The 72,089-nt window shown below is 36.6% G+C and overlaps 6 protein-coding genes and 1 pseudogene across 6 annotated transcripts; 5 read left to right on the top strand and 2 right to left on the bottom strand.

Moving 5' to 3' along the window:
* Nucleotides 1-4,161: 4,161 nt before the first annotated feature.
* On the top strand, nucleotides 4,162-5,103 carry Or51a4 (olfactory receptor family 51 subfamily A member 4). The gene has a single exon (XM_005323106.2). It carries the CDS (start codon nucleotides 4,162-4,164, stop codon nucleotides 5,101-5,103), a length of 942 nt encoding a protein of 313 aa, XP_005323163.1.
* A 10,836-nt stretch (nucleotides 5,104-15,939) lies between these two features.
* On the top strand, nucleotides 15,940-16,905 carry Or51g1 (olfactory receptor family 51 subfamily G member 1). Its single transcript, XM_005323107.2, has one exon. The coding sequence runs from the start codon at nucleotides 15,940-15,942 to the stop codon at nucleotides 16,903-16,905; it is 966 nt and encodes a 321-aa protein (XP_005323164.1).
* Nucleotides 16,906-26,712: 9,807 nt separating this feature from the next.
* Nucleotides 26,713-27,654, top strand: LOC101977911 (olfactory receptor 51G2). Its single transcript, XM_005323108.2, has one exon. The coding sequence runs from the start codon at nucleotides 26,713-26,715 to the stop codon at nucleotides 27,652-27,654; it is 942 nt and encodes a 313-aa protein (XP_005323165.1).
* A 5,704-nt stretch (nucleotides 27,655-33,358) lies between these two features.
* LOC101960948 (olfactory receptor 51A7-like) lies at nucleotides 33,359-35,799 on the top strand (annotated as a pseudogene).
* Nucleotides 35,800-40,230: 4,431 nt separating this feature from the next.
* Nucleotides 40,231-41,208, bottom strand: Or51t1 (olfactory receptor family 51 subfamily T member 1). The gene has a single exon (XM_005323109.2). The coding sequence runs from the start codon at nucleotides 41,206-41,208 to the stop codon at nucleotides 40,231-40,233; it is 978 nt and encodes a 325-aa protein (XP_005323166.1).
* A 12,152-nt stretch (nucleotides 41,209-53,360) lies between these two features.
* Nucleotides 53,361-54,311, top strand: LOC101961233 (olfactory receptor 51H1). Its single transcript, XM_005323304.2, has one exon. The coding sequence runs from the start codon at nucleotides 53,361-53,363 to the stop codon at nucleotides 54,309-54,311; it is 951 nt and encodes a 316-aa protein (XP_005323361.2).
* Nucleotides 54,312-61,979: 7,668 nt separating this feature from the next.
* On the bottom strand, nucleotides 61,980-62,936 carry LOC101978478 (olfactory receptor 51H1). Its single transcript, XM_005323110.2, has one exon. It carries the CDS (start codon nucleotides 62,934-62,936, stop codon nucleotides 61,980-61,982), a length of 957 nt encoding a protein of 318 aa, XP_005323167.2.
* Nucleotides 62,937-72,089: the final 9,153 nt, after the last annotated feature.

Raw genomic sequence — 72,089 nt, forward strand, 5'->3', positions numbered from 1 at the left:
AGGGAGGGAAGGGAAGGTGGTGGAGAATGAGATTGATCAAATTATGTTATGTGCATGTATGAATATGGCCTAATGAATTCCACTATAAAGTACAATTATAATTCATCAATAAAAAAAGAATTTTTTAAGCTAAAAAAAGAATTTTCCATTTTGTCTGAGTTATTCACTTTGTTTAGGTTGTTTATTATATTTGTTGAATCCAGCTATTTTCTGTATTGTCTGCAGAGCATTAGCTAAATTCTCTAGTTTTATTATTGATACAAATTTTGTGTTTGCCATCTTATCCTTGATCAGTATCTCCAAGTTCTTGTTTGTTTGTTTTTGTTTTTGTGGTGCTGAGGATTGAACCCAGGGCCTTGTGCATGCAAGGCAAACACTCCAGCAACTGAGATATATCCTCCCAGTCTCCCAAGGATTTTTATACTTTTCTAAATATAAAATGTTTCTTAAACTTTTCAAAGAATCAAATTTTTGCTTTATTGACTTTATGTCATATTTCTATTTTATTGATTTCTGATCTTATTATTTTTTTTTCTCTTTTCCTTCAGGTTTAATTTGTTCTTTATTTACTATTTTCTTGAAAAGGAAATTTACCTTTAGATTTTTACTACTTTCCCTTCCAATTTAATGAAGTTAAATAATTTAACTTCATTAACACATAATGATTTACAGAGGCACTGTTTTAGCCTTGTCCTATCTACTTGTTGTGCATTCCGTCATCATCATTATCTATGAGGTCAACTAATCCATGATATTTACTTTTATAGAAAAATTGCTCAAATTTATATAATTCAGCTATACCACTTTTCCATATTTTTCTAAAGGAGTTAAATTCAGCATACTATAGAGATATCTGCCTATTCATGTTTATCATAGCACAATTCACAATAGTCAAATTATGAAATCAACCAAAGTGTCTATCAATCAATAAATAAAATATGATATATCTATATATCTCTCATATATAGATATATCAAGATGAGATAGATATTTAGAGAGTATTCTTCAGCCATAAATAACAAAATCATGTCATTTGTAGGAATAGATGGAACTAGAGATTATCATGTTAAAACGAGTTGGAGTCTGAAAAACATCACAGGTTTCCTTTCATATGTAGAATCTAGAGGATAAAGAAACTATTAGGCAAGGATATGAGGATGAAGGGAAAGGAAAAAGGGAGGGCAAAGGGGAATAGTGCAAGGCTGGAAATAATAAAAATATGCTATATGCAGGGTATGAATACACTACAACGAAACACATTATTCTGTATAATTAACATGCACTGATAAAATACTTCAATTTATAACAGTAAAATTAATAACAAATTAATTTACAAAATATCTGATTCTTCTTATTATCATTTTAATCTCATTTATAAACTTCAAAATATATTATTAAGTAAATTAACATACAAAAATGATACAGTGCTAGGTTATAATATAAAAATTCTTTAGAATATTTATTGTTAGTTGCTAAAATCTGTTATTTTATTTTATAGAAAGCATCAGTAGGTGAGAAAGTTAATGAAGATAAATAAAAGTAAAAATAACTGAGCAAATGGACATGTAATATCACCAAGGCAATTATTACGAACACATCACACACACATACACACACACACACACACACACACACATTCACTGTGCCTTCTCTTTCATGAACATGATCTGGAACATGCACAGAGGAAAAAATTCCTGATAACACCAAGTTGGGTATAGGTGTTGCTTATTTTTAAGGCAAAAGTAAACAGCAGGCTGTTTGCAGTTAAAAAGAATCATTACATAGCTTAAGGAGTTTATGGTAAAACTTATGTTTCTTCCTCTTAGTCAACTTAATTTTATATATATTCGAAGACTATATATTTATGAGGATGAATAAATTTTTAATTATTTATTTGTTCTTTACAGTTATAGAAAGTGGAATGTATTTGACATATCATACCTACATGGAATATATCTTCCTATTTTTTGTGGTTTTCCATGATGTGGAGTTAAACTGGTCCTGTATTCATATATGAACATAGGAAAGTTATGTCCCATTCATTCTGTTGTCTTTCCTATTCCCATCCCCCCTGCTTTCTCTTCATTCCACTTTGTCTAATCCAGTGAACATCTATTCCCCACCCCACTTATTGTGAATTAACATCTGTATACCAGAGAGAACATTCTACCTTTGTTTTGTGGGAGATTGGCATATTTCACTTAGCATGATAGTCTCCTGTTCCATCTATTTACTAGCCATGATTTAATTCTTTATGGCTTGTTTCTACATATACCTTTGTGTATATATACCATATTTTTAATCCATAGAATGAATAATTTTTTTCTCAAGATCATATCCTTAGGATACCTATACTAGTATGATTTTCTTTGTTGCCAATTCACAAATATAAGACCAAATATTTTATATTATTCCCAAGAAATAACTAGCAATTGGTTTAGAATGCTGAAAGTAATACAGAATTACAGCAATGCATTCAGTACTCAGTATCCTAAATATAGTGCAACCCTCCAGATTGCATGCTATGAATTTAGTTATTAGGAATACAACAGATCTAAATTTTTGAATTACTTCTACCCTACAACCCTTATGTGATCTTGAATGGATTACTTGATCTCCTTGAGAAACACTTTCTTCATTAGTAAAAATGAAGGTAACAATATAACTTACCATTATTTCAAAACTTATATGATTCAAAGTCATCCTTTAGCAGTGAAACTCAGTAAGTGAAATACTTCATATTTTCAATAAATATTGGGCAGTACTATATAAAAATGTGAAAAGAGCTAGACTTTGGACTCATAAATTCTTAAGCCTAAAGTATTATTGATGTGATAGGTGCCTTGAAAAGGGAAGATTTGGGAAGGGAGAAAATGGAGCCTGTGTTGGACAAGCTGGTTCTAAGTGGTGCCCAGAGTACCTGGAGTGATGATCCCAAGCATCAAGAGTAAAGTCTACACTAAAAATATATGTCTGCAGGTGTTTTTCCTTGCAGTGCTTTTTTGAGTGCACAAATTCATCTAATAACACCTATGCTTAGTCTCTGACCTGGGTGGAGGGGTAACATATCAGCCAGAAGTCTAGCAGAAGTATCCTATCTTCTTTATGGATGCACAGTATCTTTCCAGTACTTGGTTATTAACAACCTTTCTCCAGCCAAAGCAGTTATATTTTCAGGCCTAGGTGTTTATTTTATTTCTGCATTATCAATTATTTCTGTGGATTTATTGCATCTGAAAATTACTGTTTTCATTCTCAGAGTAGATCCAGCCTGGCTGCAATCCCCAGAGAACTCAGGGATTCTAAAGCAATTAGAAAAGGAAGAGACAAGCCCTAGTGTATCAGGAGGAGCCGGGGGTGGCAAGACAGGCAGCAGCATACCCTCGAGGCCAGGGAGGCAGGCCTTGCAGCTATCAAGGGAGGAAAAGAAGACTCAAAATGGTTTAAAAGTCTGTACTGGTTCCCAGACTACTGAGTTGCAAGAGTTCAGTAAAATATCTTGGATTTTTATACTGGGATTCTTTGACTTCTCTCACAATTGCTCATCACTTACTAGTAAGTACTCAGATACTCTCATTTATCTCTGCATTTTACTTCTATTTTTTTGGCAATTAGCCACACAGACCTTCATATACAGGAAGAAGAGGAATTCAGAAGTCATGTCATTAAGATAAAACCTATGGCAGTTTTGTTGATAGAAAAACATACTTTGTAGGAGTTATTAGAGTTAGGAAGATATTTAGATTCCTTTGTTCACATGTAGCGTCATTCTAGAAATTATTCCTGCCTGCTGGTCCATCTTCTGTAGGATCTAAAAGCAAGAAATAGTAGAACTCCAGGTTAATTGATTTGGGTTTACTGATATTTTACAGGGAAAATGAAATCAAATACATATCTTCATAAAAAATTCAATTTTAGTTTTTGTACAGGAAAAACATGGCCAAAAATAATTTCCCCAATTTATGACACAGGGAGATTCTAGTCTAATGTGGCATTCATTTGCCTCCATATGACAGCTACAAGAATTCTCTGTTCTGTCAAAAAGAATTAAAGAACCCTTAAATTCCAATGTTGCTTTTTTTTCCTGCAAAATTTCCAGAATTTTATATTTTCCTAACATAAGTGCTTGTACATTTCATTGCAGAGCCTTCTGAATACATCATGGCCATTACCAACACATCATATGCTGAAATCACCACCTTCCTCTTGGTTGGGATGCCAGGGCTAGAACATGCACACATCTGGATCTCTATCCCTATTTGCAGCATGTATCTTATTGCTATTCTGGGAAACTGCACCATCATTTTCATCATCAAGACAGAGCCCTCCTTACATGAGCCTATGTACTATTTTCTTTCTATGTTGTCCCTGTCTGACTTGGGTTTGTCTTTGTCTTCTCTGCCTACCATGTTGAGGATCTTCTTGTTCAATGCTCCTGAAATTTCAGCCAATGCCTGCTTTGCCCAGGAATTCTTCATCCATGGATTCACAGCACTGGAGTCTTCAATCCTCCTGATCATGTCATTTGACCGCTTCTTAGCCATCCACAACCCTCTGCGATATAGCTCCATCCTTACATCAGTCCGAGTTGCCCAAATAGGAATAGTGTTCTCCTTTAAGAGTATCCTCCTGGTTCTACCATTCCCCTTCACTCTGAGAAGCTTGAGATATTGTAAGAAAAGCCAGCTATCCCATTCCTACTGCCTCCACCAGGATGTCATGAAATTGTCCTGTTCTGACAACCGAATCGATGTCATCTATGGCTTTTTTGGGGCACTCTGCCTTATGGTAGACTTCATGCTCATTGTTGTGTCTTACATCTTGATCCTCAAGACTGTGCTGGGAATTGCATCCCGGAAGGAGCAGCTCAAGGCCCTCAATACTTGTGTTTCACACATCTGTGCTGTGGTTATCTTCTATCTGCCAATCATCAACCTGGCCATTGTCCATCGCTTTGCCCAGCATGTCTCTCCCCTCATTAATGTACTCATGGCAAATGTTCTCTTACTTGTACCTCCATTGATGAACCCAATTGTTTATTGTGTGAAAACTAGGCAAATCAGGGTTAGAGTTGTAGCAAAATTGTGTCAGAAGCGGATATAATAGTGATATGTGATAACAATGGGGGGAAGTCTTTGGTGAGTGAGATAAGGTAAGTTTAAGAATTGTTTTATTCACTTTGAATTCTTACAATGGGCATAGAACTAGAGATATAAGAAGAAGTGCATTATCTGAAGTTCCCATCTCAGACAGCTAGAATGAAAAGAGTTGTTTTATGATGTTTGTTAACCAGCATCATCAGATAATCATCAAACTACAACTATACAAGTCTTCTGAAAAATTGATAAATTTACAAAGTTTTTCATTTCTTGTGAGTTTTCATATGAGATCCCTTTTATTGAAAGGTGCTTGACTTCAATTTCATGGAATTCTTTTCTATTCATTTTTTAAAAATTTACATTTAATTTTACCATGGGTTACCTAAAACCTTCTATTTTATCTTTTATTGCTATGCTATTCTATATTGGTCATTATGCTTGTTATTTGCAATTGCTATTATATGTTTATGTTTATATCATTTATGTTTACTTACTGACAAAATGTGCTGTCAATGATTGGAGACAACTATATGTTTTATTTATTTTTATAAACTTAATGTCTATAACATTTCTAATGCAGTGTAGATTTCAATAAATAATTGCTAATGAATTAAAAAGAAAATAAGATCATGTAAAAAATTGTATGTTGAAGAGTTCTGAAAAATTCCAATAAGGTAGGACAAAATTATTGTAAGTTGAGTATCCCAAGTATTAGCATATCACAAATGCTCAAAGATTTTGAAAATAGGGTATGATGTTAAAGAAAATTATACTGTCTTTGTTCTTATGGATAAAAATAGTCCAGTTTCCTTTCCTAACTTGGCATCTCTTTTATACCATTTAAACAATTTTATTTAGCCTTTTCTTATGACTCATTGAATTAAATCTTTTCTACAAAACACATCAATCCTAGTCTCCTACATTTTTATTCTCAGGTAACCTAAAAGGGAATTTCTGAAAGTGTCAAATATTAAAGAATAATAATTGGCCTAGATCTGGATAGTATACCACAGCAAATAACAAAATTTTAACAGATATAAGCACAGTTTTTGAACCTCTACTACATGCAAGATATGTTATACATATTTTAAGGCATAATTCTTTTAGGGGCCTACTAGGGATTAAACTCAGGGGCACTCAACCACTGGGCCACATCCCCAGCCCTATATTTTATTTTTATTTAGAGACAGGGTCTCATTGAGTTGCTTAGCACCTTGCCATTGCAGAGGCTGGTTTTGAACTGGAAATCCTCCTGCCACCTGGATGAGCTTAAGGCATATTTTTTTTATGATTCTTAAAATGACCCAGCTTTTCATCAGGTATTTCTTCCCATTTGTTTCCGTTGAAGACACTGAGACTCTAAGAGATTGATTTATTCAGCTTCACACAGACAGGAGGTCAAAACAACGATTCAAACCTTATTTTTAATACCCCAGAACAGTTCCAACAGAACAGTTCCAACTTATTCAACCTTTTGAGCTTTCAGATTCATAATTGCAAATCTTTCCATAAAGCTTTTCTCAGATAGGAAAATCTATCATCAGATTAAGGCAGCGTTTCTGAGTTTGAAGTGTTTAGCCACATCCTGATACATTTTCTGTAACCTCAGGAGCACAGGCAGGGGGTTGAGGTTGTAGCACAACAAAGCACTAGATGAATGCTTCATTAGTTGAAGGAAATGGAAGCCTACATTTTTCCAGTGTGAGGCAGAACAAAGTGAAGAACTTCATCAGTCTCTACTAATAAGATGAGAAGTGATTAAACAACAAACATCTAAGAAAATGGTTTGTGGGGAGCCCACAAAGGTATTGACTTTGGAAAAGATAATCACTCTCTTAGACAAACAGCCAGAAAATTGTATTTTGTGTATTAAAAGAGGCTGATATGTTTTGTTCTTTGAGGAACACAGACTTGAGTAACCTAAAATAAAGCAAACAAGCATAAATCACAGACATGTCATATGATTGAATAGATGGATTTTAGCATGAAGAATGGAGAAAATTATTACTGTCTTCAACTTTTATTAAAGTTATATTTAACTGAACAAATATTATTAAACTCTAACTCAATTTCACTCTCTGTGGAATGTACTGGACATGCAGTGCTGGACACAGTACCCATGTTTCTTAATTTCTTGGAGTGGGAGAAGACCGAGCCAAGATTTCATGAGCCCATGTACTGCTTCCTTTCCATGCTCTCTGTCTCTGACCTAGGGCTGTCTCTCTCTTCCTTACCAACCTTCTGGGATTATTCTTGTTTGATGTTCATGAAATTTATGCAGCTTCCTGCTTTGCCCAAGAAGTTTTAATCTACCTGTTCACGTGGCATCTGACTGGTATGTGGCCCTGTGTGATACAATTTTAGCCTGTTCCAGAGTTATCAAACAGAGGTCTTGATGACTTCTAAGAAAGTTCTTTTTATTCTTCCACTGTCTGTTTTCTTGCAATAGCTGAAACCCTGTTATCAAAACCTGCTCTCCCAGCCACTTGTTAGAATAAGTTTATTTATTCCCCTGCTCTAGGGACTGTCTGCTGCATTTTCTACTGTGCTGTATTTTGTGTTTATTACTTTCTCCTACGTGATTGTAAAGACAGTACTGGGGATGGCCACCCTCAGAATGCAGTTCAAGGCTCTCAACACCTGCATCTCTCTCTCACATCCGTGTGGTGTCATCTTCCAAGTGCCCAGGCTGAGAGCAGCCATGCTCCACTGTTTCTAGAAGACTGCATGCTCCATGACCCCATCCTCATGGCTGAGAACTTTCTTCCTGGTGCCACCCTCAATGAATTCCATTATGTACTGTGTGAAAATCCGTCAAATCTGAGAAAAGGCTGTGGGGAAACAACAAAAAGAAGTTGATCAAAGCAACCAGAAAGGGAATAAATGCATAGGTAACAGCTAGCTAGACTTTGAATGTTTGGCTTGGAGAAAGCATAATAGAGTCTTGGGTTTTAAACTCAGAATTCATAAGAAAAATGTCTTGTGGAACTCAGAACCCTGAATCCCCTTAGTACCTTGGCAATCTTGGATTCCCAGATTTTGCATCTGAAAATCTGATATGCAAAGGAAAACTGGAAGATTCTGCTTCTTACATTTTAGGATATATGCCAATAAACACTATGAGAAAAGGGCCTATGTCAATACCTCTCTTGAAAACATTCTGCTCCTACATTGTTGTCTGAAGTAATAAAATCCTTAAGAGCTAAAATGGTTCTTTGGTTTTTTTTTGTTTGTTTGTTTGTCGTTGTTGTTTGTTTGTTTTAAAGCTCATAGTAATGCTATGAGTGATCTGTCTAGTCCCAGAACACCCCACACACACTTGCTAACTTTAAAATCTGCATATAAAAAACATTTCCAGATATAAATTCAAGCTAACAATGCTATTGTTTTGGAGTTATATGAATCTCCTACACTATTATCTAGGTTATTATTTTTAAATACCTTCAAAAAACCAAATTTTATTGTTTATTTTAATGGTCTTTGTAAAAAGAAATACATTTATCTTGTCATTTATACATACTCAGTTTTCCCATATATTTTACTCCCACTTGTTAGAATAAGTTTATTATAAGCATGTTTCTAAGGAGCATCCATTTTTATTTTTTATTGGTTCTTTTTAGTTGTACATGATAGTAGAATCCATTTTGATATAATTATACAAGAATGTCTTGTGAAACTCAAAAACCTAAATCCCCTTAGTACCTTGGCGATCTTAGATTTTCAGATTATACATCTCAAAATCTGACCTATAAAGGAAAACTGAAAGATTTTTGCTTCTTACTTTTTTAGTATATATGTCAATAAAATATTTTATTCTAATTAGGATCCCATTCTTGTGAATGTATGCAATGGTTGGATTCACTGTGTTATATTCATATATGTACATAGTAAAATTATATCAGATTCATTCCACTGTTGTCACCAGCTGGGTGGGCTGGCAAAATGAGCTGCGTTCAAAGGAGTTGGCTGTATCAATAACTAAGAAAACGGTGAAAAAACCATGCAGCACACCAACATGATTTCTAAGAATGAGAGTGGGACAGCTCAGTGACCCCAAGAGTCAGCTTCACACTGGGCAACATTGGAAAGAGCAAGAGAGAGAGAAAACCCAAAACCCTCCTATTTATTGGGGAGAAGACATTGGATAGAATATTCTTCCTAAATAAGGCAAGGGGTAGGGTTTCGAAGGGTGGAGTCTTGCTTGGTGATGTCTTGTGGTCAGCAGATTGATTGACATCTTAGCAAGTCATACCCATCTCAGGTGCTGTGTGGGAACACAGGCAGATTGAGAGGAAAGGCACATTTGCATCACACAGCCCAAAGAGTGCTCAATGCCAGAAAAGTCCCCTCATATGCCCAAATGTGCATAGCTCACACAAACAGACCATGGATGGCTTGGGACACACTGTCTTTCCTTTTCCTACCCACTCCCTTCCCTTCATTCACCATTGTCTAATCCATAGAACATCTATTCTTTCCCTCTCTCCTTATTTTGGTTAGTATCTATATATCACTGAAAATATTCGACCTTCAGTTTTCTGAGATTGGCTTACGAACAATTTTTATTATCTAAACAAAATTAGTGAGGCTTTTACTTTTTTCCTCAATCTTGAATCCAGATGGGGTCACATTTTCATGATTAAACCCTCCCAGATCACTTCCAACCTAGATAGATATTATAATTTCTCCTAAATGTCAATCTTCCTGTATTTGTTCTTAAAATCATATATATTAAGGATTATTTCTTTATATTCTAGGATCATTTTCTTGTAATCTCAAAATCCTGTACTTGTTCTGAATATCATATATATTAAGGATTATTTCCTTAATTCTAGAATTATTTCCTTATAATCCTAGAATCCTAGATATCATTCATAAATTATTTTTAAAAATATATTATACAATTATTTGGTGTTAGAATATGAGTTTCAGGAGAGCAGTGACTGCCTATTTTATTCACTACTTCATATCCGCAGCTAGCCCAGTGAAAAATGTAATATACAAAGTCCAAAAAGTTGTGCGCACACACACACACACACACACACACACACACAGACTTTAACATCACAGAGAAATAACTTTCTTGTTGCTTATTTATGACCACATTTAACGCTTTTTCTGTGCCCAATGCATACTTCAATGTCATTATGTTTGTTTTATATCACTAACAAGAAAATATGCTTTCAGTTTTGAAATGTTTTGAATAAGTATGGTGAATAACAATCTTCAAATGATTAGATATTGATAATGATGTTTATTTTGACAAAGGAGAGTAGTGAGTACAGTTAAGATTTGAGGAGGCTGAGAAAGTGTCTTTGAGGTCTCCTTTCAGCATGAGAAGAACTCAACTGCAAGGAAAATAAGATTCCTCAACAAGGAACCATCTTTCAGGTATGATGTACAAGTTACACAAAAGCTAGCGACGTACAGCAACAATAATCTTTCATTTACTCATAGTTTTGTAATCTGTTCACAGCTCAGCAGCGAAACCTCATCTCTGTTCCACACGGCACCACTTAGGCACCTTCAGAGTGGCTGGAGGATGCACTTGTAAAATGGTTACACCTATAGCTGCCAGTTGATGTTGGTTGCCAGAGTTGAATTTAGCTAAACTCCAGCATGTGACCTCTACACAAATCTTGGACTTCTAATAACATGATGACTGGATTCAAAGGAGTACTATAAGAGAAAGTAATGTGTTCCTGGAAGCAGGTTGGAAGCTTCTAAATCTAAAACATTGTACCTGGCAAGGTATAGAGTCACTTCTACTGTACCTCTTAGTTACACATTAAAGGGGAAAGTAAGTTTCAAAGGAAGGAGAAACCAATTCCACCTTTTGAAAAAATGGTAATAATTTGGAATTGCCTTTAGCCCATCAGAGACAGAATTTTATATATTATTATATAAATAATATTAAATATAATAAGCAATACTTATTAATGATTTTATCATATGTGTTGACCACTAAAATAGTTTTAATCAAAAATTAGACTTAATAGTAACATCTCTCCTAAAAGTAAAATTGCTTCTTTACTTTTACATTCAGTTTCATAACTATAAACCATAGATCAGTGTGGATCTCCCCTGCATTTCCATGCATCCTCATTGCTGAGCAGTGAAGACCATCCTGCGCTGTTCATGATGGTGTCACAGAAACTACTATCTAAGCTTATCATCAGATAGGACTTGGAAAGCCATAATTATTTTGCATTTCAGTTCAGTTCCCACATCCATTCCTCTCAGCAACCAAGGAAGGAATGGAATAGGGAGAATTAAGCCCAACATTTCTCAGGCTCTCCACTATCTACAGCATATATACATACTTCATCCTTTAAAAGCAGTGAAACATGAGTGATTTCATTTTTTGCCATGTGACATCACGTCTTCTGTATATATTCTACAACTTATCTCATTCTCATCCCTAAGAGGAATATCACTACTCTAACAAAACTTAATCTAAGTCCCTAAAAAAATAAATAAATCAATGTATCACCTTCCTACTTCTTCTAATGACCTGACTATACCTTATGTATGTCCTATTTTTTAATTTCTTTGCTAAAAACTACTGTGACTCAGCCTCTAAACATGCTTGCTTAAAAGTGTTTAAAGAGTCACATACCCTGGACACCTCAATTTACCCAGTCTTCATCAATTTCTTAATTACTATAATGTGTTTTGATTTTTTACTGATACATACATGACATTCCATGTCTCGTGAGTGCATATACATGGAGTTTTTGTTTGTTTCTGTCTTGATTCTTTCTTTCTTCCTCTTTCTACTCTCTAGACATGAGCAAATCACTCTAGCTCTTCAGTTGACCAGCATCAGGAGGTAGCAGAGATTATATAAAGATGCACTAACTGCATTTGAGGCAGACCAGTGTAGGCAGACATTTAGACATCCAGAAATTTATGTCAATAACTCAACAGGCCTTTGGCAAAAGGATTGTATATAGCCTCTTGTTGGGAACCCTTTTAGAATCCTGTCTCTTACTTATCTCCAAATTCATATAATCATAGGATGGCATATGAATTTGCGGAATTCTTCATATTGAACAACATTTGCATTTCTCAAACAACTAGGACTTGCAATAGTCTTTGTCTCTTCTCCCTCCTATGTGTTTTTCCAATATTATTAATTTCAACTTTAGCTTTAGCAATAACCTCTAGTTATTTATATTTATATTTTGCTTGCTTTTCTCGTTTAATAACACTTTAGCATTTCTTAAAGAGTTAAAATATATGAAGTTAATAATAATACACTTTAAATAATAAATGCGGTTGTGAATATAAATAATATTAAATATAATAAGCAATACTTATTAATGATTTTATCATATGTGTTGACCACTAAAATAGTTTTAATCAAAAATTAGACTTAATAGTAACATCTCTCCTAAAAGTAAAGCAAACCCATCTATCAGTTCTTGGAAAACTAAGATCTTGTTCACTTTACTAATTACTTTAAATACTATTAAGTATTTACCAAGAATGCATTAAGTATCAGCTGTCCTGTTCAGGTGTATGTATCAATCATTTAAATTGATCTTAGAAGAAGTCTTGGTAATTGGTAATTGAAAAAAGTGAACTATTTGAAGGTATTAAATCAGTATTTAGAGTATGAGTTTCTGAATTGTGACTCAAATCACGTATACTGGGAGGACAACACAGGAGTGTCTAATAGTAACTAAGAAACCAATAGTTTAAGACCAAAGACCAAGAACTTCCTTCCTTCTCCCTAACCTCAAACCAAATCAGTTGACTCTAAAACAGATGAGAATTCTTGATAGTATCAAAATCCATGTTGAAAAAAGGAGGGGGTGTATTCCTCACTTAAAACAAAGAAATAATAATCTCAGAGAGATTAAGTAATTTGTCCTTGGTCACACAATCATTTGGTTAAAAGTGTCAGAGGTAGCTACGGTGGTGTCACAAGTTCAAAATCTCAGAAACTCTTGAGGCTGATGGAGGAGGATCACAAGTTTGAGGCCAGCCTCAGCAACTTAGCAAGGCCCTGTCTCAAAACAAAAAATAAAAAGAGCTGGGGTGTACCTCAGAGGTAGAGCACCCCAAGGTTTATTCCATCCCCAGGACTATGAGAGAAAGAAAGCAAAGAGAGAAAGAAAGGAGGAAGGAAGAAAGGTAGGGAGGGAGGAAGGGAGGCAAAGAAGGAGAGAGGGGCAAAGACAGAAAGAAAAAAAGAATCAGAAGTAAGGCTGATCAGCTTTATCTTTTATCTGAATCAAATCTCTCTCTTTCTCCCTCCACCCTGCTCTCCATGTCTAGCTGGGTGTTTAATATATAGTTTCAAAACATGGAATCCACAACTAGAAACATACTAATATCTTGAAGGTAACCCTTGCACACACACAGTATAGATTTCCCTCCGTACCTGTTTTCCCTTGATGCCCATGTTTTAGGGCTTCTCATCAGCTAAGAACCATGAATACTCTTCCGGGAATTCTCAGCTTCAGAAAAAGTCCCCAAGGAGAAACTCCTGGACATTTCAAAAATCCTCACATTTTAAATACGGGATATCTTGTAGCCAAGCTACAGTGCAACCTGAGTTCTGAAGTATGTCTTCTGAGTCCTGTTCTTTTCAGCTATTGGTGCTCAGGTATGATTGCAGGCAGCATCACACAGAGAATAGTCTAGAACACAGAGGGACTGGGCATTTGGAATCAGAAACACACACTGAGCTCTCCGTCCTGGCTACTTGCTAAATCCTCATATCATGCTGGTAAGGCAGTTTTAAGTTGCAGATGGATTGTGATAGAAGACCTGCAATTCTGTCACTATGTGACATTGTCAAACCAAGCTAGACATTTATTCTTTTTTTTTAAATTATTTTTAGTTCTTCGACATCTCTCTAACTTACTAAGAAAAGGGAAGACTTTTGAAAGAATACCTCAATTTCCTGTATTTCTTTCTGTATTTCATCTGTAGATTTTTCTAACTTCTATATTATATACTATCTTCACTTAAATTGTTTGCAATGTTGTGATTTGAGCCCCTCTCCGTCCTCCTCATATTTCGTCTCCTAGCATTTTTTCCCATACACTTGGCACACATCCTATAACTCAAGCTCTCACTCAAACCAAATATCAGTACACATCACATCCTCTAGACTCTCTCACCAAGAATTTCTTTCTTTTCTTTTTTTTTTTTTTTCCTTATTGGTACCATGGATTGAACCAAGAGGTGCTTAACCACGGAGCCACGTCTCCAAACCTTTTATCCCTTTTTCTTTTTTGAGACAGATCTCATGTAATTGCTGAGGCTGGCTTTGAACTTTCAATCCTCCTTTTTCAGCCTCCCAAGATTTTGGGATTACAGATGGGCACCACCACATAACAGCAGGAATTCTTTTGTAAACTTGTGTTCAGCATGTCCAAAACTGAATTCAGTCCCCCAAACATTTTACCTCTCTATTGTTATCCATTTCAGTTCATTAATCATTTTTTATATAATGGAAATCTCTGTACACATGCTTGCCAAGGTAGGAAATTTTAAGTTTTTTAATTTGCTTTTTAATTGTCTAACTCTTGTGACAGTTAAGTTGGTATGCCATCGTAGTAGAAAATATGTTGTAAAGTGATCATGTAAACTCCAGACTATACTGCCAGGGTTGGGATTTTCCCCTTAGCCCTTACTTTCTCTGCAGACTTACCCAATTGCTTTACCTCTCTGTGCCATGATTTCCAAACTCTGCTCATGAGAATAGAACCTATATGGTAATATTGGTGTCAGAGTTGAATGACACAATTCACATTAGACATTTCAAAAAGTAACAAGTCTATAGCATATTTAATAAATATTACTTATTTTAAACTTCTTATGCATGTGATAAATAATATACTAGTTGCATTGCATTTGCATGTATAGAACACAATAGAGCATTTTTCAGTGTAACTGAATAAAACTTCTTCAGGGAGAGCAAACGACAACCCAGTCCATGCATTTGAAGAATCTATACCTGTTGTCACAGTACACAAGCCCCAGAGACACAGCTGACTCCAAGTCCTTCAGATTTAGTTTCCTCATCTTATGCTAAGGATTAGAGGCTTTTTACCAGCTATGTTAGATTTCTCTTCTTAATTTCTTGTGCCTCAGATTTGATGCACACCTCTTCTGCATTCTCGTCTCCACACAGAAGACCAGCTTAATCAGTCTGATATCAGAGATACACATCTATCCTGTCCCCTTTTCTAGAATTAATTTTTTTCCTGAAGGCCCAGGTTCTTCTATGATGTTACTCAGTTCCAGTCTTCAGATTTACATACTACATTTGACCTCCTAACCTACCAAAAGCTGTCATGTAGATTCAGGAAATACATCTCTCTGGTAACAAGTTTCAATTTCAAAGAGTTCAATAAACATTTACTAAACACTCCCTCTGAACTCTCCTAAAGGCTAGGCAAGTTATAAATACATTTGAAGGCACACTGTAGACACCTGATCCTAGTTGAAATTATGTAAAGTGATGTATAGTACAAATTCCCCGTATATATGATATAGATTTCTAAATACTTCAGTTATTGAATTGGGGGATTTTTTTTCAGGAGGTAACATATTTAAAAAGTGTTATCTGAGGTGACATAATTAAACTACTAAGAGGCCAACATTGATGGAGAATCTGATGGCTCTCATGGGTTGTAGAAATCCCTGTAAAAACTCCCCTTCTGAAACTCCTGGAAAAGTCTAATTGATCCAGAGCCCCAATTCTCTCCCGTGCCATCTACAGACCCTTCCTGACTCACTAGACCTGAGAAATCAGCCCTGTCAATCTTCAGGAATCTCATTCTATATTGCAGGTTGGTGAATCTAAAATTGTAAAGTCATGACCATTCCTTACAACAGCAGCCTCCAAAAAGCCACCTTCTTTCTGACAGGCTTTCAAGGTCTGGAAGATCTCCATGGCTGGATCTCTATTCCCTTCTGCTCCATCTACGTGACAGTTATCCTTGGGAACCTCACCATCCTGCACATCATCCGAACTGATGCCACCCTCCATGAGCCCATGTACTATTTTCTGGCCATGCTGGCCCTCACCGACTTGGGCCTTTGCCTGTCCACACTGCCCACCGTCCTGGGCATCTTCTGGTTTGATGCCAGAGAGATTGGCATCCCTGCCTGCTTCACTCAGCTCTTCTTCATCCACACCTTGTCTCTGGTGGAGTCCTCGGTGCTGTTGTCCATGTCCATTGACCGCTACGTGGCCATTTGCAACCCACTGCGCTACTCCAGTGTCCTGACGCCTGCGCGTATCATCAAGATGGGGCTGAGCTCAGTGCTTAGAAGTGCCCTGCTCATCCTCCCCTTGCCATTCCTCCTTAAGCGCTTCCAGTACTGCCGCTCCCACGTGCTGGCCCATGCCTATTGTCTGCACCTGGAGATCATGAAGCTGGCCTGCTCTAGCATCATTGTCAATCACATCTATGGGCTCTTTGTGGTGGCCTGCACCGTTGGTGTGGACTCCTTGCTCATATTCCTGTCGTATGCTCTCATCCTGCGCACTGTGCTGAGCATCGCCTCCCACCAGGAGCGCCTCCGGGCCCTCAACACCTGCATCTCCCACATCTGCGCTGTGCTGCTCTTCTACATCCCCATGATCGGCTTGTCTCTTGTGCATCGCTTTGGTGAACATCTGCCCCGCATTGTGCACCTTCTTATGTCTTACGTTTATCTGTTGGTACCACCCCTCATGAACCCCATTGTCTATAGCATCAAGACCAAGCAAATCCGCCAACGTATTGTTAAGAAGTTTGAGTTTGTAAAATCACTTAGGTGTTTTCAAAAGGACTAAGTTAGCAGGAAGATAAAAAAGTTCACCACGTTGTTTGTTGTTTTATTTGTTTGTTTGTTTTTGTTTATTTATTTCACATATGCTGTGAAAAAATAACATTCTCTTAATTACCAACAAAAAATAATTAATTAGCTCTGAAATAAATAGTCTGTGTAACCTTTGGAAAATTACCTAGCTCTCTGGTCTTTAGTTTCCTTAATTCAGGAATGAGTATAGAAGTAAAGTTGGGAGCAGTGGCACATACCTGTAATCCCAACTACTCAGGAGGCCGATGTAGAAGGATTGAAAGTTTAAGACAGAACTTAGTGAGACACTTTTCAAGATAAAATAAAGGGTTGGGGATATAACTCAGTGATAGAGCACTTGCCTGGCATGTACATGGTTCTGAGTTCAATTACCAGTACCTCAAAAAAAAAAAAAAGGGATCATTATACCTTTTCTCCTTAGAGAGATGAAGTGACAATTAAATGAGAAAATTCATGCATGCATATCGCTAACACAGTGCCTGACAAACATACAATTCTCAATAAATATTAACTGTTCTTATGTAGGAAAATTCAAGTGACACATGCCTATAATCCTAGCGGCTCAGGGGGCTGAGGCAGGAGGATCACAAGTTCAAAGCCAGCCTCAGCAAAAGTGAGGTGCTAAGCAACTTAGTGAAACCCTGTCTCTAAATAAAATGCAAAAAAAGAAGTCTGGGAAATGTGCCTCAGTGGTTGAGTGCCCCTGAGTTCAGTCCCCAGTACTGCCCCCCCCCAAAATTAAAGAAAATTCAAAACAGTAGCACAAGTTTCATCTTTCAAATCCTCTGGTAAGTGGAATTTAATTGATGATCACTCTTAATTTACCTCTTAACATTTTTGTTATGTTATTATAATAATCATAATTTTTATTCATTGGCAACCTATTTGCAAATATCCACACTCACACTCCCAGTGATGGCATTTCACGAAGGGTACTTGCTAAGGACACATGCACAAAAGTAAGAAAAGGAGCAAATGCCCTGGAAGTCTGAGGAAAGGAACCAAATTGAAATAATATGAAAATATTCCTGGATAATCAAAAAGGCAACAGAGGCTGAGGGTTATAGCTTTCCATGTGAGATACTAATCAAGCATCTTCTAATCAAGCGTCTTGACTTCTTCCTTTAGTTATTATGTATATTGCAAGGGTGGAAAGGAGAGAGAAAACCATGTAATGTTTTGTTTCTTTGTGAGGAATTTCCCTCATCTCTGGGCTCAGCCAAGTCATACAACACATTCACACAGGCTGCTGTGGTTCTTTCTTACTGTTTTTGTTTATGTCCCCACAGTGCATAGTTTCTGTGCCACCTTTATTTGTGTTGGTACATATGTCCCAATTAGCTAGCTTGTGTGAATCATTTTTGTACTGCAGTGGGACAGAAGAGGCTGGACACTTGAGGAATTTTCTGGAAGCAGTTTTATTGACTGCAGGGTTCAGAGGTGGCTCTCACCTAAGAATTCTTCCTTTGAACCATAAGTATAGAAATACTTTGAACTTCATATCCAGTGGAGGTTAGGGGACTAGGAGGTTCATATAAAAAGTGCATTTCCTTCTATCCTTTAGATAGACAGGGGTTTCACATCTTTTTTTCTGCAAACCTAGCATTTATAAACAAAGAGGAAACTACAAAACACATTACCTTCTGCAGATTTTTGCTGATAGCTGATATTCTATGCAAAAAAATAAAAAATAAAAAACCTCTCTGATAAGAAGAGGAATTTACATGACAAAAATATGGTGGGGGTTTCTGCTTAATTATGATAAGAGTCTTCTGGGTGGGGGTCTCTGGCCTGCTTCAGTATATTACACATATGTCTAGATACAGGAGGAGAGAATTATAACACTATATATTTATATATATCGGTAGAGGTGTCCTCCTCTAGAACTTTACCTAGAGTCAGAAGAAGGAGAAAGTTTTAGCTCAGCAATTTCTTCCCTTTACAGTTTTGTTGCCCTAACTCTAGTTGCCAAAAGGGAAACCAGTGAGAGAGCATTTTACCCAAAAGGGAAGCAAGTAGAACCAGTGGAGCTTCAAGACAGTGGGCTATATACAAAAATGATTTGTTTTAGATCCTTAAATTTCCCAAAGCATCAGGAAAAAGAGAAGATTGCAATATTAGTAGTAGTAGTAGTAGTAATGTGTTTGCATAACTTTACATAGGCACATATGAATATGAATACATAAAAAAATGACACATATTTACACAATGGCTTGTGCAGTTCAAATACGCAGATTCATGTATTCACCCTAATGGAACTGCATGCTTCCTAGTGTCCTGAGTGCCTTCTGTTTTCATCACCCTGAGATTGTTGAAGAAGCCTGCTTCACTCAGTTCTTCTGTATTCACAATTCCTCATTCTTAGAGTTCTCACCTCTTCTCATGATGGCCTTGGATCTTTGGGAAGTACCTTCTCACACCTTGACATGTATTTCACTGTTCGTTGGTTCTAGAATCACAGAAGCAGGACTGTTCTTGGCAGAAGCCTGAGCCTTGCTTTCTCATTCCTGTTCTAAGGTAATTCCATTATTGTGGATGAGCACTCTACCCTTCGCCCTGTTTACACCAAGATAACAGGAACATAACTGTCCAGGAAACATCAGCTGCATGCAAGGTTGAGTAGCACTTGCTGTATTCTTATCTCATTCTTACCTCCCATCCTCTTAAATACAAGGACCTGCAGGGTGGTGTCTGGAGCTGACTCCGCACACCTTTGTTGCTCACCCCTGCACTGCTCTTGTGGTAGATAAAGATTGTCATTGAAGAATCTGTTTTTGTATTTCTCAAATGACTTTATTTATTATTACCTTCATCACAAAAATGCTAACTTGTTTCAAATGGCTCTGTGTTTTCAATGATTTTAGTGTCCTTTTTTACCTAAATGTTGATTAAAATGTGTACATTTTTAAATGTTTTAATATTCGTCTAGGAAAACATTGAAATTCAATCATTTTGTTAAAATTTAAATTACCTCTGTCTTCATTAAGTCCCATCTTATTATTATAAAAGGGATGGTTTCCTTTTTAATTCTCATATAGACTTTTTAGAGAGTAGTTTTAATGAGATTAATTACTATTACCAATATTGCATATCTAATAAACTGGAGTCCATAACTACATTCAGGTCTGTATGACCTCAAAAGTTGAACTTTTTGAGATTGTGATGTTCAGACTTTGTGTATTCAAATTTCTCTACATTATATCCTATTCTTCCCTCACAGAAGATACATGGCTAAGATATAGAGAAGATAGGATTATCTTTCCTATAATATGAACTAATCTTTATGCTCTTTCTAATTAAGGCTGTTGAAAGATTTATCAAATATTAATCAAAATTTCCTCCCTCTCCCTCCCACCTTCCTCACTCCCTCCAAACAAATGCACTGAAGTCTACTCAAAACATATCTAATAATAGCTTTCTCTTCCAAGAGTTTGGCCTTAAATATTACTCAAGATGGACATGCTTTGGATATGTTTCCCATTTCCATTAATACAGAAATGTTCCAAGGTGAAAGGATCAGATCATGAGGGCAATAACCCCATCAGTCCATCCTAGAGTGAATGTACTGACTGGGTGTTAACCATAAGTAGGTAGGGTGTGATTAGAGGAGATGAGTCACTGGTGTCATGCTCTGGCAGAGCACATCTTCCCGATGGCCCCATTCTCCTTTTTCTCTCTCTGTCTCCACACTCCCTAACTCCCTTGCTGCCATAAGGGAAGCAAATTTCCTCTGTTAGGCCTTTCCCCCATGATTTACTGCCTCACCTTGGGCTGGGAACAATGGAGTCATCCATGTAATGGACTGAGAGCTCTAAAATCATGAGCCCAAAATAATTTTTTTCTCCTCTAAGTTGCTTTTTTGAGTATATTTTATTTTTTTTAGTTACTTATGTATCTTTATTTACTTGTTGAGAATCACACCTAGTGCCTCACGCATACTAGGCAAGCACTATACCACTGAGCTACAACCCCAGCCCTCTAAGTTGTTCTTTTTTGGGTATTTTCATCACAGCAATGCAAAAGCTAACTAAAACAGGCATGTAGAATAAAATGCATCTCTTATTGTATGTGAAATATTATTTTGCTATTAAATATTTGCTAAATTCATGGATAGATGTTTGACAGGATTATAGCTAAATAGGTGTGATGGACTGAATTGTTTCTACCCTAAATTCTATGAGAAAGTCCTGACTTGAAGAGCCTCAGAATGTAATTATATTTAGAGATAAATTTACTAAAGAGATAAGTAAGTGAAAATAAGGTCACTAGGATAGAGCCATATAACTGGTGCCCTTATTTATGAGAAACTTTGGATACTTAAGAGAAGTTAGGAGTTCACATGCACACATAAAAGGTCATGTGAGATCATAGTAAGAGACTAAGAAAAGAGGCTTCAGGAGAAGCCAAGCCTGTCAACATCTTAATCTAGGATTTTGTTGGCCTTCAGAACTATAAAAAACTAAATCCTTTGTTAAGCTATCAAGACCATAGCATTTTATTACATAAACTAGTAAATTAATATAACAGGCAACTGAGATGGGTAGTAATTCTATGTTAAAAGTAAAGATAAACATTTAATTATGGAAGGAATAGAAAATTCTGATTATGAAATCAGTCTTGTAAAGAAATCATGAAGACAATGATATGTATGTGAAAATTCCCAAACCCCGTGGTTGACATAAATATCCAATTTTTTGAATCTGTCAGGAAAGGACAAGGCCCAGAAATCTGAATTTAACAAGCACCACAAGAGATTCTGATCCAGATCATCTGGTGACTGTGATTTGAGCCACACTGGTTCATCACACTTCAATGTGTATACAGTACATCCACCAAGAACATGGGAGTGAGGCCACAGGACCAACCAGGTCAACAAACTGGAATAAACTCTTGGGACTGGTTTGGGGACTCTGGAACATTCCTTAATATCTTTACCTTTACAGTCCCAAGAGAGAGCCAACAAGTTCATTTCAATTATCTGAGTAATAAAAACACTGAAATGGCCCTACCTTTGTGTCTCTAATTGTCTTCACCCTCAGCTTTCCCAGTGTCCAAAAATGGATGGTTAACTCTTCATATCCTTGTATTCACATATAAAAACTCATTTTCAAGTTTTTTTAAATTTGTTTATTGCTTCCCCCCCTTTTTTTTTTTTTGTTTTGGTACTGAGGATTCAACCCAGGGCCTATTAAGCACACACTATACCACTGAGCTTCACCCTAACCCTCGCTATTCAATTTTAACAGAGTCACTTTCCATGCAATGGAACACCAGAACCCATTTCTCATATAGAACTGTAACTTAGTGCCCATCGAGCACCTTCTCCCCGTCCCACTTCCCCTCTTTCTCTCCCTGGCCCTTAGTAACCACTATCCTACTCACATTTTCTGAGACCCACTTTGTTAGATTCCACAACAGTGAGATCATGTGATACTTGTCTTTCTGTGTCTAGCCCTTTCAAAATATCAAATATGATTATCTATGCCTACCATGCCCAAGATCACTTCCAATGTACATAATTGGAACTGTGCTGTACCATACATGCAACATTATCAACAGCACATGCTCTGCTTTCCTGGAATTGCAGGGTTTGTTCAAAATTTTCTCCACGTCCTTCAGCAGTAGTAACAAGAACATGGCACCCACTGGACTTCCCATCCAGGCATCTCACAAGTTGTCTCCTTTTTATCTTTCCCTCAGAGACTGAGATAATGAGGTCCAGAGACCTATCCACAGCAGGGAATTGATTAAAGATCCTCAAAGGGTCTCAATAGTACTTCCGGCACTTGCATAAAATCAGGGATTTAAACTTCCACCCTCCAGTCCCTCCATACCTCCTATGCACTGTGTGTTTAGCCTCCCTTCTTCCTGGTTGTAGGAAGGAAGTTGTAGAGCTTCTGGGAGCTCCACTGTGGAGCAGAGATCTCAGAAGAGTCAACCTGAGGTGGAGAAGGAGGTGAGACAAAGGATTTGAACCATGAAAAGGCTATAGAGGATGCCTGCTGAAGATGGAAACAGCTGCACCCAGATCCCGCTAACTGCGAAGGATCCCAGATCTGACCTTAGAAGTAGCTCAGAAAGCAGAAAACGGCTTTCTCGCATCCATTCACTTCCTTGGTTCCTGCCCAGAGATTTGCCTCCTACACGGTAACAGCTGGATCATTGATGTAAGCAAGTTGAGTGGGCAAAATTGAGGTGCAGAAATGAGATGAACTCAATTATGAAGGGCTCAGCATCTAGTCGTTAGCCCCACGCACAAGATTATAGAATCAAGAGTTACTCCCAAAAAACAAAGTGTTAGGTGGATAAGAAATAATCTGACCCTCTGGAAGAAAAGCTTTTCTGTAACACAAAAGGACATTTCTATGAGTAACCACAAAATATAAATAGAATCAGAGCAGTCATTTATCTTGCCCAAGTCCCTTCAGAAAAAAATCTCCAAGCAGAGCAACTAGGGGTAGAAAGTCATGTTAAATTTACTTCCCAATCCCACCCTACTTTTGATAATCGCTTTAGTACTAATTAGAAACAATGAAATCTTCCCCAAACCTGATAATAGATATTCTGAATATATATTAATAAGAAGCACTTAAAAGAATTATCTTACCAGTATTTTTCTGGTCATCAGGCTAAAACAAAAGGTGATCTTTCCTAAGCAGATATCACGTGGCTTAATTATTCTAGACTTTTTTTTTTTTATTTCCATGTCCCTTCCTCCAACCTATCCTTCTCTCTCTGGTTCCTATTTGCCCTCCACCTACCACCACTTACACTTACAAAGCAAAGCTTCCAAATCCAAACACAGTCTGTCTTTAGCTTACCACAAACAGGTGGTAGGAACCAAAGGTTTTTGATCTCTCTATATATCTTTTGTCATGTAACCTTAACTCGTTAAACAGCCAATTTATTAATTCAATTTTTTCCAATAATTGGTATGTGCTTTGCAGCTTCAGAAATTTGAATTCCAGCTCCACCACTGATGGACAGTATGACTCCAGACACACTATTGAATTCTCTCTCTCTTTCCACGTTTGCAAGTTGAGATAATAATACTAACTTGCAATGTTTCTCTAAGACCTTAATGTGATCATTTTTACAGTGGTCCTGGTAAAATGCTGGGCAAATAGTAACTGATTATCAGGAATTATTTCACTCTGACAATTTTCTGCCTTTATTTTCATAAGTCCTGTTGTTGACTAAGATGTAGTGTGCCTGTCTCTGACAGGTAAGTTTATTCTGCCTTTTCTAAATTCACTGTGATGAATAATGTGGTGACCACTGATCATGGCTGCAGCAGAAGCCAAGAAACTTAATGTGAAAGCCAACCTCAGCTTCAAGTGGACAGTGAGTTAATAACAGAGGCTATTTAATGGCATTGGAGTGAAACACAAAATGTCTCTCTCTATATGTATGCATTTCTCTAACCAATTTTTTGTCTGATTTTTTTTTTCAGTGCTGGGGATTGAAACCCAGAGCCCCACAAAATTCAGGCAAGTACTCCACCACTGTGGTACATCCCTAATCCATTTATTTATTACTTTAGATAGAGATCAGGATTCAGTACACTTTAAAGGACTATTGATTTTTATGATAGCTGCTGCTTTTTAATGCTGAATCACCATTTTTTTAAAAAAAAAAGTGTAACAGCTGATTTGAGTTTGGAGTCAGAAAAATTAGCTCTTGCTTCAAACCACATTTTGGACTTTTACATCTCTCTGCTCTTATCTATGTTTATAATTTACTTTAAGCCTCTGTTTCTTCATCTATAAAATGACACTATTGTGAGAATGCCATCATAGGAGTTTTTAAGGAGATAAAAATGTACCAAGTTACTAATATTTAACTAAATAAAAATTGAACTCTATTCATGCAAGAAAAAAAAATGCTGAGCACTTGCTATTCCAGAGCATATTCTAACACAGACTTCATAGAGGCTAAGGAAGCAAAGCCTGTGCCCTCTTTGAGCTCACATTCCAGTGAGATTATCCATGAGGTGTGAGGAGATCATTGCTTTAGAAGCCAAGAAGCCTAGTTGGCTTCTGACCTCTGCCCCTGAACTAGACTCCCAAACCTTTCTTTCTTCATCTCTAGAAGAATGGGCCTACCAGCATCATTGACCTTTGCTCTGTGGACTCTCATGGATGTGGTTTCATGATCAGTAATGTGACCATGGAGGATGGTGCTGCATTCTCTCCTGCCACCCAGCTCCTTAGCAGTTGGATTCCTAGACTTCTGTGGAATGCCAGTTCCTAACTGAGTGGAGGATCAGGACTTGGATGATTTTATGTAATTGTCAGGAATAGCTTCACAACAGCCATCACACATTCCAGTTCACTCCAGAGTTGCAAGGGGCAGCATTTATGAAAATCCTGGAGCAGGCTGGGCTTCTGTGTTGGGAAGACCAGAAAGGAGGTGAGTGAAGGGCTTGTCTTTGTCCAGGATTGGGGTGTTTATTTGACTGATGAAGTTAAACAAAACAGAAAAGAAAAAAGAACAAAGAATAGCAAAGGAACATAGCAAGATAAGGGGGAAAGAAAATTTGGGACATTAGTGAGGAAAAAAGCATATGAGGAGTTTTCAATAAAAGATCTATTCCTACTACCAAGTATGGTTGCTCATGCCTATAATCCCAGTGACTAGGGAGTTTGAGGCAGGAGGATTGCAAGTTTAACGTCAGCCTGGATACTTTGGTGAGATCCTGTCTCAAAATTTAAAAAAGGATGAGTATGTAGCTCAGTGGCAAAGCATCTCTGGGTTCAACCCCTAGTTCTGAAAAAAACATATGTTTATTTATAAGAAGAAGGCAAATTTAACATGGACAATAAGAATAGGAAAAATGTTCTTACTCCTTACCATGAAGGAGCCAACAGAGCGATTTCTAGCATCCAAGGAATAAGAATAAAAGCCACCCTCCTCCACACACACACACAAAGCCATGTCATTTCATGGTAGAATGCAGCCACTGTTGGCCCACCATGTCACAGGAGGTAAACTGAATTTTCCCTGCTCCCATCAGCCTCTCTCCTGGGTGCTTCTGTATTGAGAAGACCAGAGGATGTAAGTAACCCTTTTTCTAGGGTCAGGGGTTTTATTTGACTAATGAAGTTAAACAAAACAGGAAAAAAAAGTGAAAAGATCAAAGAAGAGCAAAGGAACAAAGCAAGATAAGGGAAAAAAAAGATAAAAGAAAATTTGGGACATTGGTGAGACAGTGACTAAGTCTAATAAAAATTTAAAGCTGAGCAAGATGTACACACCTATAATCTCACCTACACACACACAGGAAGTTGAAGCTAAAGAATCCCTTGATCCCATGAGCTCAAAACCAGCCTGGGAAACCTAATGAGATGCCAACTAAAAAAAAATAACAAACAAACAAACAAACCTCTAGAAAACAAGGGAGGTTGATACAGTAGTCAGAACATTCAACTCACTCAGTTTAGCTCTTAAAAGTTGCACAACATTAAGAAGTCCCTTGACAATTCCACATCTTTCTTATTGAAATTACAAGACAACAAAATATTTCCTTCAAACAGATGATGAGAGGAAATCAGAGATAAGAGTGAAACAACCTCTTAGAACAGCTGGACAGTTCCAGGTCTATTTGATTCTGATCTCAGTGTCTCTCTCTCTCTCTCTCTCTCTCTCTCTCTCTCTCTCTCTCTCTCTCTCTCTCTTTCCTCACATTCATTCAATTTATTCAAGGTGCAATCAACGGCATTTGCACAATTCAGGTCAGGGTTTTGGAAGAAATTGACCTCACCCCTTCTCTCCACATACAATGACACTGGGACCCGTGGGAAACAGCAGCAGCATGACGTCTTCCTTCCTGCTGAGTGGCATTCCTGGGCTGGAGAACATGCACATCTGGATCTCCATCCCACTATGCTTCATGTACCTGGTCTCCATCCTGGGCAACTGCACAATTCTTTTCATCATTAAAACAGAGCCCTCCCTCCATGAGCCTATGTACCTCTTCTTGTCCATGCTGGCTCTGACTGACCTAGGGCTGTCCCTTTGCACCCTCCCAACAGTACTGGGTATCTTTTGGGTTGGGGCACGAGATATTGGCCATGATGCCTGTTTTGCCCAGCTCTTTTTCATTCACTGCTTGTCCTTCCTGGAGTCCTCTGTGCTACTGTCTATGGCTTTTGACCGTTTTGTGGCCATTTGCCGCCCCCTGCACTATGCTTCCATTCTCACCAACACAGTCATTGGCAGAATTGGCCTTGCATCTCTGGGCCGGAGCGTAGCCCTCATTTTCCCCTTGCCTTTTATGCTCAAAAGATTCCCCTACTGTGGCTCTCCAGTCCTCTCACATTCCTATTGCCTCCACCAAGAGGTGATGAAATTGGCCTGTGCAGACATTAAGGCCAATAGTATCTATGGCATGTTTGTCATTGTCTCCACAGTAGGTGTAGACTCACTGCTGATCCTCTTCTCCTATGCTCTGATCCTGCGAACTGTGTTATCCATTGCCTCCAGGGCTGAGAGGCTCAAAGCTCTTAACACATGTGTTTCCCATATCTGTGCTGTACTCCTCTTCTACACTCCCATGATTGGCTTGTCTGTCATCCATCGCTTTGGAAAGAAGGCACCCCATCTGGTCCAGGTGGTTATGGGCTTTGTGTATCTTTTGTTCCCCCCTGTGATGAACCCCATTGTTTACAGTGTGAAGACCAAACAGATTCGTGATCGGGTGACCCATGCTCTTTGTTACTAATTACGTCAAGTCTTGGAGGCACCCTCTCCTTTATGCATCCTTCCTCTTCTATCTTTATAATATCTCACATGCATAAAATAGAGGAAACTTACTTATTTACACAACAGACATACAAGAATGAGCAAACCATAGCTTTCACACAGTTCTCACTCTGTTCAGGTGAATGTGGAGGGAGACAGTAGACTATGATACTGGTAAGTTGTAATTTTCCATGCCCTCCACTACCAGGACCTCCTCCTGTCTGCCATGAAAAAGCTATTTCTGTATGATGAATGTGTGAATCTTGAATATGATGCTGTGGCAGAGTTAAGATTAGCTCCAGGCAGCAAATATATAATAACATAGATTATGTGTGAGTCCAGAGTGGTTTCTATATTACTCAGCCACAAAGAAGAATTAAATTATGGCATTTGCTGATAAATGGATGGAACTGGAGACTATTATGCTAAGTGAAATAAGCCAATCAGCACAAACCAAAGGCCAAATGTTCTCTCTAATATGTTGATGCAGACTGTTCACAAGAGGGGGATGGGTGTTTGCTGGATTAGACAGGGTGGAGTGCAAGGAAGACAGTAGAATTAATCTGACATAACTTTCCTATGTTCATATATTAATACATGATCAGTGTAACCCCACATCGTGTACAACCACAAAAATGGGAAGTTATATTCCATATATAAATGATCTCAAAATACATTCTTTTTTTCCAGTGAATTTAAATATTTATCATATAATTTTATATCAAAGTCTTAATGAGCACTCACGGCATCACTTCTGGAAACAATAAAAATGCTATATTTTGGAATGCTATTTCTAGTTGGATTTTCATCACACGGCATCATTTAAATAAAAGCTGATTTCATGAAAAGTAATGACACATTCCTTTCTGAACTTAAAATTTCAAACATCTATGATCAAGAAGCAAAATATAGCCTGCAGATATTTTAGCCTTCGCCGTCTACGGCCATACCACCCTGAACGCGCCTGATCTCAAAATACATTCTACTATCTATGTGTCTATATACTTCAAACTTCAGAAAAAATATGAAACCATTGAAGCATATGCACTTGTAATTTCTGACGTGCACTTGTAATTCCTATATCCACACATTAGTTATGTTCTCTTACATCTTATAGTGAATTCATATTATTTTGATATACTAGAAAGTTCAATAAATAAAGACTGGCTGAGAAAGTCCTAATTTCTGTGTGACTTTGGAAAATTGTTACCTTTCTGAACTCTATGTATGTATAATATGCCAAAATATTCTTTACTGTCATGTATGTCTAAAAAGAACAAATTTTTTAAAATGAATTCAATTTTCTATTCAAATGATTCTAAAAATGTCTATGTCACAAGGATGCCTACTTAAACATATGATGTAGTTCCATAGTGGAAGGCTTGCCTGGCATGTGTGAGACCCTGAGTACAAACCCCAGCACAGGAAAAAAAAAAAGAAGAAAGAGAGAGAGAGAGAGAGAGAGAGAGAGAGAGAGAGAGAGAGAGAGAGAGAGAGAGAGAGAGAGAGAGAGAGAGAGAGAGAGAGAGAAAGAAAGAAAGAAAGAAAGAAAGAAAGAAAGAAAGAAAGAAAGAAAGAAAGAAAGAAAGAAAGAAAGAAAGAAAAGACAATAATTCCAGCAGGCTATGAGGCTGTAGCTAAGCATGAAATAGAATGTGGAACAAGTCTCACACTTACTTTCATACAATGAACTTCTACAAAAATTACAGGGAATAAATTGGCAAACAAGATACATCTCTCATCCTGAAGGAATTCATGTTCTGGTGAAGCAATCTGGAATATTTTATCATTCTGGGTGATATAAAAAATTGAGTCTTGAAGGTGAGCTTGGTATTATCCAGGTAAAGTTGAGGAAAATTACTATTCTAAGCAAAGCAAGCATTTGTAAAGAAGCCAAAAGGTGACAGGGAGTAGTAATTGTTGAGAAACTATTAACAATTCTTGTAAAGAACTGCTCAAGGTTGGAGTTGTACCTCCGTGGTATGGTACTCTCACAGCAAGCATGATGCCCTCCGTTTGATCCCCAGCCTGCATAAAACAAAACACAAAATATGCAAGAACCACTCAGACTTGAGTTCTCTTGAGACTGAGAGGAGGAGGTATCTTGAGGTGCAGCCAGGAATACCAGGAATCAGAACTTGCAATGACTGTGTATTTAATCATTCACTCAGCTAATATCTATTGAGTACTTACTTTAATATACCAGCAATATTTTTGGTTTGAGGAATAGAGCAATAAAACAGAACCAACAAAAACAGTGCCCTCAGGAGTCTTGGAGTTTAATAAGGTTAAACAGGCAATAAACATGAGAAATTTTTAAAAAGGGTGAAAAGTGCTATGAAGAAAAATTAACATAGAAAAGGAGAGTAAGTGCTGTGTTGAAAAAAAAGTTGTAATTTTAAGACAGTCAAGGGTAGCTTCACTGAGGTGATAATTCAAGGATATGAGGATGCAGCACAATCATATCTTGGTTGGGAAAGGATTCCAGCAGAGAGAAGGGCATGTGCAAGATGTAGAGCAGGAACATATTTTGTGCTTAGGTATGTTGAGAGCACCACTGCATCTGCCACTGTGGTGTGGACAGCATGCAGAGTAAGGAGGAAAGAAAGGTAGTGCTGACCATATCACCCAATTCATTGATAAGTCTGGAATTTCAGTTCAGAATTAGATGGGAAGTCATTGGGGAATTGTGAGCAGGAATGTAACTTGACATGGTTTCTGTTTTACAGGAGCATCTTCAGGAGACATGGGAAGCTGCAGGGGGGGATGGAAAAAAACTAGATCATTGTAATAATCTAAGTAAGAGAGGACACTGGTTTGGAGCAGGGGGAGGTTATGGAAGTAGAGGGAAAAGATATACGAAATTTATAACGAATAAATAACAGGATTTATTAAAGGGTTAAATGAAAGATGTTAGGAACTTACTCATTACTATGAAGGCAAATGTGATCTATTAAGCCATGTGCAGGAATCATTATTGCACCTCGGTTGAAGAGGAGAGGAAAGGGAAGAGAAGAAAAAAGAAAGATGAGAGAGAATAAGACTGGAGAGTGGAGGAACAATTAGAAGAGATCATATTATGAGAAAAGGGAGCAACAGAGGTGAAGTTGACAAATTGGAAAATATTCACAAGGTAAAGTTGACAGGATATTTTCAGTATTGGATATAGATATCATGAGAATGGATAAGCCTAAAAATCTAACTTTGTGTGATGAAACAGGGAATGGACATTTTAAGGGAGGAGAGATGATAATTTTGTTAGGGGAATAAAAACAGAAAAGTTATCTCATGGGATTTATGGCTCATACTAAGCTTATTAAGTTTGAGGATCTGAAGTCAACAATTATCTCTCAAACTTCTGCACTCTTCTTTGAACTTAGTGGAATTAATTCCTATGCACCACACTATAATTTCACAGTGTGCTCAAGAACAAAGACCTGCACAATTGGAAAGACAATAATTCTCAGTTGTCTGGTATAAATGGGATGACACTCTCAGCTCATGGCATCACATGCAACCATACCTTATGTAAAGTCAGACACACTGTCAAGTGGCTGTGCGTCACATCCTGCTTGTATCAGAAGCACCATCCGATGTAAATCGCAATCTGTATACGGGGTAAAAATGGGAGTTCATAATCCGCTTGAATCAAATGTATGAAATATGATATGTCAAGAGCTTTGTAATGTTTTGAACAACTAATAATAAAAATTTAAAAAAAAACTAATCATAATTTAATAATAAAAAAAAAGAATCACCATCAGGACATCAACCCAACCCATCAGCTCCCACAACCTGACCTGCCATTGAGCTGAACTCCATTGTATACTTCTGTGGGGAGGGAAATTCTCTTCAAGGTAGAGACCATATTTTTTGTGTTCTTGCATCATTGTAATTGATCCTCTGTCATTTCCAAGATAAACTTTGTATTTATTTAACAAATATATGCTTCAGTGTTTTATGGGGATCCTGGGTGGTCTCTGAGACACTTCCTGGAAATTTCTAAGGTCATAACTACTTTCACAATAGTATTAAGATGGCATTTGATTTTATATGTGTTTTATAATTTCCATTTGCATTTTCTCACAAGCATACAGTGAAATTTGCCAAAGGTTAAAAAAATTAGAAATCTCAAAAGATTGATTTAGAAGCAGATATAACAACTCTCTTATTTTAACCATGACATCAATGAGATTTGCACACACACAAAAAATGTTAAAAAGTATAAACAAAAACATGAAAATTTTAAAAATGCAAAAAGATAAAAATAAATTCTGACTAGACTGTGGAGAAAATGGATGCCTTATATACTGTTGGTAGGAATGTAAATTAGTACAATCACTATAGAAAAAAAGTACAGAGGTTCTTCAGAAAATTAAAAATAGAACTATCATATAATCCAGCCATAACACTTCTGGGTCTAAATCCAGAGAAAATAAGTCAGTATTCAAAAGAAATACCTGAACACTCAGGTCTATTGTAGCACTATTCACAATAACTAAGATATATAAGTAAATTAAAAGAAGAAAAACAGTAAACACACTCAATAAAGTTATTCAGCTATAAAGAAGAACAAGATCCTGTCTGCATGAAAAATGAATAAAACTGGAAGTCATCATGTTAAATGAGATAGGTCAGACACAGATAAACAAGTATCTTATTCCCTCTCTCACATATGTGGAAACTAAAAGAATAAAGATGACCTGAAAGTAGAAGAGGATACTAGAGGCTGGGAAGCATGATGGGAGAGAGAGCAACAAGGGTACAGGAAGGTGATTAGATATGATTGATTCATGATATTTGCATGTATGGAAATATCAGGGTGAATACCACTAGTTTGTACATTTAGTAGGTGTCAATAATTATAATTTAAAATGGAAAAATATTAGGATTCATCTTACATGAAAATATAAACTTTAAATGCTCTATATAAATGATTATTCTAGATGTTGATTGATGTGTTGAACACTAATTGTCTATTTTCTTCTTACAGTCATTGTTATTTTTATTCATTTTGTCATGAATTTACATTCACTGTTTCCTCATATGTGTATTGAAACATGGAACATGTAAGACCTCATTGAATCTGCATACACTACCAACTGGGGGTAGAAAAACTGAGGCTGAATCAAAACCATAGCAAAACCAGAAAATGGAATGAGTTCAAAAGACTAAATGAGCACACGTAAACTAAGAAAAGAAAGGAAATGAATATTTACTTAGTATTTTGTTATGACCAGTAATCATATGTGAAATAGTGTTTGTCTGGGTGGTGTCCCTTGTACATTTAATAAGTTGGAGCTAAACTTCTTCAAACTCAAAAATTATGCTACTTATGCTAATATCTAATGTATTTATTGTTGTTATTTAATGTATAAATCTATTTAATATTAGTTTCAATTTCTAAGATTATAAAAATTAACATATATAATGTAGTACTTGACAAATAAATGTGAGAAAGAGAAGTTGAGGCAATGTATTCGTGATAGGCAGAAAAATGCACCCTCCTACAAAGAGGTCCTAACCCCTGAAACTTGTGAATATACTTCCTCACATAGCAAAAGATAACTTTGCAGATATGACCTAGGTTGAAGATATTGAGAGACAGAGAGATTATCCTGGATTATCTTGGTGAACCCCATTTAATTATGTGGATCCTTAAAAGCAGAGCCTCTTTCCCAGCAATGGTCAGAAGGAAATGTGACAGAAGGCAAACAGCACAGGGGGAGGTAACATTGGTAACATTGCTGACTTTGAAGGTGGAAGCAGGGATCCGAGAGCAGAAATGTAGGTGACATCGAGAAGTTTTCATATCTCCACCCAAGTACTGTCACCTTGTAAAAGGAGCCAATGCAATGCTTACAGTCCTCACAGAAAGGCAGCATGCCTGGCTTATGTTTCAAGCTCTCTGCAGGATGTCAGTTTTTAAATGTTCAGTTATCTTGGCCAAATTCTCAATACAAAATTTGAAATCATCATTCAAGCTAAGCCTCTAGTTTCTAAAAAGTTTCCCTTTTTTGTCCATAGCAATACTGTCTCCTCAATGCCTCAGACAGATTGTCATGACAATGAACTCCTTGCCCTCCTTCCAGTTGAATTTTTAGTTGTTTACTCAAACTTTTGACTTTTTCTTAGACTATTTCTATACATGAGAACATGTTCAAAATATAAATTTTGGTGAAGAATATCTTGGTACAAAATTCAGCATACTGTATGAATCTGGTTTTGCAAAACACGTAAGAGGAGAAGGACTACATTACCCAAATAGGTTAAATAGCAAACTTACAGAATTTAAAATTATTTCTAGTCATTTAGTGGAATTTGTGAATATCCTACAAACTATATGTTTGTTTCATAAATGCCTTCCTTCTCTCCTTGCCCGTCCCATAGTCATCTCTTGACAGGATTATTGCACTCTCTCTTGTTGAGTGGCTTCTTAATTTCCCTCAAGTTCAATCCATCTTGCTCATGGTTCAAATATACTGTTCTTTAAATTCATCATGTTAGGTGTTTGTTTAGAGACTCAATCAGCTGTTCAATAGCTCCTGAATTTTAACTTTTCCTTGGAAAGTCAAGGGTCAAATGATTTCTCTCATATGCAAAAGCTAGAGAGAAATAAGGAATCAAAATAGAGGAGAACTTACAAAAATTGGGAGAACATTGAAATAGAGTAAGAAGCGGCGAAAGAAATGAGAAAGAAGCAGAACTACAGAATTAAAGTGACCAATTCTTGGGATGTGCATGTACGAATATATCACAATGAATTTCACTTTTATGTAAAAGTATAAAGCACTAATTAAAAAAATAAATAAATAGAAGAAAGACCAAGAGAGTAGAGGAAGAGGATTAGGGAGAGTGAGGAAAGAGGGTAAGGAGAAGTATTGGGGATTGAAACGGACCAAATTACTTTATATATATTTATGAAAATGTCAAAATGAGTCTCATTATTTTGTGTAACTATAATACACTAGCAAAAACATTTTTATAAATAGCACTATTTTTTGCTCATTTCTCAAACTTGCTAAAGAGAGAGAGAGAAACACAACAGACACACGTTGAAAGTGTCACTTCAGACTTGTGAATAAATAATTTCAGATATGAAATTAAGATCACCACCCATTTCTGATTGAAATTACAGGGCTGGAGCATGCTCAAGTGTGGAACTCTGTACCCATTGGCCTCATGTACCTGGTGGCCAGCTTGGGCAAATGCACTGTCCTCTTCATCTTTTTTTTTTAATTGTAGATGGACACAATATCTTCATTTTATTTATTTATTTTTATGTAGTACCAAGGATTAAACCCAATCTTACATGTGCTAGGCAAATGCTCTACCACTGAGCTACAACCTGAGCCCTGCTCCATTCTCTTTGTATCAGGACTGACCCCTCGTTCCATATACTCATATACTATTTCCTTTCCATGTAGGCTGTCTCTGACCAGGACCTATCCACCTCCTTCCTCCCTGCTATGCTGCAAATCTCTGTTCAATGTCACTGCAATCTCCTCAGTTGTCTGTTATCTTTCAAAAATCTTTCTCCATGGATTCACTGACAGGAACTGACTGATCATATCTTTTGGCTACATACCACAATCCTTTGAGATACAGAATGTCCTTACTAGTGCCAGAGTTGCCCAAATGGGTAAGCTGTTTCTCATTAAAAACATGCTCTTAGTGCTGTTTGACATACTGTAGGCAACATACTATAGGAAAAGCCTACTTTCTCACTCTTATAGTCTCTGTCAGGATGTTGTGAAGCAGGCTCTTGCTTGGACAACACACTCAACTTTTTTCTCTGGTTTCCTCATTGCCCAATGTCAAAGAAGGTGTTATTGCTGTGTCCTATGTGTTTATCCTGAAGATGATGATAGGAATTGGATCCCATAGGGAGTTGCTCAAGGACCTCGACACCTGTGTCTCCCACATCTGTGCCTTGCTCATGTTCCATGTGCCCTCCATCACTTTAGCATCCATGCATCACTTTGGCCAGCACAAGTCCCCACTTGCCATGATCCTTGTTGCTGTCATTTTCTTACTAGTGCTACCTCTGTTGAACCCCTTTGCATGTTGAGTGAAGACAGAGCAAATTTATGAAAGAGTTCTGGAAAAACTGGGAATAAAGTGAAAACATGGCAGGGGGTAGTAGGGGAAGATCAACCAGGATAGGGAAGAAAATGATATCTTAAAAAGAGTTGTATTATCAATGATTCATCATTATCTTTAAAATCATCTTTATAATCAGTATAACCTATACGATGGTCATTATATTGACCAAATATAGCTAGTTACTATATGAACATAGGACTTACATGGGCATTGATAGGGATATAGGGACAGTTATACAATAGCATGAATAATAATTGTGAATCAATACAATGATATGCTATTTCAATTATATTGCTGATAGCACAAGGATAAGTACATGTGCCAGTAGATCTTGTTCCCTGCAGATAATGAATATCAGACAAGTCAGAGATTAAAGGATGCTACCCCAATCTGGTTGCAGATTTTCTTTCAGGTGGCTCTTAGGCATGTTATATTCATTGAGGGAACTTTAGCTATTTTGTAGGAATTCTTGATTTCCCATGTAAGTGAAGTCACTTACTGTTGTGAAGTGGAACAATGTCCTCTTTCTCCTCCTTCTTTAACAATAAAATAGGGACAACCAGTAATTTTTTTACCTCAAAGTTTTCATAGCCCTGTATTATGAGATTAAACTCTCTCACAGCATTCTTTAAGGTAAAACAAAAAAAAATTCTTTTTTCCCCACATAATTCCAGAGTTCCAATAAGTAAAAACTATTATAAGTAGACAGATGATTGTACTTTTAGTAAGGAGCAGGAAAGAAAAAAACATATATGGTAGTTTTAAAAGAACTGAGTTATTAACTGCTCTAAAATAAACTTTATAAAGTATGGTTCTTGTGATTATTTAAGTATTTGGTATTTAAAACTATGATATAGCCAATTAACTAAGTAAGCTAGAAATAATTTCAGAATTATTTTATATTTATGTAATATAAATAATGTATATTTATATAACAAAATCTTATACATGCATGTATGATTTTATATTTTAAAAAGATAACAACCAACTATAGATGATAGGGTTCCTCAAATTATTTTCTGTAAAATCATTTGCTTCTTGTGTATTTCCTGTTTGTGTCTGCTTAATAACAGGTAAAGATATAAAAATAATCTCAGCAATTTAATGAGGTCCTCAGCAACTTAGTGAGAACCTGTTTCAAAATTAAAAAAAAAATAGGTTGGAGATGTAGCTCAGTGATAGATCAACCCTGAGTTGTACCCCTAGGACTATATGCATATGTGTGTGTGTGTGTGTGTGTGTGTATGCACACGTATGTATTTAGAATAAGTCAATCCTTAACACTTTTTATATGAATTGGGGAACAAATTAATATATTTTAATGTTTTATTGTCTAAACAGAACACACATATGATATTATTTCTCTTTCAAATAACCATTTTCAAGAAGTTTTTCTCTGATGGCTAAATATTCATATTTATTTTTTGTCTCCAGGTGAGTTTAGATAAGGTTTTATTGTTGGGTAGCTGACCCTGACTGACGCTCTAATCAGGGAAGAAAGGGTGAATCTTGCCTCTCCCCAGGTTGTTACTCAGTTCTTTCTCAGGGACCCACACATTCACCAATTCTGTCATAATCATTAGTTCATATATCTGTCTCTCTTACTTGTATTTTGTTTCCACACAAAAATGGCATAATGAATATCTTGGTGTAGTTCCAGTACTTTTATAGTACATATGGAATGGCATCTGGCTGGAAGTCTTATGCAACTTTTCCCCCAACTTGTTTTGAGAAACAATCTTAACAATCAAAGAGCCTTTGATGATTATGAAAATATTACAAGCACTATGAACATCTGAAGTGATAGAAAATGTAGCCTGCTTTGGCTTAAACAAACAAACAAACAAACAAAAAGAATCAGTCGGTAGAAACAAAGAATAAATCTAACAGAATCATGCTGTGTGCGCGCGCGCGCGTGTGTGTGTGTGTGCGTATTTCACAGGGAATTCCACCATTGTGTATTTATAAAAAGCAGCCATCAAAAATAAATACATAGACACATAAAAGGAAGATAACTAAAGCAGAGGAAGGAGAATGAGAGACAGGATAGGAGGGAAAAGGGGAGACAGGGACTAAGATGGAGTAAATCAAATTCCAGACATGTATGACTTTCTCAGAATAAGCTCAACCATTATGTATCATTAAAACCCTCTAATAAAAAGAAATCAGTGAGTAACTGAATTTTATGTCCTGAAGCTGCCCTGAAAAATAGTTCATGTTCTGTTAAACCCCCCAACACACACATACATTTTCATGAGTGAAATGAAAAACAGTGTTTATATTCCTTTTAGTGTTTGCCCCAAACTCAGAATTTAAAATCTGTGCCAGACAGGAATTTCTTAAGTAATAACATGTCAATTAATCTTGTTTCTGCATCTGAAGACTGAACAGGTCCATAGTCTGGTTCTCTGCATTCTCATATAGGTTTCATACATTTCCAGTTCAGCTTACAGTAACATTTCTTTGGAAATTTACTACAACAATTCTAAAAATTGAGTAACAAGAGAGACTAGAGAATATAAGGTAAAAACAGAAACTAGGCTAAAGCTCAATATGCTGGTGACATTTATTACACAGGGTAAGATTGTGTGGTTCACTCATCAACTTAATAGGCAGAGGAAGGAAAGAGAATCAAGGCATTATAACACACCATATAAGACCTGGCAACCTATAATAAAGCAATATCAGAAAATAATGCAATATAGATTGATTGGTCAAAAAACACTAGTAGGAAAAAATGACAGCCTAAAGTTTCATGTGTGTGGGCATGACATGGTGTCACACACAAAGATAAATTAAAATAAATTAAGAGCTGAGGTAACTTTAAAATTTATTTAAATACAAGTAAAACTATCATCTCTGGATGGGAATTTTTTTCTAAGCAAACAAGAATGGAAAAATGAAAAGGAAAAGCATGTTTTTGTTAACAAGTGATTAGTTATCTGAATAATATTTAAATAGTAAATTATAAATAATAGGATATACCCAGTGTTTGCCAGGTGTCAGCCTATTGGCCTATATATTTACCTCTATCAGCAACATTAACTTTACAAGAGCACAGAGTGATAGGTTTATTGATTACTCCTATTCTGTAGATTAGGAAGTTAAAGCTTATAAAATCAACAACTTTTCCAAGGACATAAAGGTCAAATGTGTTCAGAGATTGAATGCTAATGCAGATAGTATGATTCTTAAACCTATAATTTCAGTTACTACACTAAATTTAGTTACTTTGTTTCCTTCTAAGTTTAATAGTTCATATTACTAGTACTCTAAGAACATAATCAGTGGTATGATCAAATATATACTTATTAGGATATATGTCAAGAATAACTGAAATGTTAAATAACAGGACTTCATAACCTCAACCATGATATAAATATTATATGCTGTCGTTCACCCATGCAAGACAACACTAACAACTAAGTGGTATACACTAGGCAGTGTATCAGGTCTTAAGGATCAAATGAAGCTTAAGACATAGGCCTGCTATGAAGCAGCTCACAGTTTGGTGTGGGGAGAATAAGTAAACAAATATTAATACTCACTGGCTAAGATCTGGTAAACTTAAACACACATAAAAGAACAACAAATTGCCTATTTTGGTAGAGACTCGAAGAAAAGCTAATACAAAGTACTATAACTTAACAGAGAATAATATCATAAAAACAAGAGACACATAAGCATACATCATTGTGTTAATCTGTAAATGTGTATGTGTATATTTGTGTGCACTTATGTTGACTTGCTTAAAAAAAGATTAGGTCATATATAAAATGTCATTAGTGGGATTATGAATAATCTTTAATAATTTTCTGTGTTTCTCAATATATTCACAATTTTAATCTAAATTTTATATGACATTTATAATCAGAAAAAGGTTCCAAATATATTTAAATAGACTAAGCAAATGAGAGCAAGAGAAAAAGAGTGTGTGGGGGGGGGATTAAAGAAAGATGTACAAAGAGTGTATCTGTGAGGAGACAGTGCTCTCTAGAAGGAATTGAAAAGAAATTGAAAGGAGTGTGCAAGATTTTCCTAAAGTGTTTAACCACAAATTTCTATATGTGTGCTTTTGCACATACATGCAACTTTTATTTTTACCAACTCAAAGAAAACCTTCATTGCTTCCTTGGAATGTAAAAAAATATATATATAGTTGGGTACAAATATAAAATTATTGTCATTTATTTCTGGTCTGAGAATTAATGTTTTAAAACAGATAAATTGTTCCATTGGATTTAAATGACTTTATTGTGCTTTTTATGTGCACACACAGGAGACACTGTCATTTTGTTAAATGTCTGAAGAACATATACACAATTAAATGGGTTTTGAATTGTGGTATTTATGAAACTCTGATAAGCTTAAGGAAACAATATTCTGTTCTCCCACGCCTATATTCCAAATGGAATTGCCTCAGTCACCAAATCCATTTCTCTCTTCAATCTCATCTTCTTCTAAGGCCCCTCATATTGGGGTGCCTTGAACCCTTGAACTGGAACAGCTGAAATATGGCCTGGCGGATCATCCTGGTCTTCAGGCTGTAAATGACCGGGTTCAGTACAGGTGGTAAGAGTAGGTAAATATTGGCCAAAATACTACAGATAACCCTTGGGGTAGAATTAAAGAGACGGTGTGCTAAAGACAGGGTGATCATTGGCACATAGAAAACAGTAACAGCACAGATGTGACAGACACAAGTGCCGAGAGCTTTTTGTTGCTTCCTGGGGGTCACAATGGTCAGAACAGTACGGAGAATCAGGACGTAGGAGAAAAGGATGAACAGCAAGTCTGTGCCATTCAGGAATAGCTGAAGAAACATGCCCCAAAAGTTGCTGATCCAGGGATTGGAATGTGTGTATTTGAGCATGTCTGGGTGGTAGCAAAACGGGTGGGAAAGCTCTTGGCCTCCACGGAAAGACACATTACTCAAGGCTAGACCACAGGGAAACATAAAAATTACTTGTCGTATGAAGATGATGAGTCCGATCACCAAGCTCATCATGTCTGTGAGGACAACAGCATACTGCAGTGGGTTACAGATAGCCATGAAGCGGTCGAAGGCCATGGCTACCAGCACCGAGGACTCCAGAAAGGAAAAGGTGTGCACTAAATACATTTGAATGAGGCAAGCTTTTAAACTGATTTCCCGGGCGTAAAACCAGAGAACCCCAAGCACAGTGGGAAGGGTGGTGATGGTCAAGCACAGATCAACAGCTGCGAGCATCGAGAGGAAATAGTACATGGGCTTATGGAGACTCCGCTCGGTAATGATGACAAACAAGATCATGCTGTTTCCCAAGAGGGCAACGGTATAGAGACAGCAGACAGGAATGGAGATCCAGACATCAGCATGTTCCAGTCCAGGGAACGCAGTGAGCAGGAAGCCGGAGGAAGAGGACGTGGTGTTATTGAAAATGAACATGCTGAGTTGAGGGCACACCCTGGAAAGAAAGACAATAAAGATAATATTTGCCATTTAATCCTTTTTTATAATCCTAGCTTTTTCATAAACGCTTCCCCGATTACACAATTGCATCTCTTTATTCAACACTCCCAATCTAATCCCTGTGTCTATCAGATCAGATCCTTCTACAGTGTTTTGGATTGTTCTTTTTAGAACCTGGCCATATTTTCCTGTCTCCAGATTATAATCATTTTCAGATTATATCCATCAGTCTTCTAGTTTCATTCTCACCTTATTTCCTAGATTAGCCTGATGTGAAATAAAAAATTTTTATAGACAGGTAAAACACAGGCATATATAATAAAAAATATAACCTGGGGGCTCTTTATATTAAGTCTTTATATTCTCCAAGCTATATAAGTCACTAAAAAAAAAATAATAGAGAAGTACCTGTGGGGCATACTCCACAATGTCTTTGTTAGAAACTGGTCCTGGATGATGATCCAGAGGTATCCTTGGACCTGGTATCCTTGTACCACACTCTTCTCATACTCTCCGATTAGAAATATCCTTTTAGTATTAGGGCTTTGTTATTTCCTGAATGAAAATAATTCTAATAACTCTGTGTTTTACCATCTCACATATTTTTGAGCCTGGGATTCACTATGTCCTCTATTTCTGTCTCTCTATATAGCTTTCCAGGTCTACCAACACAACTAGGTTCCATTTTTTCCTCTATCTTATACCTCAGGGTTTTTGTTTCTACTCCTTCTCACGAATATCTACCAGGGGAATTTGAACCCACTTACTTGACTATACTAATGAATCCTGTCCAGATTTCCAGACAAATATACAACTTCAGATATCCTTATTTAGTCTCAGCAAGTAAGCCTAGACAAAATACCCTGCCACATCAGTTTGTACCTCAGTTCTGCTATTGTGTTAAAGTCATGACAGGAATTTAATGAACCACTGTGGAGACCATGTCTTGCTTCATTAACTACAATGTGATGGGGCCATGAATGTTGGCACCATTTTATGTTATTGGGAGGATACAGGAACAAATCCTGCATTCCTCCTTCTTTGTTTTTCTCCTCTTGTTGATTTTTTGAGTGCCTTGCATGTCCATTTTGGAATGGACTTGAGATTATTTACAAGCAAGATGAAATGTATGGAAGGCTCTCATGAGCATGCCATAAATGACTTTAGAAAAAATGTAAATGAGACAGAAGAAGGAATAAAGGAGACAGTCAGGGACAGGCAGGTTGAGTTAACATCACAACTTGGAATAACAAGTGGTTGAGTGGATGAGAAAATCCCTAGAAAGACAGATACAAGAGAACCCAGAAATGGTGTCCTAAGGAGGCAGAAGTATAGAATTTATACTTAAGATGTCCATTCAGAAATTATTTAACAACTGTTGGTCAAAAGAATAACAATTCCTGATTTTTTTTTTTATTTAGGACAAGTTAGTCATCTTTAAAGAGCTGACTGGGATGATGTATCTGGCCTAGTTATTGAATGGACATGGTCAGTTCTAAGTGACCTCATCTTCCAGTAGCTAGATTTATGCCCTGCTGACAGTAAATATAAAAAGTTTTCTAATTCCAGAGCATCATAGAAGGATAAATATGAGCAATGTTAATTTGTATACCTCCTCCAGCCTACTGATGATGATAATAGAAATACTCACTTCTTACCTCAACAGGAAAAAATATTTTATGATGTTATATTTAAGTATTATTGTATTATTGTTGTCTAGGATTTGACTGGAAAAGAACACTAAGAATCAGGAAAAATCAATGCCAAATGAGATACAGATTACAAACATGCTGAATCAAATCAAATACTCATTATTTTAATTGTCAAATTGTAGTGAAAGCTAGGAAGACAGGAATGAGTAAAGAACAGTTTCCACATTCAAAATTTACTCAACCTAGTGAGAATAAATGAGGCAAGAAGCCAAGGCAAACCTTAATTAAGAACTTCTACTACATGGAAAAATGGAATAACCATTCCTACCCAAAAGAAGATAGGAAAACAAAAGATAGCTGATATTTCTGTGTCATTATTTCTCTTTTAGGCTACTAAGCACAGACATTAAGAGTATATCTCTTTCTTTACGGTAAACATCCAGGAATCCCTCTACAATGCGTAACATATTGAATCTCCTTCAACAATATTTTACATATACTTTTATAAGATCTAAATTTTTATTTCTGGATCACATTTCTTTCTCCAACCAGAATGTCATCTCTTTGGGAACAAAAAAAAACATATGAATTGTTCATCTTTATATTTTCTCAGAGACAAACACAATGACTGGCAATTAATAAAAACTCAATCAATTTTATATTAGATGTATTGACAGATGTTTAAATGACAAAAGTAGATAAAGAATGGTTTAGAGAAATATAGATTGGATCTGGAAGTTTTGAGGGAAGAATGGTCCATGTGGAAATAATCTCTCTAGACACCCTGAAGATCATCTAGTTAATTGGGAGAAAGATGGTAAATTAAGAGAAAATGAAAATAATTAAGATTTTTTTATACATACTATCCATTTTGGTAACCTCTTTTTGTGTACTTTCAAAAAAATCTAGGAAAATTTTTAAATGAGTTTTTTTTCCTGTTTTGAAGAAAGGGAAATAGAACATGCTAATTAATGTATCCAACGTAAATAGATATAAATTCAATATCAGATTTACTAACTCTAAAGTTCATTATATCTTACCAAACTTCAGATCATAAGAGATGTCAGCCTTATAAGACAATCCAGATAGTTGGATGCTATATTTTCTTCTTTTAAAAAACATATTATTCTTATATAGCTCTATAATTCAAAGGAAGGATAGAGATGAGCATAAGAACCTTGGTCCTCATGGCTCTCTAAAGAATATTTGTGGAGTACAAGTGTGTTTGGAAACGTGTGTAAATGTCTGCATATGTTTGTATTGTGTGTCTTCATGTCTTGGGTGTATGTAGAGGAGAATTCTAGAGTGGAAGAGTAATCAAGGTACAAATTTCCTATAAAGCAGATACCAATTAACTTTTGGTGTTTGAATAGTATCTCATGTCATAAAGGACCAAAAAAAAAAAAAAAGAAAGAAAAAGGCAAAAAGGCCCCGGATAATGAGAGGTGAGTAGGAAAAGAGAAGGTGACAGAGTGTCACTTTGCTACTGGAGAACTTGTGTCCTATGGATGGACATGTGTAGGCAGGAGGAGGAGCAGCGTGTTCATGTTAAGCTCATACACTCAGCAGCTGCCTGTAGGACACAGTTCATTAAGGTTTTCCCTACATTGCTCACCAACCAGCAAAATGGATTAATGCTTTCTCTCTTCAGGTACAAGTGTCCATCTGACTGGTTAGGAAATAGCATCTGCCCATACATAAAGAAAAGGCTAAGCAAAATTATCTGAAAAAGACCCACTCAATTCTGTGCCTTCATGATATATAACTCAGCATCCCTGTTTTATGGCATTCTCTTCATTTACCAACTTCTATCTTCTGTTCACTCATCAACACTAGTTTTTATTCCTTCCACAATCCAAAACTTTCCCTGACAAATCCAGAATGTGTTAAACTGAAAATTCCCCTCTGCTTCTAATCTTTGTCCATCTTAATGCTTGGACATTTACTTTGATTCTTAATAATGAAGCAGAGTCAATATTGATAATTTTTATGTCAAGGTATCTCTTCTTTCTGCCTAGAGGGTGAACTTCTTTATAGTTTGAGCATACACTCTTTCTATCTCTCCATGTTAGCTATTAAAGCAAGATCTCAAACAAAGCAGTTTCAATTAACAAAATTAGCTGCTAAAAAGTTGTAGCCACAAGCAGAGAGTTCTGGGTCCTAACTTCTTATCTCTTTGCCCCTTCTTTTCCTTTCTTTTCTCAATCTCCATATCTCAATCTCATCCCTGATTCGTTGTACTATTACTACTACCTCTTTACTTGCCTTATTCATAACTCCCATCTACACATTGCTTTTTCTTCCTCCTGCTCTTCTACTATTCCTCATTTTAAAATTCTTCTCCATTTAAATCTTTCTTGCACGCTTCTTACCTGGTCACATCAGTGGGAAGAGCCACCAGCTTCTCTTCAGCCCCACCACAGAGCATAGAATGAGCCAGCTCCCATGGCGGGCTCTTTATAGGCAATGACCCAGTAGAGTCACCAGGCAACAGAAGGTAAAGTTGATTACTTAAATATGCTGCTTGGAGCAAGAGTGATGTGACCCATAAGAATATGCTCCTCTACAGCAGCTCAGAAACAGCTTCAAACCCTGCTCCTAGGCCCAAGGCAAACCCCATCTATCAGGGCCTAAGAGAAAGTTCTGGCCTCAGGGACTGAAAATAATAGGAGTCTGTAAAAACAGCCTGCCTGTGTCAGATAACTACACCTATTCCTCTTCCCCCAGCCTCAGGCTACAGAGTCTGTCAAAGAGGCTCTCTGAATGTCAGAGCTGGATTAGGATAGGACAGTAAGAATAATTCTTCTGTTCTCTCTTTCCAATATGTGTTCTTCCTAACAGGTCTCATTATCTGTCTAATAATTTCTATCCCCCCCCCACAGGAACTGCTCCTATGAAGTCATCCTGAGTCACATTTGCAGGCAACCTACCTTGCAAGCAAAAGTAATCTAACATTTGAAAATCATGTTTTATATATAACTTTATATATGTTATATATAACTATATATATATAACATATATATATATAATTATTTAATATATAAATAAGGTAGACCATGTCTACCTTATTTCAAAGCAATTGATCTTAAAAAATATGTGACACTACACTTGTTTGTAAATATTTCCATGCATATATTCAGGAAAAATGGTTTCAATATATTATCCTCAATAACTTTATATATGTTATATATAACTATATATGTGTGTATATGTATGTGTGTGTACATACACATACACACACACAACACTCCCCCCACACCATATCTCTCTCTCTCTCTCTCTTTCTCTCTCTCTCTCTCTCTCTCTCTCTATATATATATATATATATATATATATGTATATATATATATCCTTTATATATATCCTTTAAATACATTGTACCAAATTAAAATCAATTTTATGAGTATTTTTTATTATTTCACAATGAGGAAGTGAAAACTCATAGAGATTTTTAATAACATTGCCTAGCTAAAAGTTAACAAACTACAGAGTCTATGCTTAAGACCATGTCTACCTTATTTCAAAGCAATTGATCTTAAAAAATATGTGACACTACACTTGTTTGTAAATATTTCCATGCATATATTCAGGAAAAATGGTTTCAATATATTATCCTCAATTAACCCATCCTATAGATTGCTTGATTCCCAAGTACATCTGAATTAAGCTTCATGTGAACCAGAATCCAACTCTCTGTAACAGGGAGTAAAGTAGTAATCCTGCTAATATCTAATTTCTATGGCTTTTTATACTCCTTGAAACATTTTTTGCATCCATATTCTCACTTAATCTGTGCCAAGCATCCTAAGAAAAAGTGCTAATTACAATCAGTGTTTAGAAAAAGTAACTAACTCCATAAATTATACATCAAATAATGCTCAGAATGATAAGTAAATACCCTTTCCTCTGGTCTCATCAGCAAATTTGAGTGACTGAAAAATTCAGAATAAATATGAAGTTTGGATGAGGACAGAGAGAAACATTATATCAACATTAATAAAGCAGTTTTCATTTATTTTTCCATTCAAGAAAATACATTATGATTCCTCCATATGGTCTGAACCACATTAAGCACTTGGAATACAATGAAGTAGAAAGGTTCCTATTCATATGAATTATCTAGACTAACAGGGAGGGAATATATCCTGTTAGGTTATCATACTACAGTACAAGAAACTGTAGCCCACCCACAAAAATAATAAAAAAGAAAAGAGTGTGGTGACACACTCCTATAAATCCAGCTACTCAGGAGAACAAGACAGGAGGATTCCAAGTTCCAGGTCAGCCTCAGCAAGTTAATGAAACCCTGTCTCAAAAATAAAAATAAATAAGTAAAAAGAACTGGGGATGCAGCTAACTGGTAAAACACCCCTCAGTTCAATGGCCAGTACTACAATCAAAGAAAGTCAGAATAGCTGTACACATGAAAATGAGGTTGAAATTATCCAAAGTATGTATGGAATTCCATATTTTCCCAGCTCACTTGATATGCCATGCTTTCATCCTTTGTATATGATATTTCTAACTTTCCTCTCCTGCTACCAAAACCTTAGAAGTATACACTTGTTTTATAAGATGTATAAATAAATACAGGCACAAGAAAATAAACACCCTGTGTTCAGCACTGAACACTAGAATGATTATAATAGAGCCAGAATGGTCTGGAATTTTGTCTTGAAAAAGTTATTAACAATGATATAAAACAGAAAAAATATTTAGCAATAAATATAAATAATCTTTCAGTATATGCAACAACATGGATTCAATTTAAGTACATCATGCTAAGAAACCAGACACAGAAGATTGCATACTAGAGAGTTCCATTTGTATGACACTCTGAAAATAAGAAGAATTACAGGAATAGAGAATGAATCAATGTTTGCCAAGGGGTTGTGTACGCATAGAAGAGTCACCCACAAAAGGGAAATGTGAGGAAATTTGGAGATGTGATAAAATTCTTTAGCTATTTTGTTTTCAGTGGTGGTTACATGACTCTATGCCTTTGTCAAAACTTACAAAGGCATATAACAAAAATCTGTTAATTTTATTGTTTATTAATAACTTTAAAATTGTTATATAACATTTTGTTTTTAAAAAGTATCATTTTTTATTCTGATTTGCTATACATGATGTCAGAATGCAATTCATTTCATATTGTACACATAGAGCACAATTTTTCAAGATACTGATTATACACAGAATATTTTCACACCATTCTTGTCTTATACATGTACTTAAGGTAATGATATCTAACTCAGTCCACCATCATTCCTGCCCCCTTACCCCCTCCTTCCCGCTGCCTCCCCATTGCCCTATGTAAAGTTCCTCCATTCTTCCCATGCTCTCCCCAACCCCAATCACCATTATGCATCTGTGTCCTCATATCAAAGAAGATATTTGGCTTTTTTGGGGGTGGGGAGGGGGGATTGGCTTGCTTCACTTAGCATTGCTTCCCAGAGTAATTAATCAGGATCATACAAATGATAGGCACTGGAAGACTAGTGCTGCACAAATATGAGAGAGAGATGTTGACAGTCTTGAGCCTCTTCCTGGGAAACAATGCCCCATATTGCCCAGATAAAATGTAGGGGCTCAAAAGAGTCAAGGTATCTAGGACAATGATGAAGATCCCAGGCAACAGACAACAGAGGCCATTGACTTGGGTGTCAGTGTAGGTATGACTCCTGGCATCCTAATGGAGGCAGTGTGGGTAGGAGAGACATTAGAAGGAAAAATGGAAGACTTTTCATGAGACGATGCACAAAGACCATAGCTCCCAAATTCTGCAGCAAGATTGCTGCTTCAATCTTGCCAATCATGGCAAGAGCGAAAATGGTAGCTTAGTTCAAAAGAAAGCAGATGACCACATGACAACCAAAGGCATGGACACCAGAACACCTCATTCCACCATCATGCCCACAAAACTGATAACATTATGTTAAGTGAAATAAACCACGGATGACCACACTCATCTGTGGAGCCTAAAAAAAGTTGATCTCATGGAAGTTAAGAATAGAATGCTGGCTAGCACAGTAGGATGGAGGGGAAGATGGGGAAAAGTTAATCAATGAGTACTTAGTACAGGATGATAGGAGCAAGAGATTCTGGTGACTATAAATGGCAGTAATTTAGTGTACATTTCAAAAAACTATTAAAAAATAATTCTGAAAGTTTTCACCACAAATAATTGAGAAATATTTGAGGAAATAGGTATATTTAACCTGATTTAAATATTACACAATGCATACCTCTGTCAAAACATCATATTAACCCATGATACACAATGCTTTGTTTTAATGTAACATTTAAATTAAATGATAAAAACAATAGTCAAAAAAGAAAAATATATAAAATTCTACCATACACTCTAAGTCATGGATTTAAAAAGTGTGATTATTTATATCTGTCTTTTTGATATCTACTATGAGAAGATGAAGATATCTAAGAAGGAAAATAAAGGAAATCAAAAGGGACACAACTCTTTGTGGATACTTTAGGACTGACTTCATAAAGGCACAAGGAAGAGGAACCAGGTGTTCCTGTAATTTTAAGAACCGTCCTATTGACAAAAAGTATCATTGCATCACAAATGCATTAAAACAAGTGAAACCATCTATATGTTGTAGATTAGAATAATAACCTGGAAAATTCAATAATTTCAAAGGATTTCGTGTTTTTCTGATTGACAGTGTCTAGACAATCATCCTCTCCAACCCAAAGCAAGCCTGTTCTCCAGCCTGATTTTAACGGGAAAATTTCAACACAATGTCATCATTGAGATTGAGACTAGCTTTAGAGTTAAAAGACCTGTACCAAAATTGGGCTGGAAGAGCGAGATAGATAGATAGATAGATAGATAGATAGATAGATAGATAGATAGATAGATAATACTAGTGTCATCAAAATGAAGAAAATTTGAGAGGTGTCAACTGCAGAAAGGTCTGTCTGGCTGATGAAGGAAGGATTGCTATCAGGTATATCAGGATGGGATGACCCAGAGTGACTACATTATGCCCCTCAAGGTATTCTTTCCAAAGTAGCTGTAAAATCCCTATAGAATCATGATGGTTACATATACCACCAGAGGTTTGAGTAATCTTCATAAGTGCCCTGCCTGCATGTTAGTCTCAGTAAAGGACAAAGCCAAAGTAATATTGACTTGGAGCACAGACCTTTTTCATACCGTCTATACATAGAAAATTCTGGGTAGGATTATTTATGTTTATTACTTTATTAAATTCTCAAAGAAAGTCTAGAAAGAGAGATGATCAAGACAGATGAGAATATTCTAGAGTGTTACTGATTGGTGGAAATAAAGACAAGGTAAAATATGAGTGTCATCATTAGGAACCAAAGAAGACATTGTGTAGGAGAGGACATAGTGTATAGAAAAATATGAAATAAAAAATTAGATGGATAAAGATTAAACAGGAATTTCATTAGATGATAGAGAAAATAGAGGGCTGAATAGTTAAGAAAATAAATGAAAAAGTTGGAGAATGGGAATAGGAATGAGGGGAAAAATGGGGAAGATATGGAGAACATATTAAGGTAAAGAAAAGCAAACCAGCAAATGGTAAAAAGGGAGGGGAAAACAAGAATTAACTATTTGCATTGAAGGACAGTGCTTCAACTGGCCCTGCAGACTTAGAGTTCATGGAAGACTTTTCAAGAGCTTCCCAAGAAAAATAACCAGTGCGGATGAGCAAGCTGATCATTCCCGACTGAAACCCATCAGAGTTGCTTTGAATGAGAGATCAACAGACCTGAAGAAGCATGGCTCCACCTACCATGTAAAGTATAACAAAGCTCCTTCCTCAAAGCACAGCCAGAAGACTAGAAGCACAAAGCCAGAAGCACAAAGTGCTTGCTTAGATTTGGCTCTGGTTATTTTTTTGGAGAGAAGCCTGAATTCTCTTTACAAGAAACAACACAACTTTTGTAAGTGAACTCCACTACTTTTCAAGATTGCTAACATATCAAATAGAAAATAGTTTCTTTGTAATCATGTTTCCCAAACAGAAAATCCTTATCCTACAACAGAGAAACTATACGCAGAAGGAGTGGGCAAGCCATCTGGTTGAATGGGTCTGATCCCCTTCTAGACTGAGATCCCTAGACCAGCTCTTAAGAATTTTTTTTTTCTCTTTTCTCATAAGTACAAATGTGAGATAAAAGATACTATAGTACCTCTCAAAAATTTCCCACTTAAGTTATTGTCTGTGGCCTTTTAGAGGAAAAGGATTTTTCCCCTAATTAATGATTTTCAATCATTATGAAAAGATCAAGGAGATGACTGCAGCTTTTTCAAGACTCCTGGAAAAAAGAATGACATTCAGTTATCCATATTCATTCATTATTTTGTTCTCTTATTCAACACATAAACAAATGCTCATGTAAGCTTTGCATGTGCTCAAAGAGGTGATGAATAAGAAAAAAAAATTCTTCATAGGAATTTAACTTTTAGCAAGAGAGAGAGAAGAAGAAGAGAGATAAAGAGAGAAAGATTTAATAAATACTTATATAATGTGTAATTAACTATATTCACTTATAAGAAGAAAAAGTCCAGAATGTGAAAGCAGCATAGTTAGAAATAACTTACTTAAGGACAGGTAGGCTAGGAAAAGGGAAGAATTAGAAAGAGTGGGATAAAGCAAAAGGAACTGGGGGAAACATTTGTAGAAAACTTGTATCAAACTGGGCATAGTGGCACACACCCATAATCCCAGCTACTCGGGAGGCTGAAATAGGGGGATCTAGAATCAGTCTCAGCAACTTAGCCACATCCCATCTCAAAAAATAATAAATAAGTAAATTAAAAAGTACTGGAGCAGAGCGGGAAGGACAGAGGCTATAGCTCATTGGTAGAGTAATTGCCTAGCATGTGAGGCACTGGATTCCATTCTCAGCACCACATGTAAATAAAATAAAGGTTCGTCAACAACTAAAAAGAAAAAAAATGAACTGGGAATGTAGCTCAATAGTAAAATGCCTTTGGGTTTAATCCCCAGCAGTAAAAAAGAAAGAAAACAGTATCAGGGAGTATCTTAGTGAGATCTAGGAACTTAAACACTGTAAATGTGGCTGCATTGAAGAGAGCAAAGCACCAGGTGCAGTGTCGAACACCTGTAATCCCAAGGACTGGAAGGCTGAGGCAGGAGGATCGAAAGTTCAAAGCCAATCTCAGCAAAAGCAAGGTGCTACACAACTCAGTGAGACCCTGTCTCTAATTAAAATACAAAAGTGGGCTGGAGATGTAGCTCAGTGGTTGAGTGCTGAGTTCAATCCTCAGTAACCCTCCACAAAAAAAAAAAAAAAAGGAGAGACCAAAAGGAGAGTGAATAGTATAAAGTGTTGCTAGAGAAACAAATTGGGGCTGAATTATGCTTACCCTGAAGACTAATGTCTTAGAGACTTAAGACTCTAAGTACATTGGAAGCCCCTAAAGGAACCTTTGTTATGATGAATAAATCAGATTCCTAATATAAAAAAAAACATATTCTGACTACAGAATGAAGAATCTATTGGGAAATGGCACTAGTGGATACAGAAAGATCTGTTATGGGAATAGGCTATAACATTTATTATTTATAAAAATAGGAAGAATAAATACAGTTTATATGCTTTAGAGACAAGTTTGAAAATTGTTTAAATATTGGTAGGATAATGGAAGAGTTTCCAGGAATAACTTCCAAACTCTTGGTGTGTTAGAAGACTCTCAAAATAAAATGTATGTGTGTGTGTGTGTGTGTGTGTGTGTGTGTGCGTGTGTGTGTGTGATACATTCTTGTGTATCATATATGAGGTTTGTGTATGGGTTAATAAATTTTATTCTGTTTTTTGCTCTCTTAAAATGAAGTTAGGAAAAATAATGTTTTTGAAATACATGAATTAAATGTGGCTATCTGCACATGTAATTCATTACAAATACAATACAGTAAATGCCTAGGTAGTGTGTGTGTGTGTGTGTGTGTGTGTGTGTGTTATTTTTTTAAATATACTCACACGGACTTATATGATGTGGATTTGTGTTGGCAGTGGAATTCTGTATTGGTGTAATGTGGTGATGGCATTGAGTTAAGTGGGATTTTAAAGTTACTATTATTTAACCAAATGCTCTGTTATTAAGTCCTTGGATATGGCTAATTCTTTTCTGACAAACCTTGAGGATTGCCAAAGGAGAAGCAATCCAAATTATCTCCTGTATGAACCCTGGGTATTCAATCTCATCTCCATTTTTCAGAAGAACAAGTTAAATTCAAGAAAAAGGAGGCAATTACATACAACTCTCTAGGAATAAAAAAAATACAAACCAGAAAATATCTTGACACTAATTTCTAACCCAATTCTTCCCTCTGCTTTTTTTTTAATCTGTGTACTCATAAAGTCATTTTCTTATCTCCTAAATAAATCATTTCAATTTAGGAGCTGTGAGCTAAGTGGGAGAGTCCAACTTCATCCAGTGACGAGAAGACCATGATGAACTTGAGCACATCACAGGCCAATCACCATAGTTTCCTTCTGACAGGTATCCCAGGGATGCCAGACAAGAACCCATGGATGGCCTTTCCACTGGGGTTTCTCTACACACTAACCGTCTTGGGGAATGGTACCATTCTGGCAGTCATCAAGGTGGACCAGAGTCTCCATGAGCCCATGTACTACTTTCTCTCTCTCTTGGCTCTGACTGATGTTAGTCTCTCCATGTCCACCTTGCCAACTATGCTCAGCATCTTCTGGTTCAATGCCCCTGAGATTTCCTTTGATGCATGCATCACACAGATGTTCTTTATCCATGGTTTTGGAGTAGTAGAATCCGGAGTTCTAGTGTCCATGGCCTTTGACAGATTTGTGGCTATCCGAGACCCACTACGCTACGCCTCCATCCTCACCCATGGTGTTATTGGAAAGATTGGAATAGCTGTCCTCACCCGGGCATTCTGTGTGGTCTTCCCTGTGCCATTCCTTATAAAGCGACTGCCCTTCTGCCATTCCAATGTCTTATCTCATTCATATTGTCTTCACCAAGATGCCATGCGGCTAGCCTGTGCCAGCACCCGCGTCAACAGCCTCTATGGCCTAATCATCGTCATTCTCACGCTGGGGCTCGATGCCCTTATCATCCTCTTTTCTTATGTACTCATCCTGAAGATGGTGCTGAGCATTGCCTCCAGAGCAGAAAGGCTCAAAGCCCTCAACACTTGTCTTTCTCACATCTGTGCTGTACTCCTCTTCTATGTTCCTCTCATTGGTGTCACCATGATCCACAGGTTTGGGAAACACTTATCACCAGTAGTGCACACACTCATGGCCAATGTCTACCTGCTACTTCCCCCTGTGCTGAACCCCATTGTCTACAGTGTGAGGACCAAGCAGATACGGAGACGGATCATCCACGTGTTCCAGGGGAGAATAAACAGGGCTTAGTGGAACAGAATCACATGTAAGATAAAGAAGTTGACCCTGAAAAAGTCAATAGTTCCATTTTCAGCACTTACACTGCAATCAAATTTTGCACATCTCGTAAAATGTGGGGTTGTTGAGGCTCATGGGAGAAGATACAAAACTAGTCATTCTTGTTCTGCATATATTCTGTTTTGGAATGCATGCATTTTGATACGTGGTGTCACAAAATCCAGTTTAATTAAGGAACATAGTAATTTTTATTCTTTGGAATGGAGATGAACATCTCTGATATAAAATTATATGTTTACACAGATAACACTTATGTTTATTATTGTAATGTTAAGTAATATTTTCTTTTAGTTATTAATAAATAATAATTACATCAAGAAAAATTCAATAAGCCCTATAGTTCTACTGAAAGACTGGCTATATGGAATATTTCATTTTTAGATAGAGAAAAGAGAACTGTTATAGGATCAAGCAACATTCATCTATGTTTCTAGATACTTAAGGGGTGAAGGGTATCTATGATAAGATTAAATCAGATTCATCTGTGGTTACTTAATACATACCTTTTCTTTTAAGTAATATCACCTCTCTATAGAGTTAACATAGGTCTAGTTTTTGTCAAATACTTAGGATACTAATACAAGTTCTTCCTTTACTCTCTTGACCCAACATGAATGGCTCCAATTCTGCTGTATAGTAGATGAACCAGTAAAAATTTTACAGAATAAAACTACTTTTCGGATTTATGTAAGGAATGTTAAAAATTCTCAGCACAAGAAGGAGATTTAAAGATGCAATACACGGGTGTGTGCGTATGAATATATCAAATGCAATGTGTTTTTACATTGACGCTAATGCCTGTTTTAAGAATTGTGTTAAAAATTATTCAACCAGCTTGCATGGGGATTATTTATTCATTCAACAAGTATGTATTTAACACTAACAAAATGCAATCATTATGGTAACCTCCAGGTTTATGAGAAAAATGCATCCATTTTACACTCAATTTCTAGAATATTTATCTAGAAAATATGCATACAGACAATTAAAAGGCAAGTGATATTACATTAGAGTATAATATTGTTAACACTAATAATTCTTTTATATATTATTTCAGTAGATTCTCCCAACAACCTTTGAAAACAGATATTATGGACATTTTACACAGAGAGGGAAAGAGACTCAGATAGGTTAAGTAACTCGTTCAGGGTCTTGCAGTTTCTTTGTGGAATGGCTAAGTTCAGATTAAGAGTAATTGATTCTGAAGTTTGTAAATTGAGACTTGACCCATGTCTCAGGGTTTCCTGACAGGGACAGGGACAGGAGAAGGGAGGGACTGCAGAGTGAGGCTGACCAAATTATCTATGTACAAATATAAATAAACCACAGTAAATTCCACATTTACGTATATCTCTAAAATACCAATCTTAAAAAATCTCTAATAGAAGGAAGATCAGTAGGGTAGAGGAAGGGGAACAGAGCAGGGAGGGGAGGACAAGGGGAAGTACTAGGGAAAAAATGGAGCAAATTTTATTTGAAAATTTGCCTATGTGAAAATGAAATGCAATATCATGTATGCCTAAAATGCACTAATTAAAAAAAATTAAAACCAACTTGCCTTAGAAAAAGTTTATTTTGAATGCATGATCAAATTCATTATGTGTTAATGATGGATGCACAAGAAGGTGTAGCAGGCATGTTCTACAATGTTTGGGCAGAACAGGTTTATACATCCTAGAGGTGGAATATTTACATGAGCATCTGAACTGCTAGGCTGGTACCCGATTTATTTCACAGTAAATTTCATGTAAACCTGTCATTGTCATTGCCCAATGTTCATCAACTGTAAGCAGTTCAGGACACAATTCAAATTGCTTATCAGATATGAACCATTAAACATAACTAACTCACTATAAATTTGAAAATAAAAGAAAATCTAATTGATGTGTGACTACCAATCAAACATATAAACAACACAATTGCCACAGAATCCCCTCCCCAACAAAATGCTGCACATAAATAAATTGACAGAAACACATAAATTTAATCTCCATTTTATTTGGCATACAGAATTTCTAGAACTATTTAATTTTCAGTTTGGGAAAAATGTTTCCTTCTCATGTGCTTCAACTTCAGGACAGCTGCACATAGCTGGGAAGAGCCAGGTCAGGAGAGAGGAAATGGGAAAGAGAACATGAGCAGCCAAGCTGGCTTTGATAGGAAGATCTTGTGGAGAAATGTAAGCTATTATTAGTAGCTGTTGTGTGAAAAACAATGGACATGGAGAAAGATGTGCAAAGAGTTATGGAGTCTTGGAGTCGGGGATATAGCTCCGTTGGTAGAGTGCTTGCCTTGCATGCACACAGCCCTGGGATCAATCCCCAGCATCACACACAAAAAAGAGTTATGAAGTCTAAATACATATTTCACTACCCAAAAGCCCACCATCCTCTTTTGAAGACACCTTCAGTAAACACCTTCTTGGCCTAATTCTTCAAGAAAGTCCGTTGGAGATCTTGTTCACTGAATGTAACACCAGGCAGAGATGGAGCCATAGGGGTCCTGATGTGTTAAAAACAAATAATCATTAAAACAATATAACACAGGCCATAATCTTTCACTCATATCATATGGTATCACCCTAGTATGTGTGCTTTTGACCCTATTTATTACATTTAGATGACTAGGGTCACCTAAGTAATCCAGGATAGTGTCCTTATCTTAAAGTCATTTTTATTAGCAACCTTAATTCCATATTTCTATGTAACATACTTTCCAGAAATTAGGTGATAGACCTCTTTAGGTGGCAATTTTCCTGTTTACCATAGCCACTGATCTCAAGAGTAAAATGTGAAAAGGGAACAAGCTTGTCTGAAAGTGCTGTGGTTCTGGTCAACTATTTGCTCTCAAGGGGGGGGAGGGAGTTGGGGGGGGGCTCGAGGGTAGAGATGACGGGGAATCAACACACAGACTCCAGGAAATGGTGAGAGAACTGGCTGGAGACCCACCTCAGGTCATCTCTAGTAGCTCAGTTTATTTTTGGAATGCATACAATTGTTATAGGGTTCGAGTGGGGCATGCCCATCAGTCATACACAAGCAAGATAGTATCCATAAGCCAATCATTTTATGCCTAATGTAACCACACTATGAGATGTTCTAAATACTGCTATCATCAGGAAGGGTCTTTGTCCCTAGGGGAGGGGGTTTCTAAGTTAGAAGTTCCATGTCGAAGCTCCTGGCTATCAGTTTCCTGGCCTGGCAGCTTGGCCACGCTAACCACAAGTGCTAAGGATGTGGTTTCACTAACGGCTCGGCTTGCTAGAGCAGAGCATCCCATCCTGGGGCGTTTCTATCAGGCCTGAACAAGTGTAGATTCTTCAAGCACTCCGAGCTGCTCATAGCTGCTAGCCACTAGCTGTAAACTGAAAGTTATTCCAACATGAAAGACTCTAGGTAAAGTTGGAGCTCCTCCTCGATTCTTTTATTTATTGTTTATTTATTTATTTATACTGAGTCACATCCCCAAGTTCATGTGTCTGTGTATATATGTGTGTATTTTTTGGACTCAGGGTCTCACTAAGTTGTTTAGGGCTGGCTTTGAACTCATGTTCCTCCTGTCTCAGCCTCCAGAACTGCTGGGATAACAGGCATTTTCCACAGCATCTGGCTACTCCTTGATTCTTGATTATCAGGTGTTAATGTTAAGTCATAATCTAGATCCCTAAAGCTAGAAAAACTGGGATTATATCATGGCTCAATAAATTTAGCTTGGAAGTTCTGACTATAGGATCTATTTGCAGCACTAAAAATATTTAGTCTACAAATCAAAAATCATGCTGACTTCAGGACATCCTTACCTGGGAAAGAAGATAGCACTTCTCACTTTCCAGGTGATCCTCAGTTACCCAGAAAGCATTCCTCTTGATTACATGCCTGTTTCCAATATTAAACTGTACCTTTTTTTTTATCCACAGCCCTTGACTTCTAGTTTTCATCCTCATTATTATGTAGTATCTTAGTTCAAGTGCATGAATATATGTATAAGTGTCCATACATGGACACACACATAATATATTAAGCTAACTACAAAAAGAATATAGAATGCATCCTTTTAAGCCCATATTTCTCAAAACTATCCATAATAAAATACTTTTGGATTTTGTTTTTATTTTTCAAATTGTTTAGATCAATATAATTATTATTATTATTACTACTACTACTACTATTACTGCTACTACTACTAGGTGCTCCAGTATCATTGAGAAGTCATAAACTTTTCCAAACACTCTTTCTGAGCTCAGCACAGATAGATAACAGACTATTCCCAGGTCAGCACTGATGCTGAGACCTTCAATCACACTGCACTAAATCACCCCCTTTTTAAGCTCCTCTCATTGCTATGTACTGGGGAGCTGAAATCTTACCTAGAGAGGGACTAGATTAACTGCCTTATTTTGAGGATATTATGCAGTTGTTCCCTTTTGGAAGCAGAAGAAGGCCCTGAGTATACACAGGAGAGGAAACAAGAGACAAAGTTGGGGATCAGGATGGACTTTGCAGCAGAGTGATGTGGTTTCAACTTGTGGTTGTGCCCACTTATTTGCTATTTGAGCCTGATAAAATTACAAAACTGTGACTCGGTGTACTTTTTATTAGGGCTTTATAATTATATATAATTGTGGGGTTCATTTTGACATATTCATAAATGCATGTAACATAGCTTACTCTATTTCAATCCTCATTACTTTTTCTTACCATTATCATCCCCCTCTACCTGATCCCCTTCTTCTGCAATATTTATCTCCCTTCTATTTATGTTTTAATTGGTGCATTATAGTTGTATATAAAATTGTTCTATTTTTCAATTGAGAATATTTGTTATATCAATTGATATTTATTGAATGTTTATTCTTCTCAGGCCCTGAGCTAGATCTTATATACATTATCTCCCTAATCTCCTTAACTCTACAAAATAAATAATATTCTTATGCAGATTTTGTAGATTAGAATAGATACATTAAATCAATTTTGTATTTTATTTCAGATTACAGATAATAAGTGACACAGATAGGATTTACATACCTCTGGATTTAAATCCTATCTGTGTCACTTATTTTGTAGATTAGAATAAATACATTAAATCAATTTTGTATTTTATTTCAGATTACAGATAATAAGTGACACAGATAGGATTTAAATCCAGAGGTATGTAACACTTAAGCTGTTGCTTTCAATACCTTCACTCACAGCATTAATTTGGGGGATAATAAGATAATATCCAAAATTTCAGCTATTTCTATTAACAGATGGTATAGATCATACTGTTGCTATTCCTAATACGCACCTGCAGCTATCATCTTCACCTCCAAAGCAGAACGTGAAGGAGGCTGAAAGTGGGTAGAGAGAAATACCCAATCTCCTTCGCCATGACACTTGTTTCTGAGACCAACCTTTATTTACTTAAGGCACCAAATTCAAATAGCTATGAAGAACATTTCTGTTTGTCTCTAAAGCACAGACTATGATTTTAGAATTCTTTGCCTTCACTTAAATTTAAAGTTCCCAAATGGATGAAGATACCTAAGACCAATATGTGCTCAAAGAGACAGGGTTCATGCCCCCAAAATATCCGTCACTTTTTATTGCTTCTAGGATCTGTTCCCCCAATTTGGAGAAAGTACATCTTTTGGTTTAGTCTTTTTTCCTTAATATATATTTGTATTTATTTATTTTTAATTGGTGCATAAATATTGTACAATATTATGAGGTACCATGTGATGTTTTTGTATAGGTATGCATCACACACGGCTCTTAGCAACAGCAGGAAGAGATGTGGAGATGTATCCCCTTCTCCAGACTCAGGGCCACTGTGGTGGTGTTGGTATAACCTTAAGGCCCTCCAGGCATGGTAGACCTCAAGTCATCTAAAAAGTCCAGAACATTTAAATGATATTTTAAACTTATATTATTTTGATGAATGTCTACGGTATACTTTCTTTTGCTTATATAATTAAGAATAAAAGCTTATTTTTACTCAACTAAAATTAATCTGGTAAGGCCTCATGTACCTGAAAGCAGATTGTAAATGGAAATACTCTTTATTTGTATGCACAATTTCTTGTGAATTAATCTTACCAACTCTAAAATAGCCACTGATTAGAGCAATAGTTGCCGAAATATCAAAGAGTCTACCATGTTTCACTTTAACAATCAAATGACAAATACTTTATAAAAAATCTGACCATGTGGAGTTGGGGTTGTGCTGTCCTTGCACATGTGAGGCACTGGGTTCGATCCTCAGCACCACATAAAATAAATAAGTAAAACAAAGGTATTGTGTCCATGTTCAACTAAAAAGAATTTAAAAAAAAATGTGACCATGTAAACAGATACAAGTAGCTCAGAATATACACATGCCTTGGTTTTTTCCATTTCTTATACTTTGTTTGCCATAATAAATAAATAAAAGCCATAATGAGTCTTTAAATCTCTTCCATGAATATCTTCACCATATTTTTGCCTAACCCCTCTTATCTGTCTCCCATGATGTCCAACATTCTACAAGAAATGTAGAATGACTTAGCCAAAATAAAAAATAAAAAAATAAACTGTTGTGTGAGTGTGTGTGTTTGTGTGTGAGTGTGTGTTTGTTTTCAGTACTGGGGGTAGAACCCAGGAGTGTTTCATTCTTGAGCTACATCCCCAAGTTCTTTTTATTTATTTTGAGACAGGACCTTTCTAGATTGCCCAGACTGGCCTTGAACTTGTGATCCTCTTGCCTCAGCCTCTCAATCCCTTGGATTAACATTGTTGCCCCACTTACCCAGCTCCTAAAGATGCCATGATTATCAAATAAAATAAACCTAAAAGGATTTGGCAACTTGTCTTTTTCTTCATAGACAACCTATAAATACAAGCCCTCTTATTCCCTTATATTCAACGTTCTCGAATATTTCTTACAACTACACAACATTTGATAGTTTTATTTATAATTCTTAAATTTAATTTGTAATAATGATGGATGCATAGTGATATTATTTCCATTTTCAAAATGAAAAATGTGGCTAAGAGAAATTAAGGTAATTCCCAATGTCATCTAGATCTTAGTTGGAATAGCTAAAACTCACCCTCAATCTTTTGATCTCAAATTATGCAATACCACTGACTCATGCTCATTATGTACATGTTCTTAATTCTAAAATGTGATTATTTTTCTGATTCATATTTTATTTTAATAACATATTCTCTTCAGGTTTTTTCTTATTATTTAATGAATACAGTTTGTTTCCTCCTCAACTAAATTCATAGAGGCAACTTCTAAGTCTTAAACTAGAATGTTAATTTAATGAACTCAAATTTAAAAGTTGTAAAACCTTTGCCTTATTTCAGTTCAAAGGAATTGCTTTTACCAGTGGAATTATTAATATTTCCTGCCTTAAGCTGGCATGTGCCTAGTCTTAAATATGAGTTTATGGGGAAGTGCAAATTTTATGGATGCCACTCTTTCTCTAATAAATAAAAGACAATTCAGCCTAGGAAAAAGAAGGTATTCTCTATGAGTAGAAAAATCTTTCTTTGCCCAATTCAAATCACACAGAAAAGTTTTTTAAAAAATCAATTTATCATAGTCTTAATTGAACTTTCACAGAATAGGCTCTTCCTCTCTAAAACTGATTGATTATCCCTCTGCAGTAATCTTGGTTTGAACAAATATCTGGATGATCTTCTTTCGGATTTCTTTGGTCTTCACAGTATAGACTATGGGGTTGAGCACAGGAGGTACTAGAAGGTAAGCATTAGCCATGAGGGCATGGGTCAGTGGTGACAGGTGCTTTCCAAAGCGATGAATGACAGAAACCCCAATCAGTGGCACATAGAAGATGAGCACAGCACAGATGTGTGAAACACAGGTGTTGAGTGCCTTCCACCGGCCTTCCCTGGAGGCAAGAGCCATCACCGTCCGGAGTATGAACACATAAGAGAGGAGGATAGAGAGGGAATCTGAACCCTTGGTGAAGATAACAGCAATGAGGCCATAGAGACTGTTGACACGGGTGCTGGCACAGGCAAGGCGCATGACGTCTTGGTGGAGGCAGAAGGAGTGGGAGAGGATGTTGGAGCGGTAGAAGGGAAGCCGCTTGATGAGAAAAGGCACTGGGAAGACCACGCAGACCGCCCTTGACAAAATGGCCATCCCCGTTTTGCAGACCACTCTGTTGGTTAGGATGGTGCTGTACCTAAGGGGGTTCCAGATAGCCACTACGCGATCAATGGCCATGGCCACCAGCACACCTGACTCAATGGCTGAAAAGGTGTGGATGAAATACATCTGAACAAGACAGGCATCAAAGGCAATGAACTTGTAGTTGAACCAGAATATGCCTAGCATAGAGGGCAAAGTACAAAGAGTGAGCCCCATGTCTGCAAAGGCCAGCATACACAGAAAGTAGTACATGGGGATATGCAGGGATGGTTCAGACTTGATGGTGGAGATGATGACGCCATTGCCAAAGAGAGCAATGACATATATGGCACCCAGAGGGAATGCCATCCAGTAATACTCCTGTTCAAGTCCTGGAATTCCAGTTAAGACAAAGTATGGGTGTTGAAAGTGGGAGTGGTTATTGCCTGCCATGAAACCAATGTGATGTGGGCATGGAGAGCTGGTAGGATCCTGATGAGCGACTTCCTAAAAATACAGTGACAGGGATGAATGATATGTTAAAACCTGACTTCCCTGTACCCATTTTATGTCCCCATGGCTGTGTGCAGGGGAAAAGGGTAACATAAAAGAGAACAGAGATCCTGAGATTACTACTCTGAGGTATGGCCTACTGAGGAAATTTTGACTAGCTCAGAGAAAAATGACCTGCACAAGGACAAATAAGTCACATTCAGTTTAAGCAAATCCATTCAGTAAAAATCTTCTATCTGTCCTATCCTTTCTTTCTAATCAGTATCTTATAAGCTGTTGAATTGGAAGCTGAGGACAAATAACATAGTCATATAAATCTAACAGAATCAATATAAAATATGAAATTGATTTTCCATAAATGATTCAACTACAAACAAATCATACTCTTTGTGCCCAGAGCTTTCTAGAAGGCAGTAGGACAGATGGAAATGTCCAGTTCACATGCTGATATTTCCACTTTGAGCATAACTTTCCTTCATCCCCACTGAGCTTGTGTATGCTCTCAGAATCATGTTTAACCCAGGCACCACAGACCACTTCTTAAATCATTTAAATTGAAATGAGCTTGTTGTTTCTACATTAGCAAGATCTTAGCAGGAGGGAGAGTAAATTATACTTGGGAAAGCAACAAGAAGATTCCTTTTTAGAGTAATCCATTCTATCCAAACAGAAGTAAGACACCAGGGCTCACCTAAAGATATTTCCAGGATTGAAATCATTCGTAATCTTCTACAGTGAAAGCACAACAATCATGCCACATCTGACTTAGGGCGTATTATAGAGGCCTTAATGGAGATCCGGAAGATATGCTTATATTGCCAGAACCAGTAACCTCTCTTTATCTTAAAGAGCCCCCTGATGGAGTTTTGACATGATTGAAGCCAGAGGTAGAACATGCCCTTTTTCAAAAGCTTTCAACCTTAAGATTCTCATCTGTTGTCTTTATCAATTGATTGGAATAAAGTTTGCTAAGAACTCTAGATACATATATCTCATATTGAGTTCCCCCTGTGCAGTTCCTGTATGTGAACATGTGGATAATAACAGTGTCTGTCCCACAGGATCAATGTGTGAATTAAAATGTAAAGGCTATAGAAAGAAATGTGTGCTTTTATTATGATCACTAGGAATAAAAAGTTTTGTTTCTCATGTATCCTTAGTATTGATATTAGATTTTTGTTTCTTTTCTTTTTTTCCTTGATTTTGTTGTTGTTGCTTTTGGCAAGAGCTATTTTCAATCAATGGAAGTGGAACTAATAGATACTCTCCTGCCACAAAGAATAACAATTAATTTGTAAATTTTTTAAATAAATTATTTTGTCCTTTGCTGTGCAATTGTTGAATATCCCACTCCCAGACTCTGTTCCCATCCCTGGCTGACCCATTCTCATGATGAATTAAAAAAAAATAGAACTTTTCAAAAAATATCCTCAAGTATCCTCTCTAAAGATTTGTAATTAAGATTTCCCCAGCCAGAACATTTTATCTATTTATATAAAATATCCCTTTCCTTCCATTATTATTATGAAAGAATAACTATTCAAATACATGATCTATTAGATCTCTGCCATATATGTTCTGTCTGTCTTGATAAACTGTTGTTTAAGTTTTGGGGTGTCTCAGTAATTTTTTTAAATGCCTACTAAATTTTTCAAATAACTATAAAAAAAGTGGGATGAAGAAAAATTTTAAGAGGTGAGAAAAATGACAGGAGGAGAAGAAAATAAGGTGAGAGGAGGAAAAGAGAAATGTGAGAAAAATTAAAAAATTCCATGAATAGTTAAAAAAAATCAATCTATTTCACTATTTGTTACAGACCTGAAGCTTACATAATGAAAATGAAAATAGCTTTATCTTGCTCACTTCTTGTCACTAGCAAACCAGAGGAGAAAATAGAGGAAGAAACTACACAGCCTTGTTGAGGAAGATTATAACTAAGTACACCAGGTGCTGGAGACTCCATCAGAGGGGACAATCCAAATCACATCTCCTGGCCAAAACCCTGACCTTCTAATATGAGTCCTCAGATGCTGTTATTAATCTATATTGTCCAAGACCTAGAAAATAGAGTTCAAATCTATCTTCAAATATTAGGCTCTTAGATGAAGTTCATGATTTGGCATTTTATTTGACCCTCATCTCCAGCATCTGGGGGAAAAACAGATCATACCAGCATCTGTAGCTCTCCCTCAGGTTCCACAAATCATGTGGCCTCACTATAGATACTGTATTGAAGAAGCACATGGAGAATAGAATAAGATTATAAAATCTATTATATGACAACAGCAAATAATGAAACAATAGCAAACTTTAATTGTCGTAAACAGTAAAGAATATACAGGATTCCAGGCATTCTGACTGTGGTGGAAGATGGAGATGTGGAGTAAGATGGAGACTGAAACTAACAGGAAAAACTTACCCTTCATTTTTCTGGGATGATTGATGGGCAGGGAGGACTGGAAAAAATAGGAATAAAAACTCTCTTTATGTAAAGATTAATTGTAACCATCCCTTACTTGATGGTAGGACCATGAATTCCCTTCTCAGGTGGGGAGAATCCCAAACTCCAAACATCATAGGGTCTAGTGACAGGAATTTTAAAGACTCAATATCTAACAAATATAGAGATATGCACAGCATGTTCCACAGGTGACAGGAGCCCTCTGCCTACATTAATTCCAGTGGCTAGGAATTCCCTGTCAGAGGCATGCAGTCATTATGAAGAATCAAATATCTACCCTTCTCTTAGAAGAGGGTCACCTTATGTGTCGTTAGATTAAAATTAGTTGGCTTCATATTTTTTCTTTTAAAGTAGGTCTGAGTGAAAAAGAGGACGAGACACACGAAAAAGCATGTTTCGGTTGGGGAATGAAAAACAAGGGAAAGAAAAGAGTCACAGAAAGAAGTTGTGGGTGATGATACCCTAAAATATGCTGTCCATGGCCCACTTTATCCTTTTGTTTTGAAACTGACCTGGCTGCTGAGAGGAGCCCTTGTAGATGAGGATTCCTAAGTAGCCTGAGGCTCACCTGGCAAAAACATTGCCATTACCTTGTGAGGACTTTTATGCCCTGAGCTGCTCAGTTCTGCTTTACTGTACCACAGAGATCCGCAGATCAACAAGCAGGGTTAATCCCGGGAGCTTCCAGGACTGAGGAAGTCTCTCCAGGTCTGTAAAATCACCCCCAGCTATCACGTATGGGATATAAGAGTCACCAAGGAAGCTATTAGGAAAGAGACACAGGAGAGAGAGAGAGAGAGAGAGAGAGAGAGAGAGAGAGAGAGAGAGAGAGAGAGACAGACAGACAGAGAGGGAGACAGAGAGACAGAGAGAGAGAGAGAGAGAGATGGGAAAATCTAGTCACAGCCCAATCACAGTCTCTCGGGGTCATGTGGTGAAGCCCACTGTTTCCATGCTCTAACCATGCCTTTTTTTTTTTTTCAAAACATCAGCAAATCTAACAAAAGAAAATCTCAAGAAAGAGTGATTTCATGGATTTTGCATTTAAAGGTTATTCCGAAGTTGAAACAACTCCCCAGCAAATAATTATTTTGATTATTTTACCTACATTTTCAGGTTTTAATATCAACCCAATAATAGTAAGTCATGTCCTTTGCAAAAGGAAAGCAGAAAGCCCTTCAATAAGTGATCAATCAATGCAATCAATCATAAGACAATGAATATTCCTTGATAACCCATTATAATCTTCAGGTAATACTTCTCTCCTTATATGCCCTATGAATAATAATAATAGCAAATAACAAAGCAATTCATCCACAGCAATGGTAATAACCAACAATATCCCATACTAATTTTGAACTTTGTCATTAATGTTATTTATCACTTTCATTTTTTTACCTTAATCATCATAATACTCATAAACCTTCACAGTAATTCTCCTGTGAAGTAGATGATAATAGTATTATCATCCTCACTATTGAAGAGACAAAAGAGGATCACACTGGAAACTGACCCAGACTCTGGGTAATTGTAAGAATTAGATTATAGAAATCACTTAGGATAGAAGTAAAAGAGCAAGGGCTCCTCACTCCCAGTTCTTGAAGGTCACCCTGGGTGTAAGAAAGAAATGCTCATATAGAATGAAGTTCACACACGTAGCATGGTATTCTCCAACTCCATCCATTTACCTATAAATGTCATGATTATTCTCTTTTAATGCTGATACACACACACACACACACACACACACACACACACACACACATCACAGTTTCTTTTCCATTCATCTATTGAAGGACATCTAGGTTGGTTCCACAATTCAGCTACTATGAATTGTGCTGCTATAAACATTGATGTGGCTGTGTCACTGTGGTATGCTGTTTATAAGTTCTTTGGATAAAAACTTAGGAGTAGGGTAGCTGGGTCAAATGGTAGCTCCATTTCAAGTTTTCTAAGGAATTTCCATACTGCCTTCCAGATTGGTTGATGGAGTTGGAGAATATCATGCTAAGTGAAGTAAGCCAATCCAAAAAACCAAAGGCCAAATGTTTTCTCTGGTAAGCGGATGCTGATCACTAATGAGGATGGAGGGAACATGGGAGGGATGGAGGGAACATTGAAGGGATGGAGGGAACATGGGAGGAATGGAGGGAACATGGGAGGGATGGAGGGAACATGGGAGGAATGGAGGAATTTTGGACAAGGCAAAGAGAAGGGGCAGGGGGGTAGAAAAGATGGTGGAATGAGATGGACATCATTATCCTAGGTACATATATTAAGACACAGATAGTGTGACTCTACTTTGTGTAGAACCAGAAAACTGAAAAATTGTGCTCCATTTGTGTACTATGAGCTTAAATGCATTCTGCTGTCATGTATAAGAAATTATACCTAATTAATTAATTAAAGAAAAAAGAATGAGACTCACACACTATTGTCAGTTACCTACCATTCTTCTACATGACAGTCCCAGAAGAACTCAATATCAATGCAGATTGTTCTTTCTTTTTTTATTTGTTCTTTTTAGATATACATGACAGTAGAGTGTATTTTGATGTATTGTCCATACATGGAGTATTATTTATTCTAATTAGGATCCTATTCTTGTGGTTGTACATGATGTAGAGTTTCTCTGGTCATGTATTCCTATACAAGAATAGGAAAGTTATGTCTGATTAATTCTACTGTCTTTATTATTCCCCTCCCTTCTTCTTTCCCTTCATCCTCCTTTGTCTAACCCAATAGACTTTCACTCTTTCCCTCCCTATCTCTACTTTTTTTGTGGGTTAGCATCTACATATCACAGAGAACACTCAGCCTTTGGTTTTTTGGGACTGGCTTATTTCACTTAGAATGATATTCTCCTGCATCTCAAATAAAGCATTAATCTCCAGGATATACAAAGGACTCAGAAAACTTAACAGCAAAATAACAAATAACCCAATCAATAAATGTGCAAAGGAATTGAACAAACACTTCATATAAGATATGTGAATGGTCAAAAAATATATGAAAAATGTTCAACATCTCTAGCAATTAGAGAAATGCAAGTTAAAATTACACTGAGATTCCATCTCATTCCAGTCAGAAAAGCTATTATAGAGAATACCAGTAACAATAAATGTTGGCAAGAATGTGGGGGAAAAGGTTCACTCATAAATTGCTAGTGGGACTGCAAATTGTTGCAGACTGTTCTTTTGATACCATAAAGTTCCAATTTGCATCACATAATCACTCCTTCAGCAGATTTGAACTAATGAACATATTAATTTGCATAGTAATTAATTAACACATTGCATACCATACCTCTTTATTTTCTACTACTTATCAATTCATATATCATCTTGTAGCTCAGTCATACTATTATTCATATTTTTCTTCTATATGGACACATAAGATATTGATTAAATCCTTATAGTTTTCTTCTAATTGTTCAACCAAATTGTCTTATCACTTATCTAAGTTCATCATTTATGATCTAATATGGATTAGAATCTCTTTTAACTTTGTCATACAATATCAACTCGAGTATAAAACTGAGCAAAGTTTACCATGCCTCTTTTTAAATTTGAACCTCTTGAAAGCTGAAAAGGATATGTATTAGACCAGATTTTACGGCCCTAAAAATTTAGGGAATTTATATTTTATTAATCATTTTAATCATACTTGAATTAATCCACTGTTAGGAATTAACTAGTTGGTAACTGAAGGCAGGTAGGGTATGGCTGGAGGGGATAAGTCACTGGGGGTGTGCCTTTGGGGTTTATATTTTATCCCCAGTGAGCAGAGCTCTCTTTGTTTTTGTTTTTCTTTGTTTGTTTGTTTGCTTGCCATGCCCTGAGCTACTTTCCTCTACCACACCCTTCCACCATGTTGTCCAGCCTCATCTCACATCCAGAGCAATGGAAACAGCCATCCACTGACTGAGACCTCTGAAATCGTGAGAGCCAAATAAACTTTTCCTTCTTGAAAATTGTTCTTGTCAGGTCTTTTTGTCACAGCAATTAAAAAAAAGAAAAGAAACAAAAGAAAAGAAAGACCTTCTTTATATATACTTAATTATCTCATATCAAAAGCAATTTCAAAAATTTACCACATATTGAACTCCCTCCTCAACTGAATCTTTCACCCAACACTTCCTATTCTAAAAACTTTTCCTACTCATTCAAAAATTTTGTGATTTGATCTGATTTCTCTCAATCCCCCACCCAAAGCTACTTATTGAAATACATCCATCTCCATCCTTTCCTTTCCAGAATTTAAGTAAATTCCCTCTTCTTAGGCTCAGTTGTAATGTGGGTGTGGAAGTTTGATCAGGCAATACTAGACAGTGAGACCCCCCTCTACCCTACTCCACCACTTCACTCTGCTGTATGGATGTGAGAAAGTGTAGTCAAGAACGGGGTGGAAAGGGATGTCTTCACTCTCCCTCACTTACAGGCCGATAGCAGGAGTGGGTGTACATAAAACAACCATGATCTTCTCTCCTTGACTAGAAGAGGAAAGACATTCTTTATAATATAGACTGCCCCTTCCACTGTAGCACTGTAGCACATCGTTTCAATAGTTTGTTTCCATGATTATCACCACTCCATTATTCCATTATTGACTCCAGAGAGAATCTCTCAATGTTATCAGAGTCAGTGCAGATATGTGGAGGAAGTACATGTTTACTTAAGGAATAAATGAATGGAAGCAGAAAAACAGGTGTCATTTAAACTACCAGGGGTAGGGTATGACCTGCTGTGGTTGCTAAATTTGAATATGGAGTCTGCTACTCTGCAGTCTAATAAGTCATTACTTTTTTTTAAGAATATCATTCCAACTTTAATGTTTTATTAGCAATGTATGACATATGCATTATTTTATGTATCAGATGGTAATAAGTACCGGAATCAAAAGGTTTGCCTGTACATCAAAAGGTGGCATATTTTTATTTTTATTTTTTTAATTGGTTGTTTAAAACATTACAAATCTCTTGACATATCATATTTCATACAATTGATTCAAGTGGGTTATGAACTCCCATTTTTACCCTGTAGACAGATTGCAGAATCACATCAGTTACACATCCATTTTTTTACATATTGCCATACTAGTGACTGTTGTATTCTGCTACCTTTCCTATCCTATACTATCCACCCTCCCCTCCCATCTTCTCTCTCTACCCCATCTACTATAATTCATTTCTCTCCCTTGTTTTTTTTTCCTTTCCCCTCACATCCTCTTATATGTAATTTTGTATAACAATGAGGGTCTCTATCCATTTCCATGCAGTTTCCCTTCTCTCTCCCCTTCCCTCCCACCTCTTGTCCCTGTTTAATGTTAATCTTTTTCTCATGCTCTTCCTCCTTGCTCTGTTCTTAGTTGCTCTCCTTATATCAAAGAAGACATTTGACATTTGTTTTTTAGGGATTGGCTAGCTTCACTTAGCATAATCTGCTCTAATGCCATCCATTTCCCTGCAAATGCCATGATTTTGTCATTTTTTAGTGCTGAGTAATACTCCATTGTGTATAAATGCCACATTTTTTTATCCATTCATCTATTGAAGGGCATCTAGGTTGGATACTTTTTATATTAGTATATTTGAGCACTTGGTGTTGTTTAGGAAAGGCACTGAGTACAATGATGTAGATGGAGTTTGGGCAATAAGACACAAAAGAGAATTCAAGAATCTAGAAATGGAATGTAGGACCTTGGAGAAAAGATAGATTTTTTACTATTATGGTTTAGAAATGTGATGTCCACCAAAATCTCATGTGTGACAATGCAAGAAATGCAGAGGTGAAATGGTTAGATTATGAAAACCATAACTGAATCTGTGTAGACTAATAAGTTGGGACTTAATCAGTGGATTAATCTACTGATAGAAGTTAACTAGTTGGTATCTGAAGGAAGGTAGGGTATGGCTGGAGGAGATAGGTCACTGGGGGTGTGCCATTTTTTGTTGTTGTTGTTGTTTGTTTTTTGTTTTGCCATGTCCTGAGCTGCTTTCCTCTACCACACTCTTCCACCATGTTGTCTGGCCTCATCTCATGCCCAGAGCCACGGAGTTAGTCATCTATGGACTGAGATCTCTGAAATAATGAGTGCCAAATAAACTTTTTCCCTCTTGAAAAATAAAAAAGCTAACTAAACCATTGACTTCATGAAATACAGAAAATATCAAATTACTTGTATAGGTTTTACAGGTCCAAGACAAAAAATTTACTTGACCACAGAGTTCCATTCAACACATGTATAAAACATATTCTTATGTCCCTGTACCCATTCTTGAATTAGGGAATAATGAGAAGAGTGAACTTAGCTATTAAGGAGGCAAAGTACATAATTGAAACTCTCAGAGAAATCATTTACCCTATAAATGTGTTCAAATATGGGTCACAGTTACTCATAAAATGAGAATACTGTGAGATCTTATGTAGAAATTAGAAGCTTGTCAGAAAAAGTGCAAATTGAATGTCTGGTAGTTGTAAAGAATTCTATTATGAGTTGATATGGGCTTTATCAGAGAGTTACTATGTCTACAAAGGCACAAATCTACATGTAAGTTGCACTTATTTGAAATAACATGAGGTCATTAGTTTTACATGGATAGAATTCATGTTGTGGGACTGGGGGGGGGGAAT

This window comes from Ictidomys tridecemlineatus, chromosome 4, assembly GCF_052094955.1.
Source record: "Ictidomys tridecemlineatus isolate mIctTri1 chromosome 4, mIctTri1.hap1, whole genome shotgun sequence".
Taxonomy (NCBI): domain Eukaryota; kingdom Metazoa; phylum Chordata; class Mammalia; order Rodentia; family Sciuridae; genus Ictidomys; species Ictidomys tridecemlineatus.

Coding starts and splice junctions, on each gene's coding strand:
- Or51g1 (XM_005323107.2), top strand. CDS start 15,940: ATGACCATTCCTTACAACAGCAGCCTCCAAAAAGCCACCTTCTTTCTG.
- LOC101961233 (XM_005323304.2), top strand. CDS start 53,361: ATGATGAACTTGAGCACATCACAGGCCAATCACCATAGTTTCCTTCTG.
- Or51t1 (XM_005323109.2), bottom strand. CDS start 41,208: ATGTTCATTTTCAATAACACCACGTCCTCTTCCTCCGGCTTCCTGCTC.
- LOC101978478 (XM_005323110.2), bottom strand. CDS start 62,936: ATGGCAGGCAATAACCACTCCCACTTTCAACACCCATACTTTGTCTTA.
- Or51a4 (XM_005323106.2), top strand. CDS start 4,162: ATGGCCATTACCAACACATCATATGCTGAAATCACCACCTTCCTCTTG.
- LOC101977911 (XM_005323108.2), top strand. CDS start 26,713: ATGACACTGGGACCCGTGGGAAACAGCAGCAGCATGACGTCTTCCTTC.